This window comes from Oncorhynchus keta, chromosome 34 (assembly GCF_023373465.1).
Source record: "Oncorhynchus keta strain PuntledgeMale-10-30-2019 chromosome 34, Oket_V2, whole genome shotgun sequence".
NCBI lineage: Eukaryota > Metazoa > Chordata > Actinopteri > Salmoniformes > Salmonidae > Oncorhynchus > Oncorhynchus keta.
The window spans coordinates 56,249,107-56,310,054 of NC_068454.1; the positions used below are offsets into that span (position 1 = coordinate 56,249,107).

At 46.2% G+C, this 60,948-nt stretch overlaps 1 protein-coding gene across 1 annotated transcript; it reads right to left on the reverse strand.

Annotated features, from left to right (window-relative positions):
* Positions 1-24,421: 24,421 nt before the first annotated feature.
* Positions 24,422-59,636, reverse strand: LOC118367328 (forkhead box protein O3-like). Its single transcript, XM_035750678.2, has 2 exons — positions 58,342-59,636; positions 24,422-26,225 (listed from the first exon to the last, which is right to left on the reverse strand). The coding sequence occupies exons 1-2, from the start codon at positions 58,834-58,836 to the stop codon at positions 24,519-24,521; spliced, it is 2,202 nt and encodes a 733-aa protein (XP_035606571.1). The 5' UTR covers positions 58,837-59,636; the 3' UTR covers positions 24,422-24,518.
* Positions 59,637-60,948: the final 1,312 nt, after the last annotated feature.

Below are 60,948 nucleotides of genomic sequence, written 5' to 3' on the forward strand. Positions count from 1 at the left end.
TGAATTATAAGTGAAATAATGTGTCTGTAAACAATGGTGGGGAAAATAACTTTGAGTCATGCACAAAGTAGATGTCCTAACCGACTTGCAAAAACTATAGTTTGTCAACAAGAAATTAGTGTAGTGGTTGAAAAACGAGTTTTAATGACTCCAACCTAAGTGTACGTGAACTTCCGACCTCAACTGTAGAAATACTGTGGTATAAGTGGGATAAACGGCTTCGCCTCATTACAACTCATCACGCTGCGTCGTCCATTATTTCCTAAGTAATGTACAGAGCGTCTGCGTTTATCCCTTACTTAGAGATAACCATTATTTCAGCGTTAATTGTAACCATTATTTCAAACACCTAAAACAGGAAGGAGCTTTCTGCAATCTGCAGCCATAATCATTATGCCTAATTCTGTCAAAAATATGTATTTTTTTTCTGCATACAGTAGGTTATCTAAGCATACCTCTTTACCTGTTCTATTGTCATTTTAATTAATAATGCACATTGATTGTATGCCTTATTCATTTTGTACAGCTGCCACACTGGTTTATAGTATAGTATAACCCAATAATTAAATAAATCTTGGTCCTTTCTAAGTCAGGCATGCCAGCTAAGATAGTTAGATAAGCTACTCCAATTTGACTGATTGCGTGAAATGGATTGGTAGCTAGTTATGAGGTTGGGAGTAGGTGGCTAGCTATCTACAGTAGGTGGCTAGCTATCTACAGTAGGTGGATAGCTAAAGCCAACTTTATATCATTTCTAGGTGGCTAGTATTACCTAAAAACAAAAACAAAATGTTGGCTTTTATTTATTCATCAAGAAGGAATCAATAGGCTACATAGCCAGCAACATCACGAGCAGTTAAAATCAAATCTAACCCTTGTGGACCCTATGGGCATGACACCTCTGTTAGTTGTTAGAATTATTTCCGTAACAGTTGTTAACATGATTTCAGTATTAATGGTTACCATTATTTCAATATGAGTGGTCACCATTATGTTAGTATTAGTTGTCACCATTATTTTGGCCTTGTTACCATTACTTCAGAATGAGTTGTTACTCCTCTAAGAGATGATAGGTGCCAGGCCTTCAAGTTGACCATAAAACCTTTTGAATACCATTTTAGACAAAAGGATGAGCAGCATGATTCAAACACAAACCTCCAAATAGATCAAACGAGAAGGGAAAAGGCGAGAGAAAATTAATCCAACTGACGCTAACAAACTAGCAAACTCACTTCAAAAGCAATTCATCTTCAGAGTTGAGGAACATGAAAAACCCTTTCTTCACCACATCAAAACCCACCAGACAGCTGAGGGATCTGTCTCTCCCGCTCTCCCTCCCTTTCTCTCTCTTCTCATGGAAACACATTAAAGAGGCTTCCTCCACCTCCCCTCTCACTACAGTTCCATCGTGGAGCATGTGTGTATGTCTGGGCTAATGTGAATTAGTTCATGGTGTGTGTGTGTGTGTGTGTGTGTGTGTGTGTGTGTGTGTGTGTGTGTGTGTGTGTGTGTGTGTGTGTGTGTGTGTGTGTGTGTGTGTGTGTGTGTGTGTGTGTGTGTGTGTGTGTGTGTGTGTGTGTGTTCTCTGTACAGGATGTCACACACACACACACACACATGGAATGCATGCATGCGTGTGTGTGTGTTTGTGAAGGGGGGATGGAGAAGGGCAGTCTCCTCCTGGCACCCTCTGGGCAGAGACTGCCAAGGGGCAGCTGATGATTCAGCATCTGTCTCCGTGGTTACATAACACTGAAGAACAGGCTGGCTGGAGCTGGGAGAAAGGGAGGAGAGAGTGAAAGAGGGAGGAGAGGAGAGAGTGGAAGAGAGAGGGGGAGAGAGAGGAGCTGGGCATAGTTCATTACTGCATACTCACCGAGGGAGAGAAGAGAGAGAGAGACAGATCAACAGAGGCGCGCAGACATGAAGAAAATTGTACAGATTGACACAGCCAGCCAGCCAGACACTCACACACATAGCCCTGCTGGCCTCCTCCACACAGCCTGTGTCATAGCACAGGGAGCTTGTCCATTATTGTTTCTCCAGATGAAGGTTGTTAGCGGCCTGGGGCAGTGGTCACTGAGACACTCATGCACTGGGGACATTGAGAGGTAGAGGGGAGGGGAGTGTGTGTGTGTGTGTGTGTGTGTGTGTGTGTGTGTGTGTGTGTGTGTGTGTGTGTGTGTGTGTGTGTGTGTGTGTGTGTGTGTGTGTGTGTGTGTGTGTGTGTGTGTGTGTGTGTGTGTGTGTGTGTGTGTGTGTGTGTGTGTGTGTGTGTGTGTGTGTGTGTGTGTGTGAGAGAGAGAGAGAGAGATATGGCTGATATGTGCAGCAGAGAATAAACTAAATTGAGATCACTAACTAGCAGATTTAAATCAATCATCAACGATCACCTGATAACTCACCCTCTTTTCCCGATGTCAATCAGGTCTTTAGGAGGCACTGTAACTAGTTTTATTTTAATTTGTGATGATGAGTGAGTGTGTTGTTGCATAAATACATAGACTTATACTCTGCTCTTTACAGATGCATTTGGTATTATATGAATTTCGAGATATGTATTATGAAGCAGTGGGAGGAGTGCTTCATAAAAGGGGTGCCCCTTTTTTTTCACTTTGAGCACATGCCCCCTGAAAGGTCTGTTCACGGCCCTGAGAGAAAGTGAGAGACCGAGACAGAGAGAGAGACAGACAGAGAGAGAGAGAGAGAGACCAGGAATATGGCAGAGTGACCTTCAGCAGTGGGCAGCTGAAGGGGGTATCAACCTCGAGGAGACATGTGAGTCTTGGCAAAGTCACTCTCCGACAGCATGGGCACACACACAAACACTGACGCACCGTTGGTGGACACCCGCGCACACACACATGCCCTGTACACTACACATTTCAAATCAAACCTCATCAGAACTGAGGGCTGTAAAGTATGTGGCCAGCAGGAGTGACATCACACCCTGTGTGATGGGCTAAGGTCAAATGTCACCTGCATATATCTATTGTATTTATACAGCATTATCTACAGTATCAGCATGACATAGGTCTCAGCTCCAATTCACACAACTCTTCATTTAGTGGTTAGGGCAACGAGGGGGAGGGGGGCTGGATTGGAGGAGTGTGAGGAGGAGAGGAGGCGGCGAGAGAGAAATGTGTCACTTCGTCTTGCTGATCCCCATGCTAAGAGGGATTTGCATACATGTTTAATCAAAGCAAATTAGATTATAACCAAATGAAATCACACTTCCTGCACTCCCCTCCTGCTCCATCCACCCACCCGTTCCACGCCGTTAAATGAAAGACTCTAATAGATAATAGGCACACAAAAAAAGAAGAGATTGACGTGTGTGAAGAAGATTGACCTTAGAAAACTATGTCAAATTACGTTTTTATAGTCTAAGTGAGAATAATGTCGCTGTAACATCTCAAGGAAATGCTGGATGGTGTTGGGGTTTGAGACAAATTGAAAAGTGAAAAGGCATTTACTTTATGATGTAGACTGACAACCACATTGACATATATTGCAAACGTACAAATATGGGGATGCGCCGTCATTATTTATAGACGGACGGACGGACAGACGGGCAGACTCCACTATACAGTGCCTTGCAAAAGTATTCACCCCCTTAGCATTTATCCTATTTTGTTGCATTACAACCTGTAATTTAAATGGATTTTATTTGGATTTCATGTAATGGACATACGCAAAATAGTCGAAATTGGTTAAATGGAAAATAAATAAATACCGAGGTGGTGTGCGCATTTGTATTCATCCCTTTGCTATGAAGCCCCTAAATAAGATCTGGTGCAACCAATTACCTCCAGGAGTCACATAATTAGTTAAATAAAGTCAATCTAAGTGCCACATGATCTGTCACATGATCTCAGTATATACACACCTGTTCTGAAAGGCCCCAGAGTCTGCAACACCACTAAGCAAGGGGCACCACCAAGCAAGTGGCACCGTGAAGACCAAGGAGCTCTCCAAACAGGTCAGGGACAAAGTTGTGGAGAAGTACAGATGAGGGTTGGGTTATAAAGAAAAATACACCGTTAAATCCATTATTAAAAAATGGAAAGAATGTGGCTCCACAACAAACCTGCCAAGAGAGGGCCACCCACCAAAACTCACAGACCAGGCAAGGATGGCATTAATCAGAGAGGCAACAAAGAGACCAAAGATAACCCTGAAGGAGCTGCAAAGTTCCACAATGGGATGATTGGAGTATCTGTCCATAGGACCACTTTAAGCCATACACTCCACAGAGCTGGGCTTTACGGAAGAGTGGCCAGAGAAAAGGCCATTGCTTAAAGAAAAAAATAAGCAAACATGTTTGGTGTTCGTCAAAAAGCATTTGGGAGACTCCCCAAACATATAGAAGAAGGTACTTTGGATAGATCAGGCTAAAATTGAGCTTTTTGGCCATCAAGGAAAATACTATGTATGGCGCAAACCCAACACCTCTCATCACCCCGAGAACACCATCCCCATAGTGAAGCATGGTGGTGACAGCATCATGTTGTGGGTATGTTTTTCATCGACAGGGACTGGGAAACTGGTCAGAATTGAAGGAATGATGGATGGCGCTAAAATACAGGGAAATTCTTGAGGGAAACCTGTTTTTGTTCCAGAAATTTGAGACTGGACGGAGGTTCACCTTCCAGCAGGACAATGACCCTAAGCATACTGCTAAAGCTACACTAAAGTGGTTTAAGGGGAAACATTTAAATGTCCTGGAATGGCCTAGTCAAAGCCCAGACCTCAATCCAATTGAGAACATGTGGTATGACTTAAAGATTGCTGTACACCAGCAGAACCCATCCAACTTGAAGGAGCTGGAGTAGCTTTGCCAGTGGTTAGATGTGCCAAGCTTATAGAGACATACCCAAAGATTCTTACAGCTGTAATGGCTGCAAAAGGTGGCTCTACAAAGTATTGACCTGGGGGGTTATGCATGCTTAAGTTTTCTGTTTTTATGTGTTATTTCTTAAATAATATTTTGCATCTTCAAAGTGGTAGGCATGTTGTGTAAATCAAATGATATACAAACCCCTCCAACAATCTATTTTAATTCCAGGTTGTAAGGCAATAGTAAAAATGCTAAGGGGGATGAATACTTTGGCAATACTTTCACCTTATATTGCTTTACATGTTGATATCAACCTTATAGCTTGCATTCCCCATTACTCACTCTTAGGCCTACAGGCATATCATACCAGTCCCACACATAGTCCCCTTCCTCACCCATATATTCTCAACCCTTCACACCCCCACACATGCACACCCCCACATCTTCCAACAAATACACACCATGACATCCCCATACCGCACACACACACACACACGCAGAGAGAGAGAGAGAGAGAGAGAGAGAGAGAGAGAGAGAGAGAGAGACACACACACAAAGTCGCCTGCAGGCTTATTTGAGATGCAGACTCCTGTGTCACAGTAAATGATATTAAAAGTGATATCATGAATAAATCAACAGATGGGGTTCTGATGTCTCCTTCATGACACATCCACACACAGCAGCAGGGGAATCGTGAGAGAGACAGGGACACAGAAAGAGAGAGAGCTTTAGACCTTCCGCATGGATGTTTGTTGCACATACATGGGCGGACTGGGACCAAAAATCGGCCCTGGCATTTCTAAGACACAAGCCCATTTTCTTCCTTCAGGCCAACACACCTGCCCATTATTTTCCTAGAGGAACCAAAAAAGGCCAATTTATTTCCATAGAGGCCCCAATAAGGGCCAATTGTATTTTTTAATTTTTTATTTGAGGCCCCCATTATTAGCCAGTTAATTAAAATCTTCCTAAATGTGGAAGGCCTTTACTAAAGGGACTCTTACAGATTTTGGCAATGAGGCCCTTTAATTGTCTTCCCATAAGTCAGATGAATTTGTTGATACCATTTTATGTCTCTGTCCCCATCATAAAGGGCCTCTGCCAAGTTCCCGAAGTATCTCTTTAAAGGGCACTTCATTTAATATAACAGGCTTTTAAAATCTTAGAGCTAGTACGATCCTGTGCATACAACAATCGAGACGCGGTGGATTTGCCCGAAATACGAGATGGCCAGTCCGCCCCTGCACGCACGCACGCACGCACGCACGCACGCACGCACGCACGCACGCACGCACGCACGCACGCACGCACGCACGCACGCACGCACGCACGCACGCACGCACGCACGCACGCACGCACGCACGCACGCACGCACGCACACACACACACACACACACACACACACACACACACACACACACACACACACGTGATAAGCGATTAATTTACTGTCTGTCCCTCATTTTAAGGTCAACCCTTTTATGTGAACTGAACTCCAGTTTTAAAATGGTGAAACTGCTCTCTTTTGAATGTTTTTTTCAAAAGTAACATTGAACATCTAACAGTCAAATTATAGTGTAAAAACAGGTGAGCTGGTTCTACTCTTTTGGCCCATTTCCTGGTGTTTTGTGGTGGAAAACTAAGATGGTTGAGCATAACATGTCAACTCTGTTACCCATAGATAGACAGGCTAGAAATGTTCTAGCAATTATCATTATTTTGCATGCATTCAATTGCCACTCCCTGTTGCACACAACAAAAATCCATTCCCCCTGTCACAAGGGGATTTATGTCTGATTTCATATGAAATTGTCAACCCTTATTACGGTCAACCCTGTTACTTTATTTAGCAGTTAATAGGCACTATAGTCTTTTATTTGTATTAATTTTCTCTATTGAGATGGGAAGTTGAACATGTGCTCTTCATGACAATGTTCAAATGAGGCGAAATCAGAAGTTTGTTGGATCAAGTTAGACTTCTCAAAAGACACGGAATTGGTGGAACGACCCAAAGCATTCCTTGTGTATTTTGGTAATGGCATTCCTTGTTTATGGTCTGTTGCACTCCTTGAGTTTTGCACGACTGTTCCTGTAGAGCTAAAGAGCTATCACCAATTGACGGTCATCAAGGTAATTCTGGTTGTCTCTTGACATGTGTTGCTGTACGTGGCTGCAGTATGTCGCTGACTTTACTGTACAGAGAGTTATCCATTGTGCAGACAGAGGGCTGTTTGGCAAAAGAGAGAGAGAGAGAGAGCGAGAGAGCGAGAGAGAGAGAGAGAGAGAGAGAGAGAGAGAGAGAGAGAGAGAGAGAGAGAGAGAGAGAGAGAGAGAGCGAGAGCGAGAGAGGGAGAGAGAGAGAAAGAAAGAGCGAAAGAAAGAACTAAAGAAAGACAGGGAAAAAGAGAAAGGGGGAGACTGTGTGTGTGTGTGTGTGTGTGTGTGTGTGTGTGTGTGTGTGTGTGTGTGTGTGTGTGTGTGTGTGTGTGTGTGTGTGTGTGTGTGTGTGTGTGTGTGTGTGTGTGTGTGTGTGTGTGTGTGTGTGTGTGTGTGTGTGTGTGTGTGTGTGTGTTTCTGTGTGTGTGTGTGAGAGAGAGAGAGCTGGCTGATGGGCAAAGGCATGCTCAGCCTGCAGGTTAAATCTGCCCATGAGCCACGCATCAAACTTTCACATCCCTGCCATCAATTATTCACTAGGCTATGCTGTCAGGAGTTAGCACGACACAGTGGCAGACACGACAACCAGGAATGAGGGTGGGTGAGAGGGGGGAGTGAGTGTGCGACAGAGAAAGAAAAAGACAGAGAGAGGGAGGAGAGGAGGCGAGGGGGTAGGGGAGCAATAACAGATAACGGCTACTCAGACTGTACATTCACAGTACATGCAGGTCAGTGGCGTTCGGTGCCGTTATAGATTAGGGAGGACAATATTTTTTTATGCGCATGGCATTAATGAGCATGGCCTTATTTCAGTTAAAGCATATTGGATGATTGTCATTCATTTCCCATTCACTCAGCTCAACGTAACATCATTTGTAAATCGGGAGGTGCCGGAACAAAAAGTGAATGCGAGAGGAGCGTGACCTGGGGAGCTCTGAGGCACCGGAAGGCATGAGGGGGGAAAAAATCACCTTCAAAATAAAGCATTGCATATCATTGCATTTGCGTAGTAGCATAGAGCAGTAGAGTAGAGGCACTTACATGGGGAACATTTTTCGTAGCCTTAGGGTCTGGGAAAAATGTGGCCTTTTATAAACGCATTTCATGCAATTCTACGTCAGGAGAATTAACAAAAAGGCAACTTGAATGAACTTTGATCTCTTTTGTTAAAATGTACGTGTACAATCAATAAATTGGCTGCATTAACTAAGTAAGTGAAATGTTAACAAAAAGGAGGACGGAATATAGCTGTCCTCCAGCTACACCATGGTGCTACCCTACAGAGTGCTGTTGAGGCTAGTGACATGGGAATATATTTAGTGTAGTTTTATCTAAAAAAAGGATTGCTTTTTTAATGTTTCACAACTGTTCTTTTTATGAAATTCACTGAGTAGGATGGTCCTCCCCTTCCTCCTCTGGGGAGCCTCCACTGATGTAGCTTTACACAATGCATAGAGGCGTACAATAATACTATTTTCTACAACTAGGAAGAGAGAGAGAGAGAGAGGACATAGAGTGTAACACCAGCCACTTAGACTTGTACATTCACACTAGATGCATATATATACACTAACGCATGGGCGCACAAATAACCCTTTCTTATCCTCTCACTCCCTTATCTTTCTCTCTTTCTCTGTATCGCCTCACTAGTCATCTGAAGAAAGGGAAGAAAGAGTTGTGGAGAAGTACACGCTTGGATTCTGTCCATGTGACACTTGCGAGACAATGTATCCGCGGAGGCAGTTGATACAGATAATATGATTCTGGTCTCTGTAGAAAAGTCTCTGTAGAACAATAGAATGGACTAACAGTTATAGGCTCTAGCTATTTTTTTTGTTGGTCACTCTTTTATAAATGATTCATTTATCACCTTGAAAAGGACTCAGAATCCATGGATGACCTTTCAATGTACAAGAAATAAAAACACCAACGTTATGGGCGTCAATATGAGCTGTGCAAAACTCTTCAATTCTTCAACTCTTCAATTCTACTGTACACACACAAGTACACCCTCACATACACTTGTGATTTCCCACTTGAGTGTGAGCCAATGGAGAAAACGAGGAAACAAGTGACAGCCAAGCCAAATTACTGATGGTAAGCACCTGGGATCTCGAAAGACATGAATGAGCCAGGGAGGGAGAGAGATAGAGGGTGAAGGGTGATGGAGATGGGGACAAAGATATTATATATATATATATAATATGACATTTGTAATGTCTTTATTGTTTTGAAACTTCTGTATGTGTAATGTTTACTGTTAATTTTGTATTGTTTATTTCAATTTTGTATATTATATTCCTCAATTTCTTTGGCAATGTTAACACGTTTCCCATGCCAATAAAGCCCCTTGAATTGAATTGAATTGAGAGAGAAATATTCCCCGGAGACATAGTGGTAGTATGCCTCTGAAGACACATGCCTCTAGCTATGCTACAAGGCTGTTTTGCTAGCGCTGACTGGATTATGTTCTGGGACACCGCCGATAGCATCGATGAGCTAACTACCTTTTATGCCCGCTTCGGGAAAAAACAACACTGAGCCGTGCACGAGGGCCCTCGTTGACACAGGGGACTGGCTGATCTCGCTCTCCGAGGCCGACGTGAGTAAGGTTTATAATAAGGTCATCACTCGTAAAGCCGCAGGGCCTGACGGTACTCCAGGGCGCATTCTCAGAGCATGCACAGAATAGCTGGCAGGCATATTCACAGTCATGTTCAACCTCTCAGTCTGCAATCCACCCATTTCTCAAGCTGACCACCATCATTCCTGTTCCCAAGAACTCTAAGGCTGACTACCGCCTTGAAGCATTCGCATCTGTAACCATGAAGGGCTTTGAAGGCTGATTATCGCACACATCAACTCCATCATCCCAGACACTCCAATTTGCATTCCACCCCAACAGATCCATATACGATGCAACCTCAATTGCACTCCACACTGCCCTCAACCACCTAAGAGGAATAGCTACGTGATAATGCTGTTCCTTGACTACAGCTCAGCGTTCAACACGATAGCCCCCCCCAAGCTCGTCACTGAACACCTCCCTTTCGCAACTGGATCCTGGACTTCCTGACGGGCTGAACCCAGGTGGTGAGGGTAGGCGACATTACCTCCGCCACGCTGACCTTCAACACTGGAGCCCCACAGGGGATTGTGCGTAGTCCCCTCCTGTACTCCCTGTTCACCAACGACTGCATGGCCGCTCATGACTCCAACACCTTCATCATGTTTTCTGACGACACGACAGTAGTAGGCCTAATCACCGGCAATGAGGAGACTGGCAGTGGTGCCAGGACAACAACCTCTCCCTCAACGTCAGTAAGACCAGGGAGCTGACTGTGGACTACAGGAAATGGGGGGCGAGCGAGCCCCCATCCACATCGACGGGGCTGGAGTGGAGCGGGTCGAGAGCTTCATGTTCCTCGTGTCCAAATCACTAAAGACTTAAAACGGTCCACAAATACGCAAGCAGTCGTGAAGGCGGCACAACAGAACCGATTTGGCACGGGCCCTCAAAATCCTCAAAACGTTCTACAGCTGCACTATTGAGAGCATCTTGACTTGCTGCATCACTGCTTGGTATGGCAACTGCACTAACCCTGATCACAATACACTACAGAGGGTGGTGCATCACCGGAGCCGAGCTCCCTGACACCCAGGATCTCTATATCAGGTGGTGTGAAAGGAACCAACACCCAAGCCATAGACTGTTCTCTCTGCTTCCACACGGCAAGCGGTACTGGAGCATCAAGTCTGACACCAACAGACTCATGAACAGCTTCAATCTCCAAGCCATAAGACTGCTAAATAGCTGACATATTGGCCACACGGACTATCTGCATTGACCCTTCAATTGTATTTTCATTTTTGCCACTATGCACACTGACACAATCACACTATGCACATTCTACACACTCACACTACAACACACACACACACCCCTCTCTCTCTCTCTCTCTCTCTGACCAGCTACACCTTTGCCCCCAAACATCTCTGTCTGACCCTCTCGGATACCCATAACCCCCAACTGGAGGTCCATAGTGCACTGCAGCATACATGTGCATGCCAATGCTGTGTCTGCTGTCTGATAGAGTCAATGAAGCAGGCAGAGTAAGGTAGGGTCCAAGAGAGGGAAGTAATAGTGTAAGAAGGAGAGGTATAGAGAGAGAGAGCGATGGAGAGATGAAGAGAGAGAGAGTGCTGCATGAGCCACCACAGAATTCATCTATAATTCATGGCCCCTCAATTAGTGTCAGTGATCGCAGAGGGCTGAGGAGAAGGCTGGCTGGCTTGGGCTGGCTGTCTCCTCCTGGGCTGGGCTCTCCCCACACAACCCCCCTTGGTCCTCACAGGCTCACACTGGTTCCCCCCTGGTCCTACAACACAAGAACCAGGGACCCCAGCCTGGATGGATGGACCACCCTGGGCCCTGCCTCCAAAAGCGACCCAACTCAATCACCCGCAACCTTAACCCTGTTACCAGATCAGTTTGTGCTGTGTAGTTGTCATGTTTGGCATGACAATGAACCAGAAGGAACCAGGAGATGGCAAGACAGCATAAACAGATCTGGGATCAGGCTTCCTCGTGGTAGATGTTGTCATTAACCACTTATCTAGGGTAAGATTACCTTTAACCTTAATCAAAATGTGGTCGGTAGATGAAGAAATATCTTACCCTGTGTCAGTCAGTGGTTAGGGGCCATTGTTAGGGGCCGTCTTCTACTACTCTATACTTTCCACCCATGCCTTGACTACAGATCTAAAAATCAGATTTCCTCTAATCTTAACCATTAGGTGGTCTGTGGGTGTAGACATCTCTGACCCTGTATCAGTAGTTAGGTCCCAGCTGGACAGATGGTGGTGGGGCACCTAAGGAGAGAACCTCCCAGCTGGGAAACACAGCTGTTTAGATATGGGACTGCCTCTCCCTGGAGGCTTGTTTGGGAAGGAGAAGAGACTCCTCTGTACTGTATGACAGAGGGAGGGAGGGAGGGAGGGAGGGGAGGGAGGGAGGGAGGGAGGGAGGGAGGGAGGGAGGGAGGGAGGGAGGGAGGGAGGGAGGGAGGGAGGGAGGGAGGGAGGGAGGGAGGGCGGGAGGGAGGGAGGGAGGGAGGGAGGGAGGGAGGGAGGGAGTATGGAGAAGAGACGGGCTGTGGGCTGCAGCACTAATGAGTGAGAAATTAATTAAGAGTGAAACAGTGGTGAGCGAGAGAGAGAGAGAGAGAGAGAGAGAGAGAGAGAGAGAGAGAGAGAGAGAGAGAGAGAGAGAGAGAGAGAGAGAGAGAGAGTCGCTCAATCATTACCGGTAGTCCCCAACCTGAATTTAAACCTGAATTTAAAGTGGATTCATTTGAGATTTGTTCCTTCTTCAAAGATAATTTGTGAAATTTCTTTCCTTCTTAATTTGTTTGAGCCAATCAGTTGTGTTATGACAAGTTAGGGGGTTATACAGAAGATAGCCCTATTTGGTAAAAGACCAAGACCATATTATGGAAAAAACAGCTCAAATAAGCAAAGAGAAACGATAGTCCATCATTACTTTAAGACAGAAAAGTCAGTCAATACGGAAAATTTCAAGAAATTTGAACTTTTCTTCAAGTGCAATTGCAAAAATCATCAAGCGCTATGATGAAACTGACTCTCATGAGGACCACCACAGGAATAGAAGACCCAGAGTTACCTTTGCTGCAGAGGATAAGTTCATTAGAGTTACCAGCATCAGAAATTACAGCCCAAATAAATGCTTCACAGAGTTCAAGTAACCGACACATCTCAACATCAACTGTTCAGAGGCGACTGCGTGAATCAGGCCTTCATGGTCAAATTGCTGCAAAGAAATCACTACTAAAGGTCACCAATAAGAAGAAGACACTTGCTTGGGCCAAGAAACACAAGCAATGGACATTAGACAGGTGGAAATTTGTCCTTTGGTCTGGAGTGCAAATTGGAGATTTCTTGTTCCAACCGCTGTGTCTTTGTGAGACGCGGTGTGGGTGAACAGATGATCTCCGCATGTGTATTTCCCACCGTAAAGCATGGAGGAAGAGGTGTTATGGTGTGGGGGTGCTTTGCTGGTGACACTGTCTGCGATTTGTTTAGATTTCAAGGCACACTTAACCAGCATGGCTACCACAGCACTATGCAGCGATACGCCATCCCATCTGGTTTGGGCTAAGTGGGACTATCATTTGTTTTTCAACAGGACAATGACCCAACACTCCTCCAGGCTGTGTAAAGGCTATTTTACCAAGAAGGAGAGTGATGGAGTGCTGCATCAGATGACCTGGCCTCCACAATCCCCTGATCTGGCCTCCACAATCCCCTGACCTAACCCAACTGAGAAGGTTTGGGATGAGTCGGACCGCAGAGTGAAGGAAAAGCAGCCAACAAGTGCTCAGCATATGTGGGAACTCCTTCAAGAGTGTTGGAAAAGCATTCCAGGTGTAGCTGGTTGAGAGAATGCCAAGAGTGTGCAAAGCTGTCATCAAGGCAAAGGGTGGCTATTTGAAGAATCTCAAATATAAAATATATTTAGATTTGTTTTACACTTTTTTGTTTACTACATGATTTCATGTGTTATTTCATAGTTTTGATGTCTTCACTATTATTCTACAATGTAGAAAATAGTAAAAATAAAGAAAAACCCTTGAATGAGTAGGTGTTCTAAAACTTTTGACCCGTAGTGTAAGTTATTCATTATTATTATATATATTTTTAACATATTAACCCCCTAGAGCCTATTGACTCACCGCTGCGTCAATCTAAGGACATCAAAATCCGTCAGTTTAAGCTAGAGATATCTATTTTTTAATGGGCTGAGTCTCAATCCACTGCATCAACCTACGTCACCCTTCCAAATCTGTGGTGAAAAGTGGCAGAGCTACAGCGTTGTTTGTCAGAATTGGAGACATCCCGAAAATCGGTCTTCTCGCGAAAACGTCTGTAGCAGATGACCACTCCATAGAAGGGAGAGACTCTCACAAACACAATGGTGTTTTCCATTTTGCTCTATGACGCCCACAGGTGCGGGACTCGTCGAAATGTAACCCATACAAATTAATGGAAGTATGGAGATAGTTTTGTGCCAACAAAAATCAAGGGTTAAATATGTGTAAGAATATATATATATATATATATATATATATATATATATATGTATATATATTTATCTGATTTCTTTTACACATATTTAACCCTTTGTTATTTTTGTATATGTATATATATATATATATATATATATACAGTGCCTTGCGAAAGTATTCGGCCCCCTTGAACTTTGCGACCTTTTGCCACATTTCAGGCTTCAAATATAAAGATATAAAACTGTATTTTTTTGTGAAGAATCGACAACAAGTGGGACACAATCATGAAGTGGAACAACATTTATATGATATTTCAAACTTTAAAAAAAAATCAAAAACTGAAAAATTGGGCGTGCAAAATTATTCAGCCCCTTTACTTTCAGTGCAGCAAACTCTCTCCAGAAGTTCAGTGAGGATCTCTGAATGATCCAATGTTGACCTAAATAACTAATGATGATAAATACAATCCACCTGTGTGTAATCAAGTCTCCGTATAAATGCACCTGCATTGTGATAGTCTCAGAGGTCCGTTAAAAGCGCAGAGAGCATCATGAAGAACAAGGAACACACCAGGCAGGTCCGAGATACTGTTGTGAAGAAGTTTAAAGCCGGATTTGGATACAAAAAGATTTCCCAAGCTTTAAACATCCCAAGGAGCACTGTGCAAGCAATAATATTGAAATGGAAGGAGTATCAGACCACTGCAAATCTACCATGATCACTCTGGATGAACTGCAGAGATCTACAGCTGAGGTGGGAGACTCTGTCCATAGAACAACAATCAGTCGTATATTGCACAAATCTGGCCTTTATGGAAGAGTGGCAAGAAGAAAGCCATTTCTTAAAGATATCCATAAAAAGTGTCGTTTAAAGTTTGCCACAAGCCACCTGGGAGACACACCAAACATGTGGAAGAAGGTGCTCTGGTCAGATGAAACCAAAATTGAACTTTTTGGCAACAATGCAAAACGTTATGTTTGGCGTAAAAGCAACACAGCTCATCACCCTGAACACACCATCCCCACTGTCAAACATGGTGGTGGCAGCATCATGGTTTGGGCCTGCATTTCTTCAGCAGGGACAGGGAAGATGGTTAAAATTGATGGGAAGATGGATGGAGCCAAATACAGGACCATTCTGGAAGAAAACCTGATGGAGTCTGCAAAAGACCTGAGACTGGGACGGAGATTTGTATCAGAGAGGTGCGGGGGGCTGTGGGTTAACTGTCTTGCTCAGGGGCAGAATGACAGATTTTTACCTTGTCAGCTCGGGGATTCGATCCAGCAACTTTTCGGTTACTGGCCCAATGCTCTAACCACAAGAGGTGCTTCTACAAAGTATTGACTCAGGAGTTTGAATAGTTATGTAAATGTTCACTTATGTTAATGAGATTACATTTTCAATACATTTTCAAAATGTTTTAAAAACATGTTTTCACTTTGTCACAATAAGTTTTTATTTATTTAATCCATGTTGAATTCAGGCTGTGACACAACAAAATATCAAATAAGTCAAGGTGTATGATTACTTGTCATTGAGAATGAATGGGATAGAGAGAGAGAGAGCTATGACAGGCTAACCAATAACCATTCAGCACAGAATGTGGCGTTAGAGGTCAGGCCCAGAGGGATCCCGTGATTGGTTCTCCAGAGAGCAGGTCACGCTATAACATCTGGCAGTGAGTCTATCTCGTCTCCCCTCAGACACTCGTCTCCTCCACACACACACATACACACACGGCGAGATGACCTTGAGAGTGGCTGCGGGATTTTCTCTTTTCTCTCACTGAGCAATTACCACTAAAGGGAGAGAGCGAGAGTGCTCTGGAGGGTTCTTGGTGAGAGAGAGAGGGAGAGAGAGAGAGGTAGAGAGAGTGAGGGTCCGAAGCCAGAGAGAGAGAGAGTGAGCGTGGGTGGCTGGCTGGCTGGCTGGCTCTAACCTACAGGGTCAAGGCCTCACACAGACAACACTACTCCTTTAGCAGAGCGCTCGGGGGCAAGCCTGGGGCTAGGATTACTAACTCACGGCTTGGGCTTGGGGAGAGAGAGAGAGGGGTCAGAGGGGTAAGTGTGAGGGAGGGATACTGTGTGCGTGCGGGTGCTGATATAAGCAAAGTGTAAATGGCCTTGGCTGGGAAAGGAGAGGGAGAAGCGATTCTGATCTGAGGACAAGGGTGGTACATGCACACACTTAGAAAAAGGGTTCTCAAATGGTTCTTTGTGGAGATCTAGGGTTCTACATGGGACCTTTTTCATCTGATGAGCTCTTTCTGCTTCTGTGTAGCACATTTTGTTTTATAAGGGCTCTATTTTAACAAAACTAACGCAATGGTAAATCTTAGCGCTAGTGGTACCATTATAGGTTCAGGGGTGTGTCAGAAATATTGGTGCTATTTTCACAGCTGGAATTATTGGTGCCGTAGCTGGCGGTGGCGCCATTTATTTGATGAAAAAACAAGTTGTGGCCCCTCGCTGGCCAATCAGATTGCGCTCCATAGCTAAATATGCTGTTTTATTTATGGTCTTTTATGTATTGCGTTGTCATCAACTCCAATTCGAATGTTAGTCCGTTATAGCCTAGTTCGTTAAATAGCCTGCCTGATATTTACTTCAATATGTTGAACATGTTTGCAGCCCACATTGTTCTAGTTGCATTGCTTTAATATGGAAAATGCCCGTGTGCCAGTTTTTACATGACCAAATTGCAAACTAACATGCGTTTGACTCTTGCACCTCCTTAGAGCCAGACGAAAATAGAGCCCTAAGAGTGCAGAGATTGTAACAGACTAAAAGGTATATGGCAAGAGATCTAAGAACAGTTGATACAGGCACATATTAAATACACTGGCATTGAGAGACACGAGAAACAGATCTGAGGCCAGTCTCAGAAGGAGGTGGGGAGGAGAAGAGCTGTAAGCACTAACGAGTTCGGAATTCATTCAGAATGAAACAGTGGTGAGAGAGAGAGAGAGAGAGAGAGAGAGAGCTGTTCGCCTATGGGAGGATCAAGGCTATTATTGCTATTATCAGTCTTATTTTCTCTCTCCATCTCTCCCTCTCTCTCTCTCTCTCCCTCTCTCTTTCTTGCATGTACGCACGCACGCACGCACGCACGCACACACACACACACACACACACAAACACAAACACAAGCGCACACACACACACAGAACACAGACACACTCTCTCCTGGCAGTAAGAGGGAAGACAGACTGCTCGCCGGTGGAGCTGTAGGAGATTCTAATGAGATGTCTATCGCCTCAGTCTAGACTCTCTCTCCTCTCAGCGAAGACGAACCGACGCCACAGCCGCATGCGAGGGGGAATTGCAAGAGCCTGGGTGAGACGAGATATAGCAGGGTGTGTGTGTGTGTGTGTGTGCGTCAGTGAGTTTGAGTGTGTCCGATGCTGCCTCATTGCCTCTCAATATTGTGATGGATGGCCTCACCAACACAACACCGTCCTCTTCCCCACCACCGAAACCCCCACACACACACACACACACACACACACACACACACACACACACACACACACACACACACACACACACACACACACACACACACACACACACACACACACACACACACACACACACACACCCTACACACACACCACTGTAACTGCCTGTTGAGGTATCCCTAAAAGGCTGACGTAAAAATCCGCCCTTCAAATTCCACCACCCTTTCTCCCTCTCCACCTCTACCACCACAGAAACCTCACCATTGGCAAAGTCATGGCGACAGCTATAGATGCATCGGTTCCCGTGCTCACCCCTCTGCTCTGCCCTGATTCCGTATGAACAATGCTTCATATCAACACTCATTCATACAGAGAACCAAGGCCGCACGAAGCACAGTTGTCATCCAAGCCCTGGTCAAAAGTAGCGCACTACATAGGGAGCCATTTGGGCACATCCCAAGTCTATTTCCACACACAACACTATCTTTCATTTGAGTTCAACAATGGCACACTTCTATTTTGTTATTTTTAACAGTCACTTTTTAACAGACTCCACATTGCATGTGGAAGCAGACTTGGTATCGTTTGTCGACGGTTGTTAGCGGCTCGTCCCCAGCTGGTCCTTGATAAGCTGCAGCTTCTCTCTCCAGAGGGAGGGATGAACTCTCTGTCTCTCTTCCTCTCTCCTGGGTTTTAATCAGTCACTTTCTTGCAAGGCGACTTCTCTGGGAATCTGGACGCTGCTGTGTACACAAACTCTGTGGTGATTAAGGTAGCGGGAGAGGCTGAGAGAGAGAGAGATGCTGAGAGGGAAAGAAGGAGTAAGAGAGAGAGATGCTGAGAGAGAAGGAGAAAGAGAGAGAGAGTAAGAGAGAGAGATGCTGAGAGAGAGAGAGAGAGAGAGAGGAGAGAGAGAGAGAGGAGAAAGAGAGAGAGAGAGGAGAAAGAGAGAGAGAGGACAAAGAGAGAGAGAGAGAGAGAGAGAGAGAGAGAGAGAGAGAGAGAGAGAGAGAGAGGAGAAAAAGAGAGAGAGAGAGAGGAGAAAGAGATAGAGAACTCTTGTCAGCAGCCAGATTGAAGTGCTGCTCCAGGTTACTCAGAGTGAGAGGTGCTGTTTTTTTTCACTTTCACTCTGTCTCTCACTCTCTCTTTCGTGTCTATCTCTCTGAGGTCCATTGGTTCCAGGTGATGCTTACTGAGGGTCAGGGTAGACTGAACACTGGATAACGAAACACACATACACACACAGAAGGCTCTCCACTGCAGGCCTATTAACTACACTACGGCTGTCTTCGATTCTGAGCCTCTGTCTAACACACACACAGACACACACACACACAGTCTTTCTCTATTCCTCTCATCTTCTCAATTCAGTTTATTCAATTCTCTCTCTCTCTCTCTCTCTCTCTCTCTCTCTCTCTCTCTCTCTCTCTCTCTCTCTCTCTCTCTCTCTCTCTCTCTCTCTCTCTCTCTCTCTCTCTCTCTCTCTCTCTCTCTCTCTCTCTCTCTCTCTCTCTCTCTCTCTCTCTCTCTCTCTCTCTCTCTCTCTCTCTCTCTCTCTCTCTCTCTCTCTCTCTCTCTCTCTCTCTCTCTCTCTCTCTCTCTCTCTCCATTGATACATGAACTACCAACCACAGCCTACATTTGACCTCTCTCTCTGAGCTCCGCAGTCCCCAAGCCCCAATCCTCCCCTACAGCAACCACATAACCCAGTATTTAAGCATCAGAACCATTTCTGATTCAGAACCTGTGTGTCTGCTCTTGCCCACGGGAGGCTAGTCGAAGCATCGCTATCTCCTCGCGATCAACCCTAACGTTCCAAAGCTGCCGCCATTAGCCACCCTCGCTAATTACTCTCTCAGTATCAGCCCGTAATTATTGACGCCAGTCGGCCCTGTTCCCTGTACGCCAGTGCTGCGCTAGCTAAATCAGGCTACGACGCTTAACGCTTAGCTCCCCATGTGGGATTAGGCCATGTGTGATAGAGCGGGGGGGATACAGATTTGAGAAGGGGGCTCAGGGGTATTCATTTGACATTAATTGTGTCATCACCTCTGTAGCCCCCTCTGGATGTCTGACTTGAGATCTGCAGTAGTATTATTAGGCTACAGGGAATAGCTGGTTTTCATCTTTCTCCTCTCTCTATATTCACATTTTAAACCGGGGTGACCTAAGGATAAGCACGGATCTAAGACAATAGGGCAATTTATGACAGACCAGGACCGTGATTCCATCTGAACAGCAGCATAATGTGCACTGATGACAGTTATATCAGCATCCTCATTGAGAATGAAATGAAGCTCGATTCTAAGTAGAAATGCATCTGATCAGCATTAAATCAAATGGATCCGTCCTCAGTATTATATTCTAGTGTTATATTAACCTATAGGTCTTGGTTGGCAGTGCCCACCCCGTGAGTTTTTTCTATGCTATACCATCACCAGGCTCAGTGAAGCAGACCTGCGTTGAACTGTTTGAGTGGGAGAATAATGGCACCGGAATGTATAGCCTCTCTCTCTCCGATAATGAGGCAACAGAAGACTGGTCCATCCCTGAGGCGCAGCACCTGGACTGAGCCGTCTGCTTTTTCTTCTCTCCTCTGTCTTTCTTTCGGTCTCTCTCTCTCTCTCACCATCTCTCTCTAGCTATTTCTCTCCCTCTCTCTCTAGAGGTGGGGGTGGCAGAATGGAGGGATGGGGATATCCGCCTGACTTGTAGAGCAATGCCTTCTTCCATCCCCTTTTCTGCTTAATCACACGTGCTGGCGTACGATCCAGAGGAACGGAACTACGCAGACATCATGTAGAGTATATGTGTAACGGCTTGTTTGAATTATTCAGTACAGTGATAACTGTTATGTATTGAGAATTGGGTCTTTTTCAAATTGTGTTTCTCTCTCTGGTTCTCTCCTCTCTGGCTTTTTCCTCCATATGGTCCACCACCTCCCTCTTTTTCCCTCCCTCCCTCCCGAGAGTCTCTGCCGAGTGGAGTCAATTAAAAGCGAACATTTCAGTGAGAGGAGTGTTTGGGCGCTCCTGTGTGCCCGCGCTCCTGTGTGTGTCTGTATGCGCCTTTGTGTGTGTACCTGTGTCCATGTGTGTGTGTATGCGCGCCTGTCTGTGTGTGTGCGCATGTGTGTGTGTGTGTGTGTGTGTGTGTGTATGTATGTATGGAGGAGGAGACTCCCCTGCGGCCTGGCAGTATTTCGCTCTCCTCCTGTGAAAACGCCTCAGAAGGGACTGGGACAGCTGTGACCAAAATACAGCGGCGATGACACCCCCCCCCATCTCTCTCTCACACACAGTTTTTGCTTTCGCACATACAGAAGGAGACACACTAACATACAAGAACACACAAGAACACGCATACACACCCAAGGGCACACATACACAGGGACGCACAAACACACACCCATCAACATATGCATACACTATTTTAAAGAAAGAAAAAAAAACTACTCGTTCACAAACACACACTTTTGAAGCAAAGTGAGTCTGTGTGTGCTGTATGCAACACAACACACGCAGTCGCTCACACAGGTATATGAAAGAACAAGGAATGAAGGACACACCAGCACAAGACAACTCACGAATCAGGGGATTACAATGGAAATGTCATCACACAATCGTGGCAAATCCTCGCATGGAACCACACAAGTGTAGAGCAAGAAACAGAGCAAGAAACAGATGCTTTCTTTTCATGTCATTTATTTAACAGTCACCAGATAAGATACATTCTCTTAAAAAAAGAAAGACGACAAAATTAATAATTCCTTTTTGAGTTTAAAAACTATTATACAATATCGTCAATATATAGATTTTTGTACAAAATAAAATCCTTACAACTATAAAGAAAGTGTGACGCGGAAACAAAGACCAAACAAATGGGAGGGAAATGGGAGTTGGCTCACAAACTACCACACTCAGGGGTGACAAAGACCCACCTCTTTCATAAATAAATATGTGTATAATAAAATGTTATATTATATATAGCTCTATTTTCCAATATCGGGGCGTCACTAAACCTTTTTAGCGCAGGCTATAACATTTCGCCAAGACCTCCACACATACTTCACAGACTGAGATTGAACAAGAGACGACATCCACAGCAGAGCGTGTCTACTGAGGGAGACGGGAGAGCTGGTTCATGTTCTTTAGGCATCAAACGAACAAAAACTGACTGAATCGGAGCGGGACAACCTGGACTTTGTCCAATAAGAATCACTCATTTTTGGGTTTCCGTTGCAAAGCGCTTTAAGACAGTTCGCAACGGTGTTCTGCGTGTGCCCTAATGAACATGACCCATGGCTCTCTCCTGTCCGGAGGCTTTGTGTGGAACTAGAGTGTGGTGGCTAGAGCTACAGTAAGTAGACTCCCCACATATACACAGACACCGTGGTCCAATTCATAGGGACGGGTGTAGCCTAGAGTATAGGGTGTGGAGGGGGCGGGGGTCACAATCCCGATATCTGCCTTCACACATTACCATGCCGTATCCACCCTGTATGTCCCTTCAGAACGTCAACGTTACAACGACAACAAGAGAGAACGACGACAAAAAAGGGAAACACGCTGAATGTGGAGACGAGGGGAAGGAAGGTTGGAAGGAACAACAACCCTGTCTGACAGAGATTAATGCCAATCTGATTGGCTGATTGTTTTTGCCGTCTTTTCTACCCCTCTCCGCCTATATGTACAGTACCTTATGCCAGAGAACTCCCACCGGGCCCAAAACACAGTCAGACGACCTCATAACGTGTGCAAGGGCACACAAAATACAGATGACGACGACGAAGCGGATGACTTACGACACAAACACACTACCCGTTTAAGACACACACGCCCAAAAAGGACGGGGAAAGGGACATGATCATGTGATTCTCGTCTTTTGACCTACCATCAACCTGTGTTTACTTATTTTGTGTGGTGTTCTTTTTCCCACCAGCGCCCTTTCCGAACAGACAAACCGACAAAAACGGACAGCGTTGTCTCCCTCGGGCCAGGATGACTAGGCGTTAATCATGGCTATCAGTCAGCACATTACGTTAGCGACAGAGAAAGGGATCAGAGAGAGAGAGAGAGAGAGGGATGGGAGGCTGTTGCGTTTAGATTCCCGATAATGATGCATGGCCGCAGCATCACTTTGGAGATTAAAAGCAAGATGCTGAATTTCAATCAAGACCCAGTTTAATGGGTCGGTCTGAGGGATGATCACTCTGTCTCCTTTGGCAGAGGAGAGAGAGAGAGAGAGAGAGAGAGAGAGAGAGAGAGAGAGAGAGAGAGAGTGAGAGAGAGAGGTTAAAGAAAGGAGAGAGAGAGAGAGAGAGAGAGAGAGAGAGAGAGAGAGAGAGAGAGGTTAAAGAAAGAGAGAGAGAGAGAGAGAGAGAGAGAGAGAGAGAGAGAGAGAGAGAGAGGTTAAAGAAAGGAGAGAGAGAGAGAGAGAGAGAGAGAGAGAGGTTAAAGAAAGGAGAGAGAGAGAGAGAGAGAGAGAGAGAGAGAGAGAGAGAGAGAGAGAGAGAGAGAGAGAGAGAGAGAGAGAGGTTAAAGAAAGGAGAGAGAGAGAGAGAGAGAGAGAGAGAGAGAGAGAGAGAGAGAGAGAGAGAGAGAGAGAGAGAGAGAGAGAGATTAAAGAATGGAGAGAGAGAGGTTAAAGAAAGGAGAGAGAGAGAGAGAGATTAAAGAAAGGAGAGAGAGAGAGAGAGATTAAAGAAAGGAGAGAGAGAGAGGTTAAAGAAAGGAGAGAGAGAGAGAGGTTAAAGAAAGGAGAGAGAGAGAGAGGTTAAAGAAAGGAGAGAGAGAGAGAGGTTAAAGAAAGGAGAGAGAGAGAGAGAGAGGGGGGAAAAAAGAAAATGAAAAAAGCTCAAGAAAAAAAGCTGGCGCCACAAAGACAAAATAAACCCTGGTTGAGGCAAGGTGATACGCCATTTAGAATGTTCTCTTCTGAATATTCCAAAGATTAATTCAATTGACATAATGACAGAATGTAACTGACTAATATAACATACATTTCGACTTGCACAGTCAAGTAAAGCACCAGATTATAGTTTTCAATTAGGTCAGTGAGGAGGCACAGGTTGTTGTAAGAGTCTTTCCCAAAATGTATAATTTGACTAATACGAGCCAACGACAAAGAGACCAAATAAGCAATCAATCAGAAATCTTTGCTGACATTTTCCCTGCTTCCCACTGGCAGTAAACGTAGCAGCATAGCAACCCCCATTATACATCTATGCCACAAATGTATCTACAGATTCTGATTCTTGCACTTTCTTTATTTGTTCAGCAAAATGATATGTCAAATACCGTACCCGCCTTGCAAACAGCCAAACTCTGCATGAATTTGCCTTCTACGTGAGCAGTCCTGGGTCCAAATACCATTTGAGATATTTAAAATCCATTCAGCTTTTGCTGTCGTCTGCCTGGAGCGCAAGATAGGCGGGGTTTGCACTTTTGCGACAATTCTATTGGTTCCATTGCACCAGGCAAACTCAGTCAAGCCCAGATAAAGTGATGGAAAGGATTTTGAATAGTATTTGAACCCAGGTCTGTTTGTGAGTGAGCTGTGGAGTCTGACCCACTTGTTTTAAAGTGCTTGGTGAGTTCAGGTCTCATGATAGTAGATGAGAAAGGAACAACGTTGGGCAACAACACAGTTGAGATTGTCATCACAGTATACAGCTGATGTGAGAAAAACCAATGTAACATGAGCTACAATATCCAGAGGGAGTCCGGGCAGGGAGGGACGGGGGCTTTTTATAACACAACATAGAAAGGTATGGGAAGTGAGTGACAGTGTTTGTCCCATCTCCTCTGTTTTCAGTCCAGGAATGACACAGTCAAGCACAGTGCTCCCCAACATGTTAGTGGGGAGGGGGTGGAGTCTGTCTATCTGAGGGGCGGTGAGGGCTGGCCTGCAGCACTCTGGGTAGTGGAGTCTTTTCTGAGGCCTGCCCGGAAGCACTCCGGGAAACGTCTCAGCCGGGCACCCAGCTCTGGTTGTTGTGGGCTTGCTGAGGGCCTGCCAGTCCACTCATGCCCACCCCCACCCCCACCCCCATCCCCATCCCGACCCCCTGGGCCAAGGAGCTGTCAAAGTTGAAGTCCATTTCCTCTCCGGAGTCCATGATATCGTGGAGGAGGATGGACTCCACGTCGCAGTCCAAGCTCCCGTGGAAGATATCCAGGTCCAGATCAGCTAGTAGTCTCTCGTGGGGGTGAGGCTGGTGGTATGAGCTACCATGGTAGCTGCCTCCTGTGCCACCTCCCACCATGCCCCGTTGGTGGTGGTACAGTCCACTGCCCATTCCTTGGTGTTGGGGGCTGGGGTAAGTGTTGTGGCAGGGGTGCGAGGGGTGGGGGGCGGTGGCCAGGTGGCAGGAGTCCTGAGGCATCCCCAGCATGCCGGCCGGGTTGGGTGGCAGGGTGGTGGAAGCGGGGAGGTGGGCGTGGGACGGGGGGCTGTAAAGATAGGGGGCTTTGTGACTGTAGGGCTGGAGGTGGCCACTGCTGATGCGTGGGGCCAGGGCTGGGGCTTGAGTCGGTGTGTGCGTTGTGTGGTTGCTGTGGTTCTGACTGAGGTTGTGGCCAAGATGAGGAGAGTTGTGGTTGTGGTTGGTCACAGGGTTGAGGTTACGACTCTGAGTACCGTTGTGACCATTGTGGCTGTGAGCCGAGTTGTGGTTTGTGTGGCTGCCATTGTGACTGTGTGCTGCATGTCCGTTGTGTCCGGAGTGATGGCTGTGACGGGTGGAGCTCACTCCGTTCGTGGAGGGCCCCATCATGGAGTGGGCATCTCTCTCCTGGCCCAGTATTATGTCCTTGGCACAGTACTGCTGTGGAACTCCAGGGCCTCCTGTTAGCAGGCTCTGCAGGGCGTTGGTCCCTGAGTAGGCCCGCATGGTGCCGCCGAAGCTAGCAGGCTTATTCTCCTGGATGGTCTGCATGGGTGAGTGGTGGTGCAGCATGCCCATCCCAGCCTGGCTGTAGACCGCGCCGCAGTATGACCCCTGACCTTTAACCCCAGGGTTGTAATGATAGACCTGGGGAAGTTTGTGGCCTGCCGCTGAGTGAGGATGATGATGGTGGTAGCTTTCCTCCATGAGCCTCTCCTCCAGGCTGATCGCCCCCGTGAGATTAGCCAGCTGGGGCAATTGCTCCACGGGTGGACAGTGGCCTCCCGCGGCCCCCATGGCCGGGGAACGGGCGCTGGATGAGGGGGAGGGGTAGAGGTGGGGCGAGGCCGAGCAGGAGAGCCCGCCTTCCTCTGACTCCTCCAGCTTGACCTCAGCCAGGATGGGCGAGAGGCGCCCGCTCAGGGTCGAAGTAGACGAACTAGCCCGGGAGTGGAGCTCCGTCCAGGCGTCAAACTCTCCTTCCACACCCCCAGCTACCCCTATATTGCCTGGGAGAACCTTCCCCGGTGGGCTACCCTGCTCAGGGGAAGCCTGGAGCCCCACTTGAGCCCCAGAACCAATCCCCGGCCTGCCCACCCTCTTGCGGCTGACCCGGCCCTTGCTCTTCAGGTACTTGGTGCTGCTGTCCATGGAGACGGTTCGCCGGCGAGGGGCCTTGCCCATCTTGCCCCCCTCAGGGTTGAGCATCCACCAGGAGGACTTACCCGTGCCTTCGTTCTGCACCCGGATGAAGCGCGTGTGGAGGGACAGGTTGTGTCGGATGGAGTTCTGCAGACATAGATAGAGATATATATATAGAGAGAGGGGGGGTCAAGAGAGAGCGGGAGAGGGGGCGAGAGAGAGAGAGAGTGAGAGAGGGGGCGAGAGAGAGAGAGAGAGAGATTAATTTAGAGTGCACGTTACATTGTTCATCATATTATATACGGTGAGCATTTTCACCGTTTAACACACTGGATCCCACCGCTGCCACCTAACGTCACACTTTAGCTCTGGGTGAGGACAGCGAGTGACTTTCAGGCCTACGAGTACTGGCCGCCTTTGTGCATGTCCCAGAACTCGTCATCTGTAGACATCAGCTGAATCAAGTATGCATATGACCCCTTTTCATATGAAACAACTGTCTGTCGGAGAGGAAACTAAGAGTGCCAGCGACTTTGACGACGTGCAACCTGCCAATCTGATCCCAAGCCTGCTGCTCCATACTGATGACTGTTTAAAGGTTTATCTCACACACATTGAAGCCACTGGGGAGTGTGTGGATTCCCCTTACAAGAAGAGCTTCGCTGATCAATATGTACCAGACAGTTTGTGTTTATGCTTATAGAGCCGCTCTACACTCACCATCCTGGGGCTACAAAAGACTTGCTAGTACCTTGTCGGCCCTCTAAACCGTAGACACCAGGGCCCAGTTTGTCTTGAAGTTATCTGTCCATATTTCAACTACCGGATATGATTAAATGCATAGAGTCAATTAATAGTCCATTCTGTTTTTATCAATTTAATCCTATCCAATAGGCGAAATCCAGATAGATCACTTTGGAGAAAAAATGGGCCGATAAATCAATTGCCTGGTAGGTAGTCCACAGGGGTATACTACAAAGCCGGATAAATGAGTTAGCCAGCTAACTTTGATAAGCAACCCGATAATAACTACCCATTTCTGCGTCATTAAGACATCGAAACTAAAATATGTGTTTCTGGTTGTCGAGTCAACTTAGACCATGTCCATTTCAAGGTTATCTTTCAAAAAATGTTTTACATTTTTTTCAGAATGATTAGGTTAGCTGGCTAACTCATTGATCATGCTTCGTGGTATACCCCTCAGTAGTCTACAAAGTAACCCAGTCTCTCTGTAACTCTCCTGCCTACTCACCATCATGGCGTCTACAAACTAGCTACTTGTGCCTTTACCAAACAGTAGGACTCATGAAAATCTATTCTTCACTCTGTAGTCTAAACTGGAGTGAGCCAGACTCTTTGTACAATCTATCAGGTGAGAGTGCAAAAGATTGTCTGAACTGAAGACACTACGTCCACTTTATCTCATGTGAAGTGGAGGGTATTCCTCCCTCCTTCCCTCCTTCCCTCTGTCTCTTTCCTCACCACCTCTTCTCCTCTGCCTGGTAGATGTAAACGAATCCCTGGTTCGATGTGCCTGGCTGGGGATTGTGTTTGATGTGGCTGCCACTCTGGCCCAGCACCAGCCATGTGGAGATGGATCGGGAGATTGAGCTAGGAGCTACCAGGGATAACGGATGGAGCCCACCAACCACCTACCCACAGACTCTCTCTATCGCCTTATTCTCTCTCTCTCTCTCTCTCTCTCTCTCTCTCTCTCTCTCTCTCTCTCTCTCTCTCTCTCTCTCTCTCTCTCTCTCTCTCTCTCTCTCTCTCTCTCTCTCTCTCTCTCTCTCTCTCTCTCTCTCTCTCTCTCTCTCTCTCTCTCTCTCTCTCTCTCTCTCTCTCTATAGCCTCCTCTTCTCTAAGCGGTCTGCAAACTTGTTGTTTCTCTCCTTTCTTTTCATTCTCTTTCCTCCCTCTCTCCACGTCTCCTGTGTTTGTTAATATACTGCGGTCATTATTTACCGCTGAGAGAAAGATTTCACATTTTCTGTCCATTTCTTTTTTGGAACACTCAAATTCAGTGACAAACTCTCAATTCACTTTCTCATTCCAAAAACAATTTGTAGGTTGTATTAGACTTTTTCTTCAAGGCCAAGTGAAGGCCAAGTGAACACTGATAAATATTGATTGACAATAGTTGTTCTGTTCTGCTTTTGCTGTAGGCGTTATTCTGAAACTTGAACGGCAAAATGAAACCAAAGCACCTAGTGTGGCTAAGCCTTACATTGGCACTATAGTACTACATTCCATTGTTTCTGATTGAGGTACAACGTCCATTGTGTCGCACATCATTTGTATTCACGGGCGAATGGCACAGTCTGAGTACACACAAATCAAATTGTGGAGCACCAACTGAAAAGTGGCGACTGACTGAATGCAGGTGATCTGTGAATGCCTCCCTCCGGTTGTCTCGCTGTGACACCTCGAGCAGTGGGTAACCATGGCAACTGTTGGTAAACGTGCAGGAGAGGGAGTATATGATATTGTGGTGGGTAGAGCAGGGAGGCAGAGTAAGGGTAGCGGGGGGAGGGGGGGGGGGGGATTGGGGAGATGGTTGTTTGATGCTGCAGCTCTCTCTCTAACTCAAAGCAGTGTTTCTTGCATCTGGGCCATGCCAGTCCGTCGGGGATGCCCGGTCGGCGGTTAGGGGCGGGCGACTACGTGCCTGCGCCGACTACTACCCTTTTCACACTACAGGGCCGACCGGAACTGTACTGTGTTGGCTCACACATTTTCTTTTCACATGGATCTTTTCGGCACAGTTCAAGCAACTATGGTGGATACCCAGCCAGCTCAAACAGCTTGGCTCAGCAAAGTTCGGTCCGGCTTGCTAGAGTAAACAAGATATACCTGTCTCTCCCACACCAGAACATTACCTTATCAGATCATGACAAATGCTGTCCATCAGGTTAGATGACAGGTTGATTGAAGGCCAAATGAAAATGCACCTCCTTCAATGGGACCAGACCGGTTGAAGCCGCTACCGCGTATGATCTCTGATCTGTTCCAAACGTAGCATGTAGGATCAAAAAAAGTCCCCCGCTATAGACTTGGGAGAGGGATTTGAACATCATCCCCATGCCCTCTTTATCTGATGAATCCTGAATCCACCTGCTTAAGAGAGATTTAAGGGATTGGCTGTGTCCCAACTGGCTCCCTATGCTCTATATAATGCACTACTTTTGACCAGGGGCCATAGGGCTCTGTTCAAAAGCGGCGCACTATATAGGGACTGCGGTGCCATTTGGGACACAGCCATTGCGTGGGTAAGTTGGTCATGATGGCGTAGTCAGCTAGCTGTTTGCTTCCTGTCTGCCGGCCTTTCTGTTTTCAAACCCGGCGTTTCTCAGTAGTAGTCATCCTGTTTGGGTGTGGGTTTAGGGACTGAGAATAGCCCTGCCAGGTTACAGGTGTCCCTCCCTGTGTTGGTGTAGCCTAGCCCTGGCCTCTCGCCCAATCTCGGCCTGAGTCAGGGGAAATATGGCCGGCCCATGCCCCACTCACTCACGCCCCTAAAACAGGCAGTCGCAGGCAGCCGGTGCTAATCCCACTCCATCCTGAGTAATCCCAGACAATCCCGAGCTAATCCTGGAGTTGATTCAGGGGCACTCCCAGCTGGGCGTCTCACACCGTCCACTGTCAGGTCTTCGTGTGCACCGCGGGCAGTCCAGATACGGTATTATCCAATGGGAGGAGGAGGATGAGGGGGCAGACTACGGAGATTCCTTTGTTAAGCAACCTGTCCATGTAAGACAATGAGAAGAAAGGCCATGATCTACAAGGCCATGTTAATACAACCAACCTTTCAATTTCCTATCTGACAGAGCTAAGCGGAATGACTCACTCTGAGTTTGTCCTTGAGGGTGGTTTTTTTCCATACTTCTCCCCACAGGCTTACAACAGAATAAAAATTGAAAACATTATTCTCTATTAAATATTCATAAAATGTTTCTTCAGCCCCCTGGCTTTCAGGACCAGACAAATGCAAGGAAGCACACAAAAACACACAATGACACGGAACACACATTCCAACCCTTGGTCCGGCAGCGATCCCCTATTGAAATCAGGCCCATTGATACAATACATATTGTGGAAGGCCAAAATGATAAAGTGAAAATAGAAAGCTAAGACACAAATGTATTGCCTGATCCCATCCGACTTACGTAAACAGACTTACTGTATATCAAAAGTTGTCAAATCAAACTTCTATGGAAATGTATATATCACAGTGGGTTTTTAAACAACAACAACAACGGGTTTTCAGTAGCCTCGCACTGTTATTTGTGAAAAGGGCATCTGTCCGATTTATAGAACAATTGTAGCCCGTGGAAGACTGTGGAGCACATATAAATATAATTACTAGAATGGTAAAGCACCTCAGACCACATCAAGTTCACAGAACACTCATGGCTACATTCAATACGGCAGCCGCTTCACCCTTCACATAAGTAACATTGGCTTGAATCGGAATTGCCCTTTCTAGTAATTCTATTTCTATGGTGTGGCACTCCGACGGCCCCAGAGAGACAATCGGCTTGAGATCAACTCTCATTAGAGCCCACGATCCTGATACCTGACTTACGTCTTCTTCATTCGCTCTGTACCAAGCCACTCTACCACAGCCTCTTTGCCCGCAGATTAAGTTTAAGACCCATTAACCCGCTCAAATCGGACACGTTCACTCTCTTTCCGACGCAAGTGGCCTCAGAGCAGCAGAAAGGGATTTTTCCTTTTTCCAAAACTGGGGTACTTGTTCAAAGTCAATCCAATAGAGACTACAAGACTTCCTGTTTTGGATCGACCAAGCTTTTGTTCATGTTCCGAGAATGAACAAAAACAAAACGGGCCCTGGTCATGGTAAATAATTCTCTTTCAAACCCTTTCATTTGCCCCTCAGCGTTCTGGCCATTCACATTGATTCCTGCTCAGTCCTCCCTCCACACACCCACTGAGTTTGATTTTTTGGAATCTGGAGTAGGCAGTTCAACTTGGAGAATCGATTCAACTTAATAGCCTTCAATGCTAAGGCTTGGCTTCAGACACATCAAGGTCTGCCTGTCTGTAGGAAGATATTCTATTGGACTATCCTTGTGAAGGTGATTATGGCTCCCTTTCCAATGCTCTTGCCCGAGGGTACCCCCGTGTGAGTTTGTGTGAGTAAGGTGACCGCGCCCAGTTGCCCAGCCTGGCGCAATGCCAATGTGTGTCCCCTGTGCCACCACTCCCAGGGTAGCAATCTGCCATTAAGACTGTGGTGAGCGGGGTGGTGGTGGCAATAGACCGTCTGGGTTGGCTTGACTGGCAAGGCGGGCGGCTGGGATAGGGGGGGGTAAGGGGGTGGGAATGTGGAGGTATAGTATGGAGCCCAGTGTGTGAGAACCCTCCGAGCCACACAATGGGCTGCCCTCAAAATGGGGCCTCTCTACCCCCCACATACTCACAAGAGGGGATAGAAGAAACAGGTCAAACCGTACAGGGCCCGTCTTGTGGAGAGAGGGTGTACTCATTCAAATAGAACCGAGTGACGAGCCCAAAGACAAGAGGGCTCGCATGGGAACGCCAAAAGAAACCACTCACCCGGTTCAAATAACTTAAAAGGGTTGGATGACTGGCATGTTCGTTCTGCAAAGACGAGCGTCTGTCTGGAAGCTGTTTACCGCCATTCGCCATGTACTCATTCGGTGTTTATCAATCCCATTTCATACAGAAAGCAGCCATTATGCTCCTCTGCTGTCTATGGGTATCTCTTCATAGCACACCATTCATTAGATAAGCACAAATCAAGGGGGACCAGGAGAGGCTCTGGCTGTGTTTATTGTGATGGCTGTTTGTGCCTCTGCAGAAAGGGGGGTGGAGGCTCAAACACAAGCAGTTTTGTTCAGGCAAAGGAATGAGTTTTGTCAGCTAAGCCTGTCTCCAGGCTATTGATGGAAATTAGCACTGGCTAAATATTCGCTTCCCGTGATTGATGTCACAGCTCGGCTTGTCCCCCTTTGAAGGGAAATAAAGAATTTAGAGGCGCATAGATTAATGGGAATCGGGGGGTTGGTGCATTCAGCATTCTCTGTCTGCAGGGGTGGGGTGGAGTGGAGGGATGGGAGGGCTTCAAGGGGACTGAAGGGCCTAATGGTAGATAAAATATGGCTCTATACGGAACAAAGCAGATACAGCACGCTATCCCAAGTGGCACAGGTACAGACAGGAACACAGATCATGTTGCCTGCGAAGGAAGCCCAAAGTCAGGCGATAATTCAAATCCCTTTAGAGGAGGAGAGCCTACTTTAAGGAGAGACAGATGGGCAGATGGACGAGCCTGATTTCTGGACTGCGCCCAAATTGGAATGATTCAAAAAACGAAGACCTCTTATTAGGAGTTGAGAAACTAACTTAGCCGCCACATGCCACAGGGGCGGCTGGTAGCCTTAGGGTTAAGAGTGTTGGGCCAGTAACCGAAAGGCCTAGGTGAAAAATCTGGTGATGTGCCCTTGAGCAAGGCACTTAACCCTAATTGCTCCTATAAGTCGCTCTGGAGAAGATCATCGGATGAATGACAAAAAAAAGTTGTCATGTATAATGCCATCCTCATTGCCATGGTCCAATGTATGTCCATAGTCACGGAACTATCAAGTAGGTCTAGTTGTGTAGTCACGGCAAGCCCTGTCAGAAAGCTACATTGCAGACCATTGGCTACTATCTGTACCTAAGACATAGCCTGGAGAACCTTTGCCATACCTTACTAAGGCATGTTCCCCCTCTTACGACAATGCAAATCAATTTCAGAATTGCTATATCATCCCACACACCCCTCAGTGCCATTCCAAAGGGGAAAGAGGGAAAGTCAATTGAGAGTTTGAGCTGCCATGTGCCATGGTGCCCACAGTCAGGAAGTCTGTGGGGAGATGGTGTAATGGAATTGATGGGGGATTCCTGCTTGGCTGTGTTCTAATTGCAGCCAGTCCCTGGCAAATCACTGCCTGTATACTTCTATAAGCACTAAGGGGGATGGTTAGCGGTCGGGTGTGGAACTGTGGATCAAGGGCTGCACGAGCTTTGGCGGCTAAAAATAGCCGCTAACAGATTAGCAGACCATCTGAGACCAGGATAGGGGATCGGAAAATCCACCACGGCATGCCAGGGCGGTCTTGGCGGCTTTCCAGTTGGTCGGCGTGAGGGGGACACGACATCTATGACACCCACGCAACAAAAGCCTCCGCCTGGGCTCGTAATCACGTCTGAAGCCCACGCCAAACGTGGGTAAGACCTGAGCCAGGGAGGGCACAAGGTGGGCACGTGTAAGAGGGTATGGTTTTCCACAGGGGCTATGGGAGTTCGGCTTCGCTTTCCCCTGTGAGGGTTCACAAAACAGGTGTAGTGGTTGGGCCACCTGTGGGGCCTGCTCACAGCTCACACTTCGACTAAAGTCTGGGGATCCATCAGACGCACATTTTCCACAGGGCCTGCCATCATGCTGTCATGCACGTTTCTGGAGAGAGGCTTTTACAGCTTTTTGTTTGTCTGTGTGTGTGTGTGTGTGTGTGTGTGTGTGTGTGTGTGTGTGTGTGTGTGTGTGTGTGTGTGTGTGTGTGTGTGTGTGTGTGTGTGTGTGTGTGTGTGTGTGTGTGTGTGTGTGTGTGTGTGTGTGTGTGTGTGTGTGTGTGTGTGTGTGTGTGTGTGTGTGTGTGTGTGTGTGTGTGTGTGTGTGTGTGTGTGTGTGTGTGTGTGTGTGTGTGTGCGTGCGCGTGTGTGTGTGTGTGTGTGTGTGTGTGTGTGTGTGTGTGTGTGTGTGTGCTTGAGTCAGGTCTTTTAACGGCCCACAGGCGGAGTGTGGATTTGATTATATTGAAACCACCCTCTGCCACAAAGAAACAGATGATGCAACAATGGAATCAATGCCGATGCGATTCTCTCCTCCTCTCACTCTACAACATAATCAACATAATCTCCTTCATAATAATAACGATCTCATTTCCCGCATTCTAAAGGTCAGCACACACCTCTGATCAGACTTTAATAAACCTAATTTCTCCGGGTTTCACTTCATATCAGCAGAGCAGGGAACTCATTCGGCAGCGGTTGCCTTATGGCACGCAGAATTCATAGAATAGTCCCCTTTTAATTGCTTGCAATTTCATAGCGCAGAGACTAATGATCATCGCAATCAGATGGAAGCGGCCAAAGATCCAGAAAGACACGCACGCAGACATGCACGGATGCATCTTAAGCAGGCAGGCACGCACACACACACACACAGTAGGGTATCCATCATGACTTGTGAGGTGCAGATGATGTGAAGACCGAAACTCAGGCATGTCTACACGTATATCACATGCATCAGTCACGCAATAACACACAGCTTCTCCCTCACACGTTCATCTTCTCACATGTACTGGAAAACAAAATAGACACATAGGCCTCGCACACACACTCACTCACTCACTCACTCACTCACTCACTCACTCACTCACTCACTCACTCACTCACTCACACACTCACACACACACACACACACACACACACACACACACAAAGAGCCTGGCACAGTGGGCACGCTCATTACCGCAATGCCAAGCTACTAGTTGCTAAGGAGACCTGTGGGAGAGGGAGGCTCCTTGTTGCCATAGCAGCCGGCCTGCTCCCTGCCAACTATCCCCCGAGGGAAAGGCAACTAAGGAGAGAGGGGGGGGGTGAAGTAGGGAGAGGTAGAGGGGACCCGTCTAACAGGGGAGAGGTGTTGGGGAACTTCATTAAACGCCCTGTGCAGCACACCAACCACTGCTCCTCAACCATATACACCACATGCTATACACACTTATTCAGAGATGCAGAAAGCTACACCCACCTATGATGTATACGCCTACACATGACATTGAAAAAGGTAAGTGTATATGTGGAATCTTAGGTCAAGAAAAGGCAGCTACAGAAGGAATGAGGGAAAAGAGAACAAAGGAGGATCAAAGAGGGTCTTGCATTTTGGTGTGAATGGAGAACGTTGGGGGATCTTAACTATGGCGGCGTCTGTTAACCATGGAGCCATCTTGAGATATTACTTTATGTAAACAAATTGTTACCGCCGTCTCTTTGAGCCAATATGGCCATCCAGTGATAGCCGCCGGGTGATTGGTTGAGCCTTCTGTGTGACATCACTCCGAGCCCATACCAAAACACAAAATAATGACGGCCAATGTCTCTCCCCTCGAATCTAAAACCAGTAGTAACCACCAACTTCACTGACCGTTATATCTAATATTCCCACACCCCAAAAACAGAGGAGGGCTCGTTAGCTAGTTACTTCAGCCGTTTTCTTATGAAACTAGCTAACATTAGCTAGACTGCGTCCAGACTCGGGAGTTATAGACAGGTCACATAGGCTTCAGGAGACAACTGGTTAGATATGCTTCCACCATGGACAACAACAACTTGCTACTAGTTCGTTTTCACCTAAATATGTTCATCTCATAGTTAGTTTATCCACTGACCACTGCATTTAGGAGGATAGCGAAATTACTGAAATGTAGCTCGCTAGCTCACCAACTAATTGTGGATTTCCTATTCTTTGATAGATTTGGGTCAACTTGCTCATATCAAGCAGCAGACAGTTTGTGCAAAGGTAAAAATAACAATTAGTGGACTTGTTTTGGTGAATGACAAGACAGTGAAGCTAAAATAGATGGGTGAGTCTTCAATTTATTTTACAATTAATGAAGTTGGGTTTCCCAAGTCATTCAGTGCTTACTGCTTAGGCTGGTGACCAAGCTAAACAGACAGCTCTGCAGCGCATCTGTGTGACATCACACACCCAACAAAGCTCAACCAATCACCCAACGCAACTGATGAATATGAATTAACTTTGCCTCCAGCTATCCCACGAAAGAAAATGTCCAGTGAGCCCATTCCATCTACTTCCTGGAAATTCAGTCCATGAGAATGAACAAACAATGAATGATTTCAACTTCACATACAGCTAAGCTAGATATCCAACCATACAGTACAATGGCTCAATGGGAACCTACCACACAACATATTCAAGGAAACATACTATAGCAGCATTCCTTCACAAAAACAAAAGCCCATACTGTAGAGTAAGAGAGTGCTCATTCAGGACTTACTCATCCCTCAAGAGAGGCCTCCGAGATTGCTTAAACGGAGTACAGAGAGTGATATAGCGAAGTGATAATGCTGAGTTCATAGGTCAAGGTACCTTGCCTTTAACACTGAAGTGCATACACATACAGTAAGAGTGCCTTTCGTAGTGGAAAATGTATGAACCATGTTGCTTCCATGGAAATTAAATGGATTCTAGTTATATGGTTGCTTGACCCTCAAGATTGGAAGTGCCAACCTACTGTATGAATGAGGAGCTTTATTGCCTAGTTTGATTCTCAATGGGGGGTGGCGGTGGTGAAGGGCACAGAACACCCTGTCCGCTGGGGTAACTTGTCTCACTGTCTAGACTAATGAGAGAAGGAGAGATACCCCTCTGAGTTAGGAGGAAAAGTGGAATGGGAGGGATTTCACCCCTCCTCCTCTGCCTTCTGCCTCCATTTCCCGAAACAAAAAGAGCCCAATTAAGTCAGTTTGAGTTAGGGTCTGGTGGTGTGTGTCTGTACATTTGTCTGTGAGTGTATGAGAGGAAAACAAGAGGGGAGGGGGGGGGGGGGGTCGTTCTCTCAATCTCTTAGTCGCGTGGGAGAGAGAATGGGAGAGCAGCCAACCACAGAGAGAGAGAGAGAGAGAGAGAGAGAGAGAGAGAGAGAGAGAGAGAGAGAGAGAGAGAGAGAGAGAGAGAGAAACGCACTACTCTACAACATAAGCGGGGAAAACTTGCTCTCAGCTCCTCGACGGGAGACGCTGAAATATTAATCAGTATGCTCCGGTCACAGACTCCTCTCCTCTGAATGCAATCGCTTCAAACCCCTTCCCTCCCTAATGAGTGGCTATGAGTGGGTTCATGAATGGCTAATGGACACAGATGGGGGGGGCTGATGGCGGTATAGATAGCGATGGGGGGGAGTGCAGTATTGGTGGGGGAGGGAGGGGGATGTAGAGACATGCCGTGACCTTTTAAGAGGCTCCTGAAAACTTCATTACGACTATCCCCACTATTCCTCTTCTTGTTCCCTCAATCTTTCTTTCTCCCTCTCTATTTCTCATTATCTGTCTCTCCCTCTGTTTACTTCCTCTCTCTGTCTCTACCTGTTTCCTTCCTCTCTATGTCTCTCCCTGTTTCCTTCCTCTCTATGTCTCTCCCTGTTTCCTTCCTCTATCTGTCTCTCCCTGTTTCCTTCCTCTCTCTGTCTCTCCCTGTTTCCTTCCTCTCTCTGTCTCTCCCTGTTTCCTTCCTCTCTCTGTCTCTCCCTGTTTCCTTCCTCTCTATGTCTCTCCCTGTTTCCTTCCTCTCTCTGTCTCTCCATGTTTCCTTCCTCTATCTGTCTCTCCCTGTTTCCTTCCTCTCTCTGTCTCTCCCTGTTTCCTTCCTCTCTCTGTCTCTCCCTGTTTCCTTCCTCTCTCTGTCTCTCCCTGTTTCCTTCCTCTCTATGTCTCCCTCTGTTTCCTTCCTCTCTCTGTCTCTCCATGTTTCCTTCCTCTCTCTGTCTCTCCCTGTTTCCTTCCTCTCTCTGTCTCTCCCTGTTTCCTTCCTCTCTATGTCTCTCCCTGTTTCCTTCCTCTCTCTGTCTCTCCATGTTTCCTTCCTCTCTCTGTCTCTCCCTGTTTCCTTCCTCTCTCTGTCTCTCCCTGTTTCCTTCCTCTCTCTGTCTCTCCCTGTTTCCTTCCTCTCTATGTCTCCCTCTGTTTCCTTCCTCTCTCTGTCTCTCCATGTTTCCTTCCTCTCTCTGTCTCTCCATGTTTCCTTCCTCTCTCTGTCTGTCCCTGTTTCCTTCCTCTCTCTGTCTCTCCCTGTTTCCTTCCTCTCTCTGTCTCTCCCTGTTTCCTTCCTCTCTCTGTCTCTCCCTGTTTCCTTCCTCTCTCTGTCTCTCCATGTTTCCTTCCTCTCTCTGTCTCTCCATGTTTCCTTCCTCTATCTGTCTCTCCCTGTTTCCTTCCTCTCTCTGTCTCTCCCTGTTTCCTTCCTCTCTCTGTCTCTCCCTGTTTCCTTCCTCTCTCTGTCTCTCCCTGTTTCCTTCCTCTCTCTGTCTCTCCCTGTTTCCTTCCTCTCTCTGTCTCTCCATCTATGTCTCTCCACCGCTCTCTCATCCATCTACCTTGCGCTCTCCCTGTTGGTGCGTGCTGACTGATAACCCTCTTACCCACACAACCCCTCAGAGCTATACTGTACACTGAAGTTTCAGTTCTAGGGCTATTTATGCTTTAATGAATGCACACAGCGTTCATGTCAAAATGAACATACTGTACATGCAGGCAAACGTATAAATAACCTACCAACATTAAAACTGCAATAGTCTGGGCCTCCTGGGTGGCGCAGTGGTCTAGGGCACTGCATCGCAGCTGTGCCACCAGAGATTCTGGGTTCGCGCTCAGGCTCTGTCGCAGCCGGCCGCGAAGGTCTGTGGGGTGACGCACAATTGGCCTAGCGTTGTCCGGGTGAGGCCGGTAAGGATATCCTTGTCTCATCGCGCTCTAGCGACTCCTGTGGCTGGCAGGGCGCAGTGCGCGCTAACCAAGGTCGCCAGGTGCACAGTGTTTCCTCCGACACATTGGTGCGGCTGGCTTCCGGGTTGGATGCGCGCTGTGTTAAGAAGCAGTGCGGCTTGGTTGGGTTGTGTTTCGAAGGACGTGTGGCTTTCGGCATTCGTCTCTCCCAAGCCTGGGAGTTGTAGCGATGAGACAAGATAGTAACTACTAACAATTGAATACCACGAAAAGGGGGTAAATTATTATTTTTTTAAATGCAACTGCAGTAGTCTGAATGTTGTCTCCAAAACCCTTACATAGAAATGCCTCATATAGAATGTAAACATAGAAATGTTTCATATAGAATGTATCAGCTGTAGGGCTGTAAAGAAAACCACACAGGCCAGACAGTAGTAGCCCGAGAGTATATGAAAGTGATGCAGTGTTACTTCAAGAGAGTCTCTCAGTAGAAAACCAATGCACTATTTCGGCCTTGTTGATTGGATTCGTAAAACCAAATGGGTAATAGATTTGGGATATGCCCCCACATTGAAGACACGGGTCGCACGGGTCGCTGAGAAGTTTATGCACAAGTTTATGCGCAATCCCCGATTCTTTGAGAAGAGACTAAATACATGGAAAAGGTCAAGCAAAAGTGAAAACATTTCAATTCAGTGGATTTTCGAGGCTACTTATTGACTGTGAACCGTGCAGGAACGTTTCGAAAGTAGGACCACTTCAACTACTATTGGAACCTTAACTCACCCTTAGCATTCTCCTCAACTCAAAGTGTACGAGACACAATCGGCAGCACCTGAATGTATCACCTTTTTTGTTTGTGAAGTCGAGAGGGGATTAGTGAGCCGAAGAATGAGAAATGTGGGTTACTTCGTCTTCCCAGGACCCTCTGTTACCATAGAGGCCGTGTCTGGATTAGGAGCGGCTGGAGCTGCCAGCGTGCTGACGCAGATGCACACACTCCCCTGCTTAATCCACTCGCTAATTGGAGGAGTGGGCTCCTATTGGGCCTATGACCTAATTCTTGACCTAACCTCTCCCTCTCGGCAGCAGTTATGGCTAGGCGGGCCTACCGGATTACAGTTCGAGCGGGGAAATGAGACCTGGTTCATAAGGGGCGTATAGGTCTATGTCAGATTGTATGGGGCTGTATGAGACTGTACGGATGAATGGGGTCATGCTGCACGGGGACGTACGGTCTATTTATGGGTCTGGGTAGGGACGTACGGTCTATCTATGGGTCTGGGTAAAGATGTATGGGATTGCACGAGGCAGGCCGGATTAGGGCAGGAACATGAGACCTGGTTCACAGGAGGTGTCCAGGGCTGTATGGGCTTATGTTGCACTGAGACATATGTATGGGGCTGTGGAGGGTTGTAAGGGGATGTAGTAGGATGTATGGGGTCGTACTGCCCGAGGGCATACGGGGCTGTGTAGGGGAGTGTGGCGGGGTGACCACATAGGCCAATGGGGATTATAGAGTCAGACTACAGTCATACACAGGTCGCTCGCTATAAGGCATACAGGATATATATTGTATTGCTTCCTCTACAGAGGGATGAAAGCACCATTATGTCTATTAGTACTGTTGAATAATATAATAATAATAATATATGCCATTTAGCTGACGCTTTTATCCAAAGCGACTTACAGTCATGTGTGCATACATTCTACGTATGGGTGGTCCCGGGAATCGAACCCACTACCCTGGCGTTACAAGCGCCATGCTCTACCAACTGAGCCACAGAAGAACGTGCTTGTATGTGTGTGTGTGTGTGTGTGTGTGTGTGTGTGTGTGTGTGTGTGTGTGTGTGTGTGTGTGTGTGTGTGTGTGTGTGTGTGTGTGTGTGTGTGTGTGTGTGTGTGTGTGTTGCCTCTTCTCCGAGAAGGGGCCTGCAGAGTTTCCGCCTGAGTGGTACTGTCAGTGGGTATCACTCAGCCCGGCTGTGTGGCAAGACGCGTGGATCATTAGCAGAGACGGAGAGAGACGGAACGCAGGAGAGAAAGAAGGCAGAGAGAGACTGAGTCGGGCAGCGCGTCTTAATGTCCGTCTTGAGAGCATTATACATGGCGCTGCACTCTCCTCTCAGTCACGTAATCACCGCACCGTAAAAGCAGAGACTCAGCCCCCCTTATCTCCTCTGTCACTCTCTCTCTCTCCCCCTCCACCCCCCCCCCTTCCCCAGTCTCTTATTCACTCTCTCCACATCTCTTTCCTCCTCGTTCACACCGTTCATTCACTTCATCTTCATTATCTCTTTGAATCTCTCCCTTGCTCCAAATCTATCGCTCCCACTTTCTCCTGATTGCTTGCACGTCATTTTTTTTCTTCCCTCGTTCCAATCTCCCCATGTTCTCCAACCCTGTAGCCTTCGCGTTCATTTCCTCTCTTTCCCTCTCTCCATCAGTGTCACTTGCCTGCACTCTGGTCCACGGTGCTACGTAGCTACTGCTCTATGTCTTCAGACACATGCGTAGACACAGAACGACACACGGACACACACGCACACACACACGTCTCTACTACGCACTCTTTCATTCCTCAACTGTTTTCCCAATGTTCTCCTTCCTTCGCTCTGGGGCTATGCCCAGTGGAGAGATGCCCGACGCTAAATGTTGAAAACAACATGGATGACATTTACTAGGATAATGGTAAACATTTGCCTGTATCCTTCTACATAGTTGGGTCGTGTTCATTAGGTACCAAACGGAAGAAAATAGACTAAAACAGGTAAGGACTACATGGAGTTCTACAACAAGAAACACTCATTTACGTTTTCTGTTGCAAAATGTTTGGAAACATTTACCATAGCATGTCATATTGAACACCACCCGGGATTCATACAAGCACGGCACCAATTGTCCCCCATGCAATGGTGGCTTGCTTGCTTAGCAGGTTGAATAATTTCTTAGCGTACATCTGTTGGTGGTGAGATGCTGCATTTGTCCCTATGAAATATTTGCGAGACCGGCACAGAGCTGCCTAGCGTAGCCCAGCATTAGCCCCGCTAACACAGGAGCATAGTGAGGCTAAGTGATGCAATCTGGCCTGATGCCAATAGCGTTCTGAAACAGACTCAAGCCTCAGATGACATGCAGACAGAAAATGAGACGCATGTACGCCCACTCGCTGCTTGGGGAACCACGTGACTGCACAGGTGCAAATGGGGCTGAGTGGATAGAGGACAGAGAGTTTCGGCAAGTAGGCTACAAGACTGAACAGTGTATTTGAGGGATGACTGAGACAAAGATGGAATGATAAGAGTGGCTAGCGACGGAGTGTGAAAAGGTGGCTAGATGAAGCAGCCTAGACGCCTCATGTACAAAAGATAGGCAATCACATTGAACCTGCACACACTCCCCTCCAAACATACACACACACACATACATCTGTCAACACTGCAAGCTCTCAACCATGTTTCAGCTGTCAATCCCCCCCTCACTTCCCCTCTCTTGCCTGAGAGTACCGGCATCTGATCACCCCCCTTTCCCCATTCTCTTGTCAGCGTGTCACTCAGGCCTTCTAGGTCCCACCTTCCCACCTACGAGTTCATCCCACCAGCCACCATCCTAGCCTGCTCTCCCGATCGACACACACACACACACACACACGAGAGTAACTCAACCCAACAACCTCTCCCTTATGACAAACGTACATTCATAACATTCAGACACACACACACACACACACACACACACACACACACACACACACACACACACACACACACACACACACACACACACACACACACACACACACCTCTCTTCTACACCACTGATTTATTTGCCTCCCCAGTTGATCCGTCTGCATGGATCACTTGTAAGGATTTTAGAAAATACTTTTGCTAAGCTGATTGCTAAGGGGGGGACAAATTAACGTCGCACAACTGCATAAAAGCTTCTTGGGTCACGGTCTCCCTTATGTAATAGTGTGTGTCTGAGTTCCCGAATTACCACTCCCCCACACACACAGCCCCCGCCTCACCCCATTCACCCATTCTGTTCTAATTGAGGGATCTTTTTTCGGAAGCTGTTATTGCTCTCATTTAATTATTTATTTTGTCAGGAAGCACTGAGCAATCTGGTGGGATAAGAGAGGTTGTGTGTGTGTGTGTGTGTGTGTGTGTGTGTGTGTGTGTGTGTGTGTGTGTGTGTGTGTGTGTGTGTGTGTGTGTGTGTGTGTGTGTGTGTGTGTGTGTGTGTGTGTGTGTGTGTGTGTGTGTGTGTGTGTGTGTGTGTGTGTGTGTGTGTGTGTGTGTGTGTGTGTGTGTGTGTGTGTGTGTGTGTGTGTGTGTGTGTGTGTGTGTGTGTGTGTGTGTGTGTGTGTGTGTGTGTGTGTGTGTGTGTGTGTGTGTGTGTGTGTGTGTGTGTGTGTGTGTGTGTGTGTGTGTGTGTGTGTGTGTGTGTGTGTGTGTGTGTGTGTGTGTGTGTGTGTGTGTGTGTGTGTGTGTGTGTGTGTGTGTGTGTGTGTGTGTGTGTGTGTGTGTGTGTGTGTGTGTGTGTGTGTGTGTGTGTGTGTGTGTGTGTGTGTGTGTGTGTGTGTGTGTGTTTGTTTTACAGTGACTGTGACATACAGTGACTGAGTCTAGGCCAGTGAGTCTAGACCAGAGTAGAACTTGAGTGAAATTAGGTATATGTGTAGGGAAGACGGGTCTTTGTGTGCCTGTGTATTTTTTATTTGCACGAAAGTAGGCTATATACTGTGTGAATTTTACAGTGAATATGTGATTTTGTGGATGTGTGCTTGTGTGTGTATGTGTATGTGTGTATGAGTGTTTGCTTAACTATCCTTGTGGGTACCAGAAGTCCTCATAAGGATAGTAAAACGAGGAAAATTCAGACAAGTGGGGACATTATGCCGGTTAGGGTTCGAATTAGGTTTAGGGGTTACGGTTAGGTTTACGGTTAGGGGTTAAGGTTAGACATAGGGTTAAGGTTAGGGTTATGGTTAGGTTATGGTTAGATTTAGGGTTAGGGAAAATAGGATTTTAGATGGGAAGCAATTCTTTGGTCCCCACAAGGATAGCAATACAAAACTGTGTGTGTGTCTGACTGTATGCATATCTGAGTGCAGTGGGAGTGCACTAATGGACGCACACTTGAGCTGAAGTGCGCAGAGTAGCTGAAGTGCAGCCAAGTCTGGCTTCCAGTCCTGCTTGGAAGCTCTAATCCACTCATCCTCATCTCCCTCTCCTTCTCTGTCTCTCCGCCTGCGCTCTATCTCACACACACACACACACACACACACACACACACACACACACACACGTCTGTTCTCTCTCTCTCTCTCTCTTCTGAATCCTCTCCCAAATGACAAAAGATCATGGATCCATATGCCAACCCTGACCTATCTATCCCTCTTCCCTGTCCTCTGCAAGGCGATGGAGAGAACAAGGGAAAGGAGGACAACACAGAACAAGCAGTGAGTGACCTTTACCATACTCTCACTGCCTCAGGACACAGCTAAGGAGAGGTTAGGTTAGCAACATGACTGAGCGTCTTACCTCTACGCATGGGGCGTGTCTCAATAGACACAAGTAGCATTGTCTGACATACCGGGTATATTAGTCCGAAGTAGCATCGTCTCCTAGCCTTCTCTCCTTTTGTATGTACTGACGGAAAAAACAAAGGATAGGAGCGATCAAACAGTTTAAACCTGCTTCAATGTGTCCACCGAATGAAGGGGACGAGAGAAGGAGACAAACTATTGAGATGCACCCCATTGTCAAAGAACTTTATGGTAGGTGTAGCTGTCAAGTCCTGCCAAGACCTCAGTCTGGAACAATCCTTGAAGCTCTCTGGTACACTCTTACTAAAAAGATAGAACCGTAAAAGGTTATACAGCTGTCCCTGTAGGAGAATCCTTTTTGGGGTCCACGTAGAATCCTTTTTACCAAAGGTTCTTCTTTAGTAGAACCATAAAGGTTCTCTTACAGGGACCGCCAAAGAACCCTTTATGGTTATTTCCCGGATACATCAGACTGGATGTGGTCACAGGCGACTATAGCAACTATAGGCCGCGAACTCACAATGGAAAACGTCAGTCAGAGACAACTCTAAGACTGGCATTTACGGAGAAGAAAAGTGAGGCGTTTATCATGTTAGTTGTAGTATTAAAAGAATGACTGAAGGAGAGAAAGGAGGGGAGATGAAACAGGACATCAAAAGAGGATGAAAGGGAGAGGGAATAAATGAGCGAGGGATGGGGAAATGAGTGGTAAAAGGGGTACTTTGGCGAGGAGGAATGAAAGTGACTGAAAGTGTGAAATAGAGCAAGAGAAGAGAGAAGTCAATGGATTGAGTGACAGGAAGTGGGTGTGTGAGAGAAGGAAAGCCCACTATACGAGGGAAATGGAGTCAGAAGAAGAGAGCGGGAGAAAAAAAGCTAGAGAGAGAAACACAGGGAGATGGAAACAGAGAGAGAAAAAAAGGCCCACGATACAAAGAGAGAGCAAAAGAGAGAGGGAGAGAGAAAAAGAGTAAGAGAGAGAGACAAGCAGAGAGAGACACATGTAGAGAGACTGAAACTGAGGGAGACATACGTGCTGGGTTCATTCCGGGCTATCTGCTGGCTCTGAGTTCAGCCCTCCTCACACGGTCAGAATACTAAACACGAGACCCCGCATCCTGACCTTGCATTCATCCCCACTGGCACACAAATCCAGTTAGGACAGTCAAATTTCCAAATTTGCCGGCCTGCTGGCCACCGCTATAACCTCCCTCACCATCCCTGCTGCTACAGTCCCTACTAGGGTTGGAAAATTCCCTAAAATGCAGTTTTTTTGTGAAGAATTCCAGGTTGGAGAATTCCTTCAGAGCTCATTCCCTGCCGATTCCAGTGAACAGTGAACTTTGAAAACAATTGGGGATTTTGGCAACTATACCCCTACCCCCAGTGAACAGAGCCCCCCAATGTAGTACCGTAGGCTGAAGTTGGGCTTAGATACTGATCCAGGATCAGATTTGTGCCCTTCCCCCCAGGTGCGTAAAGTTGGGATTAGGGAAGGGTAAACTGATCCTAGACCTGTTGCTGGAAGCAACTTGTACCTGGAGTGACACAGCTGACCACCAACAGCCAAATCCATCAACTGCATGGGCAGAAGTGGGCTACATACAGGTGTACATGAATAGCCAGTAACCATTAGCATAACAAGCAGACACTATAACTGTTCTCAGCCCAGGTCTCCTCCTCACTCTCATATCAACCAGACAACGATATGTCAAGGTTCTGTCAACTGGCAACTACATTTCCCTTTGTGATCCAGACCTTTTCATCCCCTTTAGGGTGGTTACCCGTCAAGCCATGTGGCTGCGGGAACCTTAGATACACTGATAGAAGGCCCAGACATACACTCTCTCACAGACACACACACACTGACAGATGGCCCAGATATACGGGGACACGCCACCTCAAACTGGCCAAAGATAGAGTGTCACCCACCCAGCCTCTATTCTCTCCCCTCCTCGCTCTTCCACATTCCTCACCGTCCCGCCCTCTCGCCCTCATCAATCGCTGCATATTGTGTTATGATATACGATATATGAGCGCCTAGATTTTGTGTGACAATAGTTGTTTGCGGCGCTGAGAGAGATATGGCTTCCAGTATCTCCGTATGAAGAGAGAATCATACGTTGTTTATGGAACAACATGCTTTTCTTACTTTCTTTTAAAAAAATATATAAAATATAAACGTTTTTTTTTTTGTATAAAGTAACACCATGCTCACGTCAGCAAATGGTTGATTATTTATATGCAAATATGACAGGTTCGCAACCATTATTCTGCGTTCTCGATGGGGATTCCGCACCACACGGTCATTAAGAAGGACATTTACATTTACATTTAAGTCATTTAGCAGACGCACAAAAGACGGAACGGAAAACCATCAGTGAGTGCATTATGTACATGATGGTGTTGCATTACAGAAAAACCCAATTTCAGCACACTGTACAATGGAATATCGAGATAGTTTTATCATAACAACAATAAAGACTGGGAAAAGCCTCAAACGGAACTCACATGGTCGAGCTGCCTTACATAAAACAACGCCAGCGTTCTAAACAGCAACACACCGTAGGCCTTTATCACTATAGCAACCATAACAATTACATGACATTCCACAAACATTGCTGTAGCGAGATACTAGGCCGACTGTAGCAACTGCTCATCTGATCTGTAAGTACAAATAGTATGTTTGTGACATCCCGTGCACAATACGGGGAGGTGTACAGTGCAATACAGAAGGCGACATTGCTGTGGCCGTATGAAGGAAGGAGGGAGAACGGGAGAGAGTTGGGGTGAATCCTGAAGGCAGAGAGTCAAACCTGGGTTCAAATCATTTCAAATACTTTAGCTGGGCTTGACTGAGCTTGCCTGACACAATGGAACCGATATAATAGTATCAGAACTTCAAAACCCCAAACATCTCACCTCTGGCACTCAAGACAGACTAGCTCAAACGCTCAAAGTATTGAAATATTTCAAATAGTGTTTAAACCCAGGTTTACTGAAAGCAGAGTGAATATGAGGGCTGTGCTAGGACTGGGATTGCGGCCTTGCCTGAGTGGAGCAGGCTGCCTGCAATTAAGGTGAAATCAGGGAAAAATCTGTACTGCCTTGATAATGAGCCTCGTCTGAATTATTAATGAGAAGCCGTTCCCCCGGGAACCAAACTCCCACTGAGCTCATCAGCCATTCAGACGCATGCGAGCCCTCTCTCTCACACACACACACACACACACAAAGGTGTGAACGAATGGGAACAGACGGGCTTCACTCCGTACCTATCCAAATGAATAGCTCCCAGACCAACCCAGGCCCAAGCAAAAGGGATTGTACGTAAGCATTTCACGGTAAAGTCTACACCCGTTGTATTCTGCGCACGTGACGCAGAAGGGAGCCTGATGTGGAGCTTGAAATCGACTTGAAGGACATCGTTGCTCATATCGGAGCCACTCCCACTGAGACTCATCGCCTACAGACAAACGACACGGCTACCAATGTGCATACATTTTATGAACCGCATACAATGCAACGATAACCACAAATAAACGGGCAAAAAAAAGAAGGAAATTAGACAGGACTCCGTATATCAGCACGATGAGTTGTTTAACCGCCTTCACATTCACGTACACACACACGTACACACACACACGTACACACACACACACACACACACACACACACACACACACACACACACACACACACACCAAATCCTCCAAAACAAAAGCCTTTTGGTGAGCGAACACAAGCCAAGAAGGAAGGATAAATATTTGGTTTGGGATGAAAATAAAGCCCTTTACCATGGGGACCAACCACATCCACATCCAGCTTTTATTGGGCACAATACAACTCCACCGAATTCTCAGTGTCTCTTTTTAATTGTTGCTACGTTGGAATATAGGCCTAGTTGTGGACGGCTGCCTCTTAACTCATTGTGCACCCAGTCAGTCAGCTGGATAGTTGTTGCTCTATAGAGAGAGCAACAGAAGCAGGCCTCCCACTCTTCCCTCTTTACTTCCCCATCCGCTCCCCCTCCTTCTGCCTTTGGCAGGGTAGAGAGAGAAATGTAGAAAGAGATGTGCTTTCTCTGAGGATCCAATGTTGGCTCAATGCTGAGAACAGAACCCCCCCCGTCCCGTCCTCCCTTCCTTCCCTTGACTGTGGACGTTCCAAACTCGTTAAGTGCCTCGGCACACCAAGTCCCAAGCTGTAAAAGGCGTCACCAAAAGCATTTGACTCTTACCAAACAATGCCACACCTCCCCAAAGAGCCAATCCGCCCCAAGTCCAGCTCGTTTCAAAACAAAAGAACGACCACATTTACATGACTTTTCCCTCTCATCATACCCCCACCCCACGGGCCTCACCACCAAGAACACAGTGTTCCTCCATGGGTGGTGCTCCAAGGCAAAGGGATAGTGTGTGCGGTACGGTAGGAGCCAGCCCAGTCAGAGGGTGATGACGCGACGCTGCAGGAATGATGATCCACTTTATTTTTAAAATGAGCAGAGTCCACGTCCTAAAGACCTAGCCTCACTCACAACACTGCCTTTACAAACCTCTTGCCTGAGAAAACTCGAGAAAAGGTTGTTTAGTGTGGTAAGTCTCAACATGGAATCCCTCCAAGTGAGTAACCCTATGTAACTAGATCTGCGTCCCAAATGGCATCCTATGCCCTACATAGTGTACTACTTTTGATCAGACCTCTATGGGACCTGGTCAAAAGTAGAGCACTGAATAGGGAATAGAGTGCCATTTCCAACATATTTTGAATTATACAGATACAGCTGGAGAGGGGAAATCCATGCAGTGTCATTATTGGTGAGATCTGGTCTGGGAGAGATGTGATCGCTGTAAGGAAACACATGCTGCTTATGGCACTCTGGGTAACTAGCAGAGGCAGGAGACTCCTAACGAGTAAGACATTTAACCTGAATTGGCCCGTGCTAGGATAAATCTTAGGGAAGGCGTAGAGAAGGAACGAGAGAACATGTTGAATTTGGTCAATGAAGACAGACAGTGTGGTATTATATCTGTGAGATAGAGACAGTGGGACTATAATTGTGTCATTTCAAAGGGAAAAAGCTATTGTTTTCACATTAATGCCTGTTTGGCATTTTGTGAATTTGAATGCTTTGGTCATTTGCGTGTACATTCCATCACTTCCCTTAGAACTGCTGTGCTGACAGCCTGAAGGTTGGTGGGAAGAGAGGGAGATATCATCGTACCATTAAGGTTAGGGTTTGGGATTAAGGTTAAAGGTTAGGTTTAGCTGTGCGTCACTACAGATCCTGGTTGGATACCCGGACTGTGTCGCAGCCGGCCGCAATCGGGAGACCAATGATGCGGCGCACGACTGACCCAGCGTCGTTCGGGTTAGGGGAGTTGCAGCGATGGGATTGTAACTACCAATTGGATAACACGGAAATGGGAAGAAAAAATGGGTAAGAATAGTTTTTTTTGTTATTATTGTCATTCATTCCGATGGTTAAGGTAAGGGTTAATCCACCTCTGGCCTGCTCGCCTCCCTACCACTGAGGAAGTACAGTTCCCGCTCAGCCCAGTCAAAACTGTTCGCTGCTCTGGCCCCCCAATGGTGGAACAAACTCCCTCACGACGCCAGGACAGCGGAGTCAATCACCACCTTCCAGAGACACCTGAAACCCCACCTCTTTAAGGAATACCTAGGATAGGATAAAGTAATCCTTCTCACCCCCCCTTAAAAGATTTAGATGCACTATTGTAAAGTGGCTGTTCCACTGGATGTCATAAGGTGAATGCACCAATTTGTAAGTCGCTCTGGATAAGAGCGTCTGCTAAATGACTTAAATGTAATGTAAATGTGGTTAAGGTTTGGGATATTGTTACAAATGAGTGCCTAGTACTGTGATTGAACACGCGACCCTCGGCGCTCGCTAGCAAGCTGCAAGCCTACTTGATGATAATAGTTCTCACCATTGCCCCTAGTGGATGGTTTTGAAGGCATCTCCCGACATCCTGGGGACCTGGACGAATGTCAAATATCGCCTTGGATCTGGAGTGACCTGGCTGGAGTGTGCATGCATGTACATAACAGAGAGCGTGTGACAAGAGAGAGACACTGTATAAGGTGTTCATAATCAGACATCATAAATCTATCCCGGTTGTATCACCTGTGCGTGTGTCTCTCTCCCTCAGACTACCCGCACGCACGCACGCACGCACGCACGCACGCACACACACACACACACAGGTCATTAAGAAATATTCTCCTCGAAACAAAGGGAAAAAAACTAATTCCACATGCAGGCAACACACACACACACATTCAACATCTTCATTAGCCCCTAACACAGGAGATTCCCTTGAACCAAATGAAGTTATTAGCCCCTGCAGGCATTACACACACAAGCACACCGTTATAGACATTAGGGAGTCAGCGCCAAGGCTGTGCACCATTCTCTGCAGTGACACGCAGTCACACCAATCAGAGGGGCCTAAGACAACCCCCCCCCCTGCAGTATCCCCCACAAAGACACCACCACCACTCACTGTTGACCCTTTGTTGTGTGTTGTCAGCATCATGTGTGTGTATGTTCTGTGTGTGCTTGCCCTCATAGGTGTGTGTGTGTTAGTTTTTCTACGCCTGTGTGCGTTTGCGCACGTGCATGTGCGTGTGGGCCACAAAGCCCACGCACTACAGTAGTCTCCTCTAAGGAGATGATTAGGTTCAGGCCAGGGCCTCAGATTCCAGCCTTCCGAGAAGTCAGAAGAGCCAGTATTTATAGTCCGCTGTTGGTTGTTGTCAGTACTGTCTAGAACCAAGAGGTAATCAATCCAGTGTTCATTCCAGACCAAGAGAGAGAGAGGAACTGGAGGCTGAAAAGACTACCTGCTTTTGGACCAGATTAGAATTACTATATACAAACCTCTTTCAATAGCCGTCTGCCTGTGCCTCTCCTTCCAGCCGACCCCTCCCCCGCAAACCATACCATTTCAGTTCATTTCATCAGAGGCTTACCAATATTTTCGTCTTTTATCTTTTTTTCTCTCCCGCAAAATAAAAACAACTGTTCCCACATCAAACGCGTTCGCCTATTGATTGAAATGGGAATGTAGCGGACGACGCGGGCAATCTTATCCAACTCTCACACACACATTGCGAATAATTAGGGAGCCTGATATGATTGTGTAAATATGGAAATGTGTATGGGGAGGGGAGGGAGATAGCATCTACAAACAACTGACTCATAATTTGGACTGTGCTGCGAGTCTGCGACAGTATTTGCATCAAAGCAGTTGGTCAACAACTGGATGTTAAACCCCTGCACTGTCCATCATTTAAAATTGATCATCGACTATACCATACGTTTTTTATTAACTACAAATGGCTGCTGTACGGACGATGGGGTTGTGTCGCGTTAAACACTGTCTCCTCAGGCCTGGGTATGCGAGTGCTTCCTCTAAGTGTATATTTACATTACCTACCACGTCTCTCAATGAAACCAGGCCAGGGCTATTACTGCAATTACGCCTTGCTTTAAAACAACTTTCCTAAACACCTTCATTACCTGGGATGGACCGCGCCTCTCGCCTCGCACCGTTCATAATAAACCTGGGTTCATAATAACCCTGGCCCTCAGACTTCCTCAATCTTCCATGGAGTCAAACCCCCTAATTTGCCTGTTTCGTAACTGTCGGGCTCGCTGACTGGGTGACACTAGTGCTAAAGATAGAGCTGGGCTGTCGCTTAGCGGTTAGAGTCTGTTAGCATGGTTAGTGTTCTGTTGGTGGTGCCACTGCCGTCGAGGTACAGGGCGGGGATAACAAGGGCTAAGCCACCTGCAGACACACCTTAGCAGCGCTCACTTAAATGGGATGGACTTAAGAGTTAAGTGCCAGTCAGGCGCTTGGTGATTAAGGCTAAGCAGACTAGAGGACTGAACTCGACATACTCCTCAACTCGTGACTACCTAAGTGCACCCTACTCCCTGTATAGTGTACTACTTTTGACCAGGGCCCTTATGGGATTGGGCGCCATTTGGGTCACACAGGGCTATTTTTAGAAACATAGACTACAACAGGTGTTTATGTGAAGACGACCGAACTCCACACAGGGAGACACAGATCATGAAGACAAAGTCGCGTTTAAATGGAAAAGAAACACTTAAAACCCCAGGCCTCCAAGCTTTTCTCACATGAACACCAATAAAGTGTTTGTTTCATTATTGTGAGCCTGGTTGTGAAAGACTAAACTGACACTTGCCAAGCATGGAATGCCTGGTAGGTGATGAACGGACGTGTGATTTTCACTCTTTTATGGGGTGGTATTAGTGTAGTTCTGAATCCTCTGTCTACGTGTTCTGGTGTTGATTACCAACTGAGGTCCTTCCAAAGCTGCTTTTTGGACCGCGTTCCAAGGTTAGCTTTGTTGAACATTGCAATGTCATGAATAAAGCCCACATTATTACTGATTCTACATGTCAGAGAGGCATGTTTGTTCTACGTAACACCTGAACGCTCCACAACGTTGTGCTCTGGTGAACATGCCCCGTGTGATACCCTAAACTAACCATGTCTATTCACAGTAGGTAGTGAGCAACCAAACTAGCCCTGACGATTTTCTCGTGTTTTGGAGGATCTCACCGTTAAATTGTGAGGGTAAAACCATCACAATATAGCCTACATGTACAGTGGATGTGTTCATATATAAACTCAGCAAAAAAAAAGAAACGTCCTCTCACTGTGAACGAGAGGTCGACCGATTAATCAGCATGGCCAATTAATTAGGGCTGATTTCAAGTTTTCATAACAATCGGTAATTGGCATTTTTGGATGCCGATTATGGCCGGTTGCATTACAATCCACAAGGAGACTGCTACGCGACTGCAGCAAGGAGCCAAGGTAAGTTGCTAGCTAGCATTAAACTTATCTTATAAAAAACAATCAATCTTCACAAGTTAACTACACATGGTTGATGATATTACTAGTTTAACTAGGTTGTCCCGTGTTGCATATAATCAATGCGGTGCCTGTTAATTTATCATCGAATCACAGCCTACTTCGCCAAAAGGGTGATGATTTAACAAAAGCCCAGTCGCGAAAAAGGCACAATCGTTGCACCAATGTACCTAACCATAAACATCAATGCCTTTCTTAAAATCATAACACAAGTATATTTTTTTAACCTGATTATTTACTTAAAAGAAATTCATGTTAGCAGGCAAGCATTTCGCTACACTCGCATTAACATCTGCTAACCATGTGTATGTGACAAATAAAATTTGATTTGTTTTGATATTCACTAGGGAAATTGTGTCACTTCTCTTGCGTTCAGTGTAAGCAGAGTCAGGGTATATGCAGTAGTTTGGGCCGCCTGGATCATTGCGAACTGTGTGAAGACCATTTCTTCCTAACAACGACCGTAATTAATGCCAGAATTTTACACAATTATGACATAACATTGAAGGTTGTGCAATGTAACAGCAATATTTAGACTTAGGGTTGCCACCCGTTCTATAAAATACTGAACGGTTCCATATTTCACTGAAAGAATAAACGTTTTGTTTTCGAAATGATAGTTTCCGGATTTGACCATATTAAGGACCTACGGCTCGTATTTCTGTGTGTTTATTATATTATAATTATGTCTATGATTTGATATTTGATAGAACAGTCTGACTGAGCGGTGGTAGGCAGCATCAGGCTTGTAAGCATTCATTCAAACAGCACTTTCCTGGATTTTCCAGCAGTTCTTCGCAATGCTTGAAGCACAGCACTGTTTATGACTTCAAGTCTATCATCTCCCGATATTAGGCTGGCAATACTATAGTGCCTAAAAGAACATCCAATAGTCAAATGTATATGAAATACAAATGGTATAGAGAGAAATAGTCCTATAAATTCCTCTAAATAACTACAACCTAAAACCTCTTAACTAGGAATATTGAAGACTCATGTTAAAATGAACCACCAGCTTTCATATGTTCTCATGTTCTGAGCAAGGAACTTAAACATGAGCTTTTTTACATGGCACATATTGCACTTCTACTTTCTTCTCCAACACAGTTTTTTGCATTATTTAAACCAAATTGAACATGTTTCATTATTTATTTGAGGCTAAATTGATTTTATTTGTATTATATTAAGTTAAAATAAAAGTGTTCATTTAGAATTGTTGTAATTGTCATTATTACAAATATATATATAAAAATCAACCGATTAATCGGTATCAGCTTTTTCTAGTCCTCCAATAATCAGTATCGGCATTGAAAAATCAAAATCGGTCGACCTCTATTGTCAACTGCGTTTATTTTCAGCAAACTTAACATGTGTATATATTTGTATGAACATAACAAGATTCAACAACTGATACATAAACTGAACAAGTTCGACAGATATGTGACTAACAGAAATGGAATAATGTGTCCCTGAACAAGGGGAGGGGGGGGGTCAAAATGAAAAGTAACAGTCAGTATCTGGTGTGGCCACCAGCTGCATTAAGTACTGCAGTGCATCTCCTCCTCATGGACTGCACCAGATTTGCCAGTTCTTGCTGTGAGACGTTAACCCACTCTTCCACCAAGGCACCTGCAAGTTCCCAGACATTTCTAGGGGATTTGGCCCTAGCCCTCACCCTCTGATCCAACAGGTCCCAGACGTACTCAATGGAATTGAGATCCGGGCTCTTCGCTGGCCATGGCAGAACACTGACATTCCTGTCCTGCAGGAAATCACGCACAGTATGAGCAGTATGGCTGGTGGCATTGTCATGATGACATGCATTGTCATGTCAGGATAAGCTTGCAGGAAGAGTACCACATGAGGGAGGAGGATGTCTTCCCAGTAACGCACAGCGTTGAGATTGCCTGCAATGACAACAAGCTCAGTCCGATGATGCTGTGACACACCGCCCCAGGCCATGGCGGACCCTCCACCTTCAAATCGATCCCGCTCCAGAGTACAGGCCTCGTGCAACGCTCATTCCTTCAACGATAAACGCAAATCTGACCATCACCCCTGATGAGACAAAACCGCAACTTGTCAGTGAAGAGCACTTTTTGCCAGTCCTGTCTGGTCCAGCGACGGTGGTTTTGTGCCCATAGGCGACGTTGTTGCTGGTGATGTCTGGTGAGGACCTGCCTTACAACAGGCCTACAAGCCCTCAGTCCAGCCTCTCTCCACCTATTGCAGACAATCTGAGCACTGATGGAGGGATTGTGCGTTCCTGATGGAGGGATTGTGCATTCCTTGCCATCCTGTACCTGTCCCACAGGTGTAATGTTCGGATGTACCGATCCTGTGCAGGTGTTGTTACACATGGTCTGCCACTACGAGGACGATCAGCTGTCCGTCCTGTCTCCCTGTAGCGCTGTCTTAGGCGTCTCACAGTACAGACATTGTAATGTATTACCCTGGCCACATATGCAGTCCTCATGCCTCCTTGCAGCATGCCTAATGCATGTTCACTCAGATGAGGGACCATGGGCATCTTTCTTTTGGTGTTTTTCAGAGACAGTAGAAAGGCCTCTTTAGTGTCCTAAGTTTTCATAACTGTGACCTTAATTGCCTACCGTCTGTAAGCTGTTAGTGTCTTAACAACCGTTCCACAGGTGCATGTTCATTAATTGTTTATGGTTCATTGAACAAGCATGGTAAACATTGTTTAAACCCTTTACAATGAAGATCTGTGAATTTATTTGGATTTTTACAAATGATCTTTGAAAGACAGGGTCCTGAAAGAGGGACATTTCTTTTTTGCTGAGTTTATATACTGTATCTATACACACCATCATATACATGTACACTGAGAGGACAAACCATTAGGAACATCTTCCTAATATTGATTGCACCCTTCTTTGCCTTCAGAACAGACTCAATTTGTCAGGCATGGACTCTACAAGGTGTCGAAAGTGTTCCACAGGGATGCTGGCCCATGATGACCTCAATGCTTCCCACAGTTGTGTGAAGTTGGCTGGATGTCATTTGGGTGGTGGACCATTCTTGATACACACAGGAAACTGTTCAGTGTGAAAAACTTGACACATTCAACCCAGTGCTACCATAACTACTACCATACCCCGTTCAAAGGCACTTAAATATTTTGTCTTGCCCATTCACCCTCTGAATGGCACCCATACACAATCCATGTCTCAATTGTCACAAGGCTTAAAAATCCTTCTTTAACCTGTCTCCTCACCTTCATCTACACTGATTGAAGTGGATTTAACGGGTGATACCAATAAGGGATCGTAGCTTTCACCCGGATTCACCTGGTCTGTCTATGTTAAGGAAATAGCGGATGTTCTTAATGTTTTGTGTACTCCGTGTATTTTCCGGACTCTGACATTGCTCATCCTGATATTGCTTCATTTTTTGGATCTGTTTGTATTGTTCTGTTCGGTATAAGTTCACTGTCGGAGTTGGAAACACAAGCATTTCACTGCATCCGCAAAACATGTGTACGCGACAAATAAGATTTGATTTGGTGCGATCACACAGACAGAAAAAGAGGCCACGACAGTAGCTTTCAAAACAGCCTCTTGAGAGTGGAACCAACAGGAACGACTGACAGCAGATTGACAGCAAACCTGAGGGGATACTACAGTCGATCCCACTGCACGCACGACACACGGTTCAAAGTGCTGTGGATGTCATATAGGTTCGAAAAGGGTTCTTCTGATCTACAGGGACAAGGGTTTTCTACATGAAACCTTTTTCAGACAAAATGGTTCCTATGGAACCGTGCCTCTACGAAAGAAAGGATTCCAAAAGTGTTCTCCGTTGGGTGAAAAGGTTCTACCTGGAACCATAAAAGGTTCTTCTACAGGGACAAGTGTTATGGTATGGGTTTATAACGCTCCCACCTGTGACCTCATCATGACTGGCCCTCAAGATCTCCTCTCTGTGAGGAACAATATCAAGAGCCACACTTGTTTGAGTTTATTTTATTTTTAAAGGGACAGTGCACATTAAATTAACGTTTCAGTAAAAGTGCCAGTTTTAGCCAGCCGGCTAATTTTTAACCGCAGTCCCTGGGCAGGTTATTAAAAACAATTACAATATAGACAATCATTGAGCAGTGAGCACACGCAGAGCAACATAGGACGGGCAAGACATAGCATACAGACAGAGCAACATAGGACAAGCAAGACGTAGCATACAGACAGAGCAACATAGAACAAAAAGCATCAAGACAAAATTCATAAAAGCAACAAAGTGTTTCCACACCTCACAAGCTACAGCCAACTTGTGCCTCTAACTGTCCTCGTTACTTTGCGATTTCATTTGTATGTTCTTAACATTAGCTTGTATTAATGAAGAACAGCGATATGAGTGAGACGGTATAATAATGAGGCTGATACAGTGAAATGGGCAGACATCCAGGAGAGGCAGCTCTAGGCTGCTAGCGAGACAGGCGGTAGGTAGCCTGTGTGTGTGCGTGTCTGTAGAAAAGCACTTTTTGAATAGCCTAACCCCTGGGCACAGACGTCAATTCAACGTCTATTCCATGTTGGTTCTATGTAATTTAATTGAAATGGAAACAACATTGATTCAACAAGTGTGTGCCCAGTGGGTATTTACACGATGGACAGCTGACCGGCTACAACTACAAGTGTCTCTCAAGTGACAACTTTAAAAATAGAGTATAGAGTAGGTGTACAACAAATATTAGTCGGTGAAAAAATATTTTTATTGGCTCTATGCCTCTGTCTAGGGCCTATTTCTCCGTCTCACACACATAGAGATAGTGTGAGAGAGAGAGAAACCAAAGGAACCAATATAAAAATGCTTGCCATGTGTGCACTTTCATGATCATAGGCTTTGAAAAGGGGGCGGTTACTCATTTACTGTATACATGTAGCCAAACTGAAGATGGAATCATGAAGGTATATGCACAGTGCTTTTCCAACCTCTACACAGCTCCATTCTATTGAGCTGCCAATGGTAGGCTACAGTAATGTATTGATCGGTGACATTGACGAGAGGGATAATTTCATGGCACCATTCATGCATAACAACCCTAAAGTGTGACATGTGGCAATGGAAAACACAGTATCTGTGCAAAAATGTAGCCTATGGCCCAGTAATAGCCTACCCAAATGTTGTCTTGATTGAGACTTCTGGTGTGTTTAATATCGACATAAAGTATGTCCTATTATAACATTTGTAGACATGCGCTTACCTTCCATCCAGCTGAACTATTACTGTCGCCCTTATCTTTGAAATAGGGAACATAGCGGACCATCCAATCGTAGACCTGTGATAGCGTGAGTCTTTTTTCAGGGGTGCTTTCAATGGCTCGTGTGATAAGGTCCGCGTACGATTGGTTACCCCATGCGTTCCGCCGCGAGGATTTGGCTTTGCGCAATTGTCCAGTCACATCAAGTGCCGCGCCGGCCAAGCATGGGTGCGTCGCGCCGATGGGAGCAGGGGCGACTGCTGGATGCTTCAGCTCCGTCGGCGTGCCACCCATTCTCCCCGCTCTGCACGCTGAAACGGCTAGATTGTCATCTGGTTCCACCTTGATGGTGGTCAGTGGAAGACCCCCATTGACCTCCAGTACTTCGGGGAAATCCTCTGGACAAGGCAGTGGCCAAGTGCACGAGCGAGGCCGGTTTTGCGGTTCGAAATCCGAATCAACCTGATGAGCCAATTCGTCGTCCCCCATCATCAACATTTATCTTCAGTTGTGAAGGAATAACCGAGTTAGAAAGAAATACAATACCTCCACAATTCCCGTATTGTCTCCAATACTAGACCTACTTCAAGCCGAAATCCGTCTCGTGGCGGGGATATTACAGTCTGATTCAATAAAGTAACGATCAAATCTCAGAGAAACCGGCTGCTGTGGAGATGGACGATTTTGAATGGCTCGTCTGCAGTAGGCTATCACAACCCGCATGTAACGATAAGAGTAGCAGTAATAGTAACAATAATCGTTCTCCCATTTTACCTGAAATAAAACATGTTAAATTGGGGAAATTATGAATTGCTGATTGCCTACATCTCCAGCAGATAGAGTCAATCCAAATGCATGACACTGTCAGTTAATCCGGCTGCAGCAACAGATGATACCTCATAGAACGAGAATGGAGATGCAGAGAGCCTTCGAAAGAATCCGCCAAAACATAGACTGGAATAATGTTTAAATCAACAGGATTGTCCAGACAGCACAGACAAGCGACGATGTGTGATCATCGTACATTAAATATACCAGTCTTCACGGAATAGGCTGGCCAATGCAAATCCATTCACAGTCACACACAAACGACTCCGAATTCAATTGCAATGTTACTTTTTTTTTAAAAATCGAGTCGCATGTGTCTTTTAAAAAGCGACACGCTTCCAGACAGTGCACAGTCCAGTATCAGTCTGTTCTTGTCCACTTGATCAAATGATTTATCACATGTCTTGCTCGCCTCTAGTATTTCTAACATGTAGGCTATCTGATCTCCAATCTGTTTTTCTTACACTCAGATCCCCTCACATGTCCTCATTTAATAAAACTCGTTTCGTAGATGTGAACTGATGACGTGCTGACGCTGTTGTGTGGAATAGATGCTGCCATTGGATGGCGCGCCCATTACTCCCAGAACACGCTTACAACACCCCGGCCCGAACTCTCACATATAATATCAACCCCATCATGAAACGGTAGACAAATATCCATGGCATAAATGTTTCAACAATATATGCTAAATGTTCTTAATCTCTGGAAAAAGCAGCTGCTGCGCGTTTTAATGCGAATTTTGGTCTCCAGATTCCAATTAGCCTTAATTTCACTCTTAAGAGAATTTGGTGCAGATGTACTCTCTTAATGTCCTTAAATCTTGGAGAATCAATTGATAATTTCCTTTTCGGCGGCACGGTGTCCAACAAGACCAACTGACGCGCAAGGCGTCTCTGATGGTGCACCAGAACAGCGGGAGTGTAGTTTTCTACCACAATTAGATAGATTTAGTTCAGATTACCAGAGATTAGGTAACCCCAGATTATAATCCGATGAGTGAGGAAAAAATGCAATAGCTACATGCTGTTCAATTATCTCTGCTTTATATCCCCCATCACTGGAGAAAATGTGGGTATAACACAATTTAGCACATACTTTTCTAACATCGCATTTGCCAAGCTTCGATGCGTTACAGCAGCCTGTTTCTTTCTACACGGAAGGCATGACTGTTGAGGATGTCAGACTCCCAGTGGCAGCGCGTTTGACCCATGTGTGCATAACTACCAGATTGCTACATTGACCGAGGGGATTCCGACCACGCCTCACTGTATGCTGCCGCCTCCTCATGTATCAAATTGACAGCTGGGCGGGCGCATTGCTCAGTTGCTTAGATGCCGATTGGCTATCGTGTTTCAGACCACGTTGTCCATTGGCCCAATGTATGGCATAAGGGGTTAATTCAGATGAATGGTGTAATCAACGTTGTATCCTTTATTTTGACTGAGAATTTTGGTGGTGCGTCTGCGTCACACATTTGCCATTGACAGTAATAGTCGAGGGTGAACAAAATCAAATAGTAATCCAGACTTGGGGTATTTACATCATGAGTAATCCAGACTTGGGGTATTTACATCATGAGTAATCCAGACTTGCAAAATGTAACAGTCAGGGTAATAGAGAAATCAGACACCCTGGTGTTCATTCTCGTTGTCTAACTCAAAACATATGGGTCAGTGGTTTTTGAAAAACAGACACTAGCCCTATAAACTACATAAAACCAGAAAAGTAAAAATAGACATAGGGGGCTGCCTAACCCATAATGTATTTTTTTTACCACAC

What these genes read in the sequence shown, in the direction of transcription:
- LOC118367328 (XM_035750678.2), bottom strand. Translation starts at nt 58,836, where the DNA reads ATGTTGATGATGGGGGACGACGAATTGGCTCATCAGGTTGATTCGGAT. An exon ending in ATAGTTCAGCTGGATGGAAG is followed by an intron (nt 26,226 to 58,341) that starts GTAAGCGCATGT and finishes CTATGTCTGCAG; the next exon opens with AACTCCATCCGACACAACCT.